The 72089-nt window shown below is 40.4% G+C and overlaps 1 protein-coding gene across 1 annotated transcript; it reads right to left on the bottom strand.

Annotated features, from left to right (window-relative positions):
• Positions 1-28148: 28148 nt before the first annotated feature.
• On the bottom strand, positions 28149-66751 carry col21a1 (collagen, type XXI, alpha 1). Its single transcript, XM_078399969.1, has 10 exons — positions 66647-66751; positions 59351-59493; positions 54739-55299; positions 48089-48254; positions 47746-47971; positions 41341-41514; positions 41158-41235; positions 35004-35087; positions 29884-29946; positions 28149-28217 (listed from the first exon to the last, which is right to left on the bottom strand). Exons 2-10 carry the CDS (start codon positions 59427-59429, stop codon positions 28149-28151), a joined length of 1500 nt encoding a protein of 499 aa, XP_078256095.1. The 5' UTR covers positions 59430-59493; positions 66647-66751.
• Positions 66752-72089: the final 5338 nt, after the last annotated feature.

Below are 72089 nucleotides of genomic sequence, written 5' to 3'. Positions count from 1 at the left end.
AAGGGCAAAAAGAGACCATTGAATGTAACTGGCAACGTAGATTAAAGAAAAATCCCTAGGTTTTTTATACAGATATTAAAAACAAGAGGGAGAAGGTAGGTCTGCTCAAAGATAAAGGAAGGAATTTATACTTGGAGTGGGAGGATGTAGACCGGGTACGAAACAAGTGCTTTGTATCATGGAGAACAGTGATTCGTGTGGGGAATACTAAAATGTTGGGACAGTTTGAGATCAAGATGGTGGTAATTTTTGGGGCTCCTTAAGAACATTGAAGTGGATAAATCCCATGATATCTATCCCGTATTATTGTGAGAGGCGAGCGGAGTTTGCAGGGGTCGATGAAGATCTTTGTATCTTCTCTAGCCATAGTGGAGGTCCCAGAGAACTGGCAAGTAACCAATGTTGTTCCGCTGTTTAAGAAGGGAAGTAAAAATAATCCATAAAGTTATAGGCTGGTGTGCCTCACGATGGTGGTAGGGGAGCTATTGGAGAGGATTCTTTGACAATGGGATTTGCTTGCATTTGGAAGGGAATGAGTTAATTAGGTACAGTCAGCGTGGCAGGTCATACCTTACAAAGCTGACTGAGTTTTGACAGGAGGTGACAAAGATGATTGGCACTGGATGTTGTCTACATGGATTTTAGAAAGGCATTTGATAAAGTTCATCATGGTAGGCTGATCAAGAAGGTTAAGATGCAATGGGATCCCGATAACCTGATCGTTTGGATGCAGAACTCGCCTACTCATAGAAGACCCAGAGGGTTGAGGTGGAAGGGTATTAATCTGGCTGGAAGTCTGTGACCAGTGGAGTTCTGCAGGGTTCTATGCTGGGTCTTTTGTTGTTTGGGATATATATAAATGACTTGGATGTAAATGTAGATACGTTTGTGAGCAAGTTTGCAGACAACTTCAAAACCGGTGGAGTTGTGGACAGTGAGGAAGGATGTTGCAGTATACAACGGGATATAGATCAGCTATATAAATGGGCATAGAAATGGCAGATAGAGTTTAATCCAAACAAGTGTGAGGTGGTGCCTTTAGGAGGTTAGAATATAAAGGGAGTGGTAAAGAAGACATATGGAATGCTTGTGTTCATTGATTGGGACATTGATATTAGAATCAAGAAGCCATGTGGCAGCTTTATAGGACTTTGGCTAGGCCACAATAATTTGGGCTGTTGTGTACATTTCTGGTTACAGGAAGGATGTTGGGGAGGTTGCAGAAGTGGATTACCAGAATGCTGCTAGAAGGAGAGGTTGGACAAACCTGGATTACTTTCTCTGGAGCATCGGGGGCTCAGTGCAGAACTGGTGGAAGTATATAAAATTATGCGAGGCATAGACACGGTAGACAGTCAATCTTTTTCCAGGGTGGAAATGTCAAAGACTTGAGAGTATAGTTTTAAGATGAGAGGGGGCAAAACTGAAAGGAGCTGTGCGGAGCGTGTTTTTTTACATAGAGAGTGCTGGGTGTCTGGAGTATGCTGTCAGGGGTGGTGGTGGGGGCAGATATGAGAGTGGTATCTAAGAAGCTTTGAGATAGACATATGGATAAGCAGGACATGGAAGGACATAGATCACGTGCAGGCAGAAATTAGTTTCATTTGGCATAATGTTCGGACATGGACTTTGTTGGTCAAAGGGCCTGTTCCTGTTCTGTATTCTACCTTCTATGAATAAGTTCTGTTATATACAAACCTTGTGACCCATTGCTCCTACACTCCCTGGCATTCCTGGAATACCCTAAAATGGAACATGAAGCAAAATGATTAATTTTGACAATGGCACATCACCGAATTTTAATTTTAAGTGAAAAGTAAAATTCACTTAAAATTTACTGTTATTGCAGTAAAATTTCAGCTGTTATTGCATAAACAATAATACATTGACACTAAAATCAAAGAAAATCCACATTGTATTCAAATTATAAAGGTTAAAATAGGAAGAGTTGAGGAAAAGGAAACACATAGGTCTATTCTCCATGCTGGATTTTAAAAGGGCGGAGTAACTAAAATTGGCATTTTATGGAAAAATTATATAGCATCTTGCTAGATTCCCTTGAGGAAATATTTAACAGAATGTTTTATTAGGGAATTCCATTGTATTGAATACAAATCCAATGCTCTTTGCATTGCAAAATATGTTATTGGCCTCTTGATATTTGTTATATATTATTATTTTTTAGAGCAACAGTGAAATGTTTGGCTTTTCCATATCATGTAATAACGTTCTTTAGCACAACACAACGATCACATTCTTAATATGAAACCTGATGGCATAGACTTTCCTTCCTTTAGTTGCCTTCTATTGGTTTTTAAAAGCTTCCCATCGTTTAGCTTTTTGCTAATCTTTGCCATCTTTTGCTAATATGCCTTCTCTTTTGCTTTTATGCTGTCTTTGACTTCCTTTGTTGGCCATGGTCACCACATTCTCCCCTTGCAATGTTTTTTTCTCTTTGGAATGAAAAGTTCCTGCATCTTCCAATTACTACCAGAAACTCTTGCCATTGCTGCTTCACCATCATTCCTGTTGGGGTCCCCTTCCAATCAATTTTAGCCAGGTCCTCCCTCATGCCTCCGTAGTTACTTTTACTCAGCAGTAATACATATACAGTACATCCGATTTCAGTTTCTCCCTCTCAAATTGCAGGTTGAATTCTATGATCATATGATCATATGATCACTGCCTCCTTGGCGTTCCTTCACCTTAAGATCCCTAATCAAATCTGGTTCACTACACAACACCAAATCCAGATTGCCTTTTCCCTTGTGGCCTCAATCATCAGCTGCTCTAAAAAGCCATCTCACAGGCATTCTACGAATTCCTTCTCTTGAGATCCAGTACCAACCTGATTTTCCCAGTCTACTTGCATATTGTAATCCCCTATGACCACTGCCTTTCTTACATCTTTCCTATCTCCTGATTTAATTTGTACCCTACATTCTTGTTACTAGGCCTGTATATAACTCCCATCAGTCTTTTTATCATTTATTGTAAGGAGAATTCAATACACAAGTTGGGAAGTTATACAGGGCACGGATGAGTGCAGATCTGTGGTCCTATATACAGTATTGGTGTCCTTAATTAAGGATGATTTTTTTCATGATCTGTAAGAGGTTCAGAAAAGTATTATTCCATGAATAATAATTCCGTGAACGTAATACCGGATTATTTTATGAAATAAGGATGGACTGGCTAGGCTTGTATCTGCTGGAATTTATTAGAGTGAGAGGGGATGATTGAAGTATATAAGATCCTGAGGGATCTTGGTGCAATGCATGTGGAGATGATGTTTCCTTTTATGGGAGAATCTAGCGATCATTCAGTAAAAATAAGTTGCCAATTTGAGACAAAGATGAAATGAAATATTTTCTTTCAACAATCTTCAACCTGTAGTTTTGATAACTTATTTTCTGTCTGATATTTGCTTTGTCTATTATTTTCCCACATACCCGAGGCAGCAAAGACTTGACTGCTCTTACCTTATCCATCCCTCTTTGAAAATGTGAATTCTACAAATATTGCCTCAAAATAATTTCTTCAAAATTCTATTTTCTCATCTCCCATAATGTTCAAATTTATCAAGGGCCTCCCAACTTGTGTATTGAATTGCCCTCACAATAAATGATAACATTCTATCAGTTTTCCTAACTACTTGCACACTAGCCTTTTCAGAATCATACCCAGATCTCCGAGATCCTTCTGCAACTCATCAAGAAATGTGCAGACTGTCCATTGTTTACACATGGACTTGCATTCTCATTAATGTTTTGTTTCATGATCGGCGCAGTGATTTTAAAATCCACAGCTTCATTCCCATAATCTCTATAACTCAGCAGATTCTACTGGTTAAAAAATGTTATGACAGAAAGTGGAAATGTTAACTTTGTTTCTTTCTGCATGGATACTGCTTAATCTGTTGAGCAATTCCAGATTTTTTCTTGTTTTTCCTGTCTGGTTTTAACTTTTTCTAAATCTTTTCTTTAGACTCTGCTGCATTAATGAAAATATTAAACCATTGCAACTTTTAAACTATTAAAGATACAAAATCTATAATTTGAAGATGGAAAAGTTGGTGAATAATATCGTGCCAACATGATCGGTGATGAACTGGCAGCTAACTTTACACCAACATGAACAGGTTGAAGAAGGGTCTCGACCCGAAACGTCACCCATTCCTTCTCTCCCGAGATGCTGCCTGACCTGCTGAGTTACTCCAGCATTTTGTGAATAAATGATCAGGTTGGTGCTTCACTGCAGTCAGAGTTTCTCTAACAAAGGATTAATTTCACTTATATTGCATTTGAAGAAATAAGAAATGCTGCACACCTACAAAATGAATTTCTAGTTAAATCCCAAAAGTGTACTTACAGGCTGTCCTGTCATTCCATCAAATCCTGGTAGACCAACCTCTCCATGTTCTCCCTAAACAAATAAGAAACATATAATTAATATTGTCAGCTTTTATAATGAAACCATGAAACTGACAGCAACTTTGGAATTTTCATGCATATGTAGTTTACTGTGTAAATCTAGAAGTTCCTGTCAGTTACTATCTGTGCTTTCTCCAACAAACTCCAAACTCTCTGGTATAAAAAAGCAAATTTTATGTATGTGTACTATAATTTACCTCCAGAAATTTTACAAAATGTTTCAGAAAAAAATGTAACATCCATTTATGAGCTTCTACTTTAATTTTACATATATTTTCAATTTTTATTTCTCCCTCTGAAAATGTTTATAATATTGGCTAAAATGTCTTCTTTATCCTCTCTGGCTTTCTGTGAGAATTCTTTAATGTAACAGTCTGTTCAGTCAGCTTGATGAGATCACAATTCCACAGGAATCTCGTGAACGAAATGATACAAAAAAAGAATCTGAAACGAAAACCAAAAATGCTTGAAGTAATCAGCTTGTCAGGCAGCTTCTGCAGTCAGAAATAGTCAGCATTTTAGGTTAATGACCCTTCATTGGAATTAGACAAGTGAAATAACAAAGGTTTTTTAAGATGCAGAGAGGGAGCCAGGTGGAGAAAACACAGAAAAACAAGAATGGAATGTGCCAGAAACATTCAGCAGATCCAACAACCGTGGAGAGAGAGAAATATGAATTCATGTTGCAGTTGGATAAGATTACAACAAAGACAGCCAGCACTAACACAACAGGAAAGGATGCATACCTGAAATTTAACAGATTCCTAATAGCTACAATGTGCTCTGTGGAAAATGAGATGCTATTCCTTGAGCTTATTTTGGACACCATTTGACCAGTATAGGAGAATAAATCCATAAGACATCAGAGTGGGAGTGGGATAGAGAATAAAAATGTTTGGCAACTGGAAGCTCAATCAACCGTGCAAACTGAACGGATATGTTCTGCAAAATAGTTACCCAATCTGTGTTTGCTTTCTCTAATAGTAGGAAAATAATTGTGAGCATTGAATGTAATACCCCAAGATGGATGAATCGCCAGTGAATTGCTGTTTCACTTACGTTTCTTTTCTCTCTCTCTGAATGTCAGCATCAAAAGTAATCATTACCTGGACAATACAGACACTTCATCTGTTCCCAGTCTACTTCTCTGCAACTAAAACACATTCTACAAAGCAGTTAACTATATTTTGACTCCCCAGTGACAAATTGCCTGAGCACTGAAACAGCACAATATTTTTTTTAAAGACCAGATTAATCACAAATACAATCCAAAAATGCTGAAAACACCCAGCAGATTAGCAGCATCTGTGAAAACAGAAACATATCTAGCTAGTTTTACGTTGCAGAGTACTGGGAAGGATGGATAGTAAAAGAAAAGGTCCTTTTTAGGGAGGCAGGGATGTTATGGCGATCCCATTATTTCAGACAACGTAATGTTTCTGTTTGTATCAGAACTGGTCATAGTCTGACTTGCTGGGCATTTTCAGCATTCTTCCTTTGGTTTCAAGTTTCAAATTCAGCTCTGACCTGCACTTCATTGCTTTAACCTCTTCCTTCCCTCACTAACTTCCCTCATTAATCTATCAATCACATGGCTCATTAAATAGTTGAAAAATACCCAAAATGCTGAAGTAATTCAGCAGGTCAGGCAGCATCTCTGGAGAACATGTATAGGTGACGTTTCGGGTTGGGAGCTTCTTCTGACCCCTATTCTGTAAACAGTGGAATCATCTCAAATACTCTGATTTCAATTTATTAGAGATACTATTGGATACTAGAGAACATTTCTTTAAGGTGAGAGGGGAAACCTTAAAGGCAAGTATTTTTACTCAGAAACTGGTAGATGCCTGAAATGTACTGACAGAGATGGTAGTGAAGCAGATATAATAATGGCATTTGAGGTTACAGATAGGCACATGAATATGCAGGAAGAAGGGATTAGTTTAGTTTGGCATCATGTTCATGCCATAGAGCCTGTGCTGTACTGTTCTATGTTCAATATTCTCTTTGTCTTATCGATCATTCCCTCACTCTCTCTGCAAGTTGTTTAGTCATTTTCCCAGTTCCTTTAAAGTGTCTTTAACCTGAATCAATAACCGTGTTTCTCTTTCCAAAGATTCTGACTGACCTGCCAAGTATTTCTAGCATATTACCAGCATTTTCAGTTTTTTTAATTTAAATGTAAATCACAATTTTTACTATGCTTACTCAAACTGCCCTTTGAACTGCCTTGCCATTTTACGTCATAACTGTAAAATGAAAACAAAACCAGTTCAATGTTTGTTATTGCCTTTGGCATACGATTAAGTTATGGTGAAAGCATAATTAGACCCAATGACTTGCAGAGTTTTCCACATCCTCATCTACAGACTTAGGCCAAAATGTGTGGCTCTGTGAGATAAGTTCAGCAAAAGACAAATATAGTCATAGTCTCCGAATTGCACCATCCCAGACTCTTTGACAGTGTTAATAGGAATGAAATCAATGACACACTTAACAAACCTTTGTGCCAGGAATTCCAGGTAAGCCATTGTTTCCACTTTCACCTTGATGTCCCTATGAATTAAAATATATATAATTGCTATTACATTATTGTGTGACCTTTAAGCATTATTGCCGATATATTTCAACATCAATTTTTTATTAATTTAAACTTACAGGAAGTCCATATAATCCAGGAGAGCCATGAGAACCTTTGTCACCTTTTGTACCCTTGAATAAAATATAGTACTCAAATGAGTTTTCTTTTTGGAGCAATAGTTTTTAAAAAATCTTTTAAACCGACTTCTCAAATACCTTTTTGCCATCAAAACCATGTTGGCCCGGTTCTCCTTTGAACCCCTTAGGGCCCTGAAATACAATTAAAATATATAGCATTCAGACAAGCTATAATAAGAGACCTCAACAATACAATTACAATAATTTGTTCCCTATACATAATCATTATGCTTCAAAATCTACTGTGTAAATTTATGTTGGGATCAACTTTTCAACATTTATTAAGGATACAACTATATGTATAATTCAAAGAACTTAAGTATTTTCAACAATAACAGCAAGTTATTATTAATAAACACTACACAGCTTGTAAATGATCGAGTATGTTTACTAATATCCAGGTTTGTGCATTTATTTATTGTTAGTTAATGCTAGTAATCATTACATCTCCAGTAACTGAATACATCAAGAGTCAAGAAAGTCAATAATGTTTATTTGTCATATGTATCAGCAACAGAACAATAAAATTCTTACTAGCTGCAGCTTTACAGGCCCATTAATGCAATAACACACCAGATAAAATTTACAAGAATCAATAATGCAATAAATTAATAATTAGAATTACTAGGTAACGAGACACAGAGGCGCAGTTGGTAGAGCTGCTGCCTCACAGTACCAGAAACCCGGGTTCAATTCTGACCTTAGGTACAGTCTGTGTGAAATTTGCACATTCTTCCTGTGACCGCGTGGGTTTTTTCTGGGTTCTCCAATTTCCTCCCACATCCCAAAGACGTGCGAGTTTGTAAGTCCTCTGTAAATTGCCGTTAGTGTGTAGGGAGTGGATGTCAAAGTGGGATAACATAGTGTGAATGAAATGGTGGATCAATGGTCGGTATGGACTCAGTTGGTAGAAGGGCCTGTTTTCATGCTGTATCTTTCAATTTAATTCAGACCATAATACTGTAAAAATGAAATACATAGTGCAACCAAAAAAAAAGTCCATGATAGATAGCTGAGGTAGGCAAAAAAGGATGCAGAATACTGGATTAACGCAACAGGTCAGGCAACATCTCTGGAGAACATGGTTGGGCGATATTTTGGATTGAGACCCTTTTTCCGTCTACATTGCTGAGGTAGGGTTGGGGTTAAGGTTATGCAATGTGAAACAAGAGTCTGATGTTGCTATCTATTACATCTTCTTCCCAGCAACCATCAGACTCTTGTTTCACATTGCATAACCCTAACCCCAACCCTACCTCAGCAATGTAGACTGAAAAAGGGTCTCAATCCAAAATATCGCCCAACCATGTTCTCCAGAGATGCTGCCTGACCTGTTGCGTTAATCCAGTATTCTGCATCCCTTTTTGCCTACCTCAGCTATCTATCATGGAGTTTGTTTTTTGTTGCACTATGTATTTCATTTTTGCAGTATTATGGTCTGAATTAAATTGAAAGATACAGCATGAAAACAGGCCCTTCTACCAACTGAACCTCGAAATCACGTTTTCTCAGCTTCCTTACCTTCTTCCAGAAGTTAGCAGCAGAATGAAAGTGTAGCCAGGATGATGGGGGTCTTTGATGATATTAGCTGCCTTTTTGAGGCATTCTAGTAGATCTCTTTGATGGTGGGGAGATCAACACCGGTGATGGACCAGACAATGACTACCGCTACCTGCCGACTTCTTTGTTCCTGGGCACTCGAGTTACCCCACCAGACTGTGATACAACCAGTCAGTATGCTCTCTGCTGTACACCTGTGATAGTTCAATAGAGTATTCTTCTCAGGAAGTTGAGGAGTTGATGAGCTTACTTTGTAATTGCATCAATGTGCTGGGCCCAGGAGAGATCTTCAGAGAAATGCATTTGCACAAAAATACAACCTCCTGTGTATTATTGCTAAAGTGAAGACGTGCAAAGTGGGAGAGTGTGGTAATTAGCTGAAAATTCACATCTAAAGGTGGACTGGGTTTTGACACAATTTTATGTTGACATGCATATCACTGTATTGTATATCCATACCACATGGAACTGCTGTCAATTAAATTAGTTTTAAATTGTGACACGATCGAAGAAAGAGCTTGCAGGGGCAAGATCTTTTAATATTATTATACACCTGCCTAACTTTAATTATTAGAAATCTATGATTTAGCTTTATTTTACATTATATTCGCACATAAATCTCATTCAGTGTTTTTTTCTTGAGCTTCAATTCCAGTCCTGTTAATCTTCATGCTTCCTGTTAGGTGAATAAGTGAGTATTCCTTTCCTCAGCTAAGAATCATCTTTGCTGTTTGTGCCCTTTAGACCTGAACTTTAAATATTATACATATATTTCCCACGTTACCTACTTAAGGCCACTTCTATGGTGCCTCATGAATACAGTGGAAATTATATTAGTTCAGCATAACAATTAGGAAGGAACAAATGTTGTTTACACTTCTGTGAAACAACAGATAATCTATGAACAGTCTGAAGAAGGGTCTCGACCCGAAACATCACCCATTCCTTCTCTCCTGAGATGGTGCCTGACCTGCTGAGTTACTCCAGCATTTTGTGAATAAATACCTTCGATTTGTACCAGCATCTGCAGTTATTTTCCTACACTATGAATGGTGTGAAATATATATTGAATTTCTTTTTGTTGTTCATTATGGTGTTTACTGAGTACTATGTTTACATATTTGTTGTGCTATACATTGTTCCGTTTTGGGAAACTAAAACAATCCTGACTCTCTTCCTTGACTCTTGAAAAAATGCTGCAGAATGATTTTTTCTCCCAGTCAAAGATTATTGACAAATAAACATGCATTTAAGATGACTTTTTGTTTGGTGGTGATTTATATTGTCCATAAAACATTTGAGGATAGTGGGTGAAAACTGCATGCAATAACCTAAGGCATCAACAGTCTCAAGTCTCTAAATCTAAATGCATAGAACAATTTTGGGGGTGATACTTTCTCTCCAAAGTCTGGTACCATAGCTTTTCCAACGTTCTTCCAGCTTTACTACCAAGCTTTTGCTCAAGCGAAGAGCAAAAACAGGTAACAGGCCACTCGGCCCACCAAGTCCATGCCGACCATCGATCCCCGGTCAGGGAATGTAACTAACAGTCTGCTCTTCAAGAAGTTGACATAAGAGTTGATGGCTGAATGGCCTCTTCCTGTGGCAGAAATAATTTTATAATTCTGTGCAATTGGAATATGATGAAATAGATTCCATTGCCTTTCTTCACAGAAGGTAAGCCCTTTGTCTTCATAAAGATAGCATTGGTTATTTCAATCACTTATCTAATGGCTGTACCTGGCATGGTGCAGATCAGGTCATGTAGTTTCATTATCTGACGAGACACATTTATCACTTGTCAACATTACAAAGGAGCTTTCGGAGGTTAACTTGCACCTCCTCCAGCCTCATCTACTGTATCCGGTGCTTCGGTGAGGGCTCCTACATATCCTACAAGTCTACCATAGACTTGGCAATCGTTTCGCTGAACATTTACGCTCAGTCCGCTTTGGCCTACGCAAACCCCCCCCCCCCCCTCCCACGGATAACTCTATCTTTCAATCTAAAGAAGGATTCTGACCCAAAACATCACCTATTCCTTTTCTCCAGAGATGCTGCCTGACCCAATGAGTTACTCCAGCATTTTGTGTCTATCTTTGGCATTTAAAGTCAGCTCTATGGTGCACTTCAAAGTTGACCTTAAATCATAAGACTCCATTGATGTTTCAAAGTCAATGTTGAAAATTTCCAAAATGATCCCTCCCCTGGTCATGCCAGAAAATAAATGTCAGTGTCTGGTTAATATAAAAATCTAATCTGGAACATCAATGTCTGAAACAAATAGAAAAAATAAAACAATAATGTGAAACATACTCAGGATGTCATGCAGCACTTGTGGGGAGAGTATCAGAGAGAATGTCTCACAATTTATGAAGAGTCAATGACCTGAAAAGTTAATCTCTTTCTCTCCCCTAAGATGCGGTTTAACCTGCTAAGCATTTCCAGAATTATCTGTTTGTCAGATTTCGAGAACCGGCAGTATTTTATATTTACATTCTCACATTAAATCTGAACAAAGGAAGAAAGGAAGAGATTTTGTTAGTGATTTAGTTTAGGCTCCATTATTCAAGAATGTTTTCAAATTTCATGGTGATAAATTTAATAAAGTGGTGTTCTCCAATATGAAAAGATGAAGGAATCTTTTATAATGCTTACTATAGAGCCTTGTTGTCCTGATAACCCTCGAAAGCCTGGAACTCCTTGTTTGCCCTGCCAAAATAAAATAATGATTTTACCAATCACATTGCATTCATATACAATTCTAAATTCATTCCATTTCAGTTCACATTCCATACTAACCTGTCAATGATTTTAGAGATGACTACAATGGATATTCATAGCCATCATTCTAATTAGTAAGTGAAATATTACGTATATAAAAATATTTAATGTACCAATTAACTTTAGTGCCAAATATCTATTCCACTTTTGATCAAAAGAGTATTGAACTGATTTTTTACCATGAGTTGATTCTTGGTCATCATTACATATCCTTACAGCTCAATACTTTGTTTTATAAAATGCAAACACGCCAAAGTGTGATTTAAAAAAAACCTGCAGATGTTAGAAAAGAGAAAACACAGGAAAATGCAGCAGGTGGAAAGAGAAACTTGTTTTAGGCCTGGGACCTTTCATCAGAACTGGAAAAGAGAAACAAATTAGTGCAGGTAGCAGAGAAGGTGAGAGAGTGAATAAGTGCGATAGATTTCTCTGATAGGTTTTGACAGACGAGTTTCTGTGGCAGTAAAGAGGCAGTTATGATCCGACTAAGCTTCTGTGTGTGTCAAATATGTTGTTGATGGTGAGGCTGTGGGACGTGCCCAGCAGGACAGTCAATACAAAAAAAGGGACAAAGACAGACAGAGAAGCCTTTTTTCCCCCCATACAACACATAAGGTGCAATCCTTCTTTCCTTCTCATCATACTTAAACCCAAACAGTCTTTCCAGGTGAAACAGTGATTCACTTTGCACTTCTAATCTAGCATGCATGCACTGCATTTGCTGTTCAAAATGTGATCTTTTTAAAAAGATTATTAATAATTGGAGAAATTGGATGATCGGATGATTGGATGATCGGTTTGCCGAGCATCTTCATTCAGTCTGCAGGAGCCACCCTGAACTTTAGGTTGTTTGCTACTTTAATTCATCATCTCATTCCAACTCTAACTGTGGTCTCGTGAATTGTTAAAATGAGGCCCAATGCACCTTGAGGAGTAACACCTCATCGTCTGTCTGGACACATTGCAGCCTGCTGGATTCAATATCAAATTCTCTGACCCAGCCTTTCATTCTCTTTGTATGAGAACTGACCCTTTTTTACCCGCCATCATTTATGCTTAGCTTTCCCCACCTCCCAGTTCCCTTTAATTTTATATTGTCTGGCTTGCTAAGCATGAGCTACAGTTGATCTTAACTGCCCTTAACTGCCACATTAGTTCATTCTGAATCAGTGTATCTGAGAAATTTCCTTTGTTTCACCCATTACCCTTCCCCAACCTTCTCTGCTACCCATACTAATTTGTTTCACTCTTTCCCTGTTTTGATTTAGTAAGCTGAACCTGAAATTTTAACTCTTTCTTTCCAGGATGCTGCCTGATCTGCTGTATGTTTCCAGCATTTTCTATTTATTACATGTTAATGTCTGGTAATATGATTAATATAAGATAATTTGCTGGTTATTGATAAATGACTCAGTAACTAAATTTTCAAGTAAGAATTAGAATGGTGGATCTATTTCCACTGGAAGTGAGGTTTAGAGGGAAATTCATTGTTGTAATTGAATAGAATTTTGCTAAAATATCAAAATAGTTACTACTTTTTAAAGTGGTTAGAAATTCAATAATGAATGGTCATCAACTATGTGATTGTATAAGATAGGAGTTAAGACATATACAAGTTGTTAAATTATATATATATCTTAAACAGGTTAATACAAGTCTCTTGGGAATAGGTGGCAGTGGAATTAGTTCTGGACCGTTCTAGCAATAAAACTACCTTGTACATAATAGTCCTAATAACTTCTATACTGCAAATGACATGGTTCTAATTTGATTGCACATTGCTAGCTCAAAACCAAATTGTGAGCACATAATAAATAAATTGTATCATTGGATGTATTAAATTTATTTATTTAGAATTCCCTCATTCTTTATTCTTGTGTAAATTTGACCTTAAATATACAGTTTGTAGTTGAAAACAAAAGCATCTGAGCTCCAAGATTAACACAGTTGAAAAATTGAATGATATATCATAGAAGATAAAGGCAAGAAAGAAATACAATAAAATGGTATGCATGTGAATAGAGCTATTAAAACAGTAAACAGGAAATCCCATCAGTTAATGTGGGTGGAATCCTTCAGTGTTAGCCTCATTACCAGTCGATGAAAGGTACTAGAATGTTGGGGGGAAAAAATGGATTTGTGTTGTTTGCTCTAAAATTCCCCATTCTTTACAATCCTTTATTTGAATTGTCCTCATGAATACATGAATTTCCTTTGTTTCCATTTCGTCTCTCATATTTGAGATTTGTGAAATGTAGCAGATGCCAAGAATGCCCTGGTGCACAAGTGAGAAATTGAATGTTGAAATTTCACGAAAATCTAAACTCAAATTACCGTCTCTTAAATTTGTGTTTTAAAGCATATAGTTGCCACTCTGCTGACTACAGAATTTAGATTTTACAAGCTTGTCATCAGTACATTTTCTTAAACTGGGAAAGATTATCCTATTACCAGGAACCCCTTTATGAGGAGAGATTGTGTTATTTTTTGTTGTCTGTGACCAGTATAGCCTGATTCCATTTCTCGAGAGGTGTTGGACTGTGAAGTTAACTTGCCTTACATGGAGTGAAGTACATGCTAATTAATTAGCCTGAATATTTATTAATATTGTGAAAGTGAGCACTATTTTAAAAGATATAGCTCTTTAGGGTAGCGGCATCAGGGGGTATGGGGAGAAGGCAGGAACGGGGTACTGATTGAGAATGATCAGCCATGATCACATTGAATGGCGGTGCTGGCTCGAAGGGCCGAATGGCCTCCTCCTGCACCTATTGCCTATTGCCTATTGTCTAAGATGAAAATTGTAGCACAGAGAGTTCAACTATCACTTTCAAATCACATTGCTACAGCACATTGTAAATGTATTAACTTGATTCTTACCGGAGCACCATATCTCCCCTCCTCACCCTTATATCCCCGAATCCCTTGTAATCCCTATAAAAGGAGACATCCATGAGAATTAATAGAGAATACTGAATTGCAAAGTGAACATTAACTGATATGTTTCACCAAAAGATGCTTTTTACCGGAATTCCCTGGTGTCCTGGTATCCCTAATTTTCCAGGTAATCCGGCAATTCCCTGTAATAATTTTTTTTCCACTTTAATAAAAATCTATGAACGCATATGATAACTCAATTAAATATAATAACTTAATATATAACAATTTAACCATACAACATTTTGAACAAGAGACAGAATCAATACAAATAAATTCAGGATTTTTGAGAGTACACTGAAATTTAGCACAATATTCCACACAACAGATCTTAAAGCTCATCTTAATTGATTGTTTATTTTTGTTGCCTCTGAGCAGGGGGCTTTGAAATTCAATTGCCACAGATTTTGGGGCACTTTGCTTTTACAGTGGGCTTTGATTTTCATTACTCTAAAATATAATCCACTGTAGCTAAAGAGTGACTTGATGCCATGAAATAATTACATCTTGCCTCCTTGCATTTGGACATTTCAAAGACAGTGGGAGTTTTGCTAACTACAATAAAATTCAAATCGCGTGACACTCTCAGGACTTTGGCAGTGTTAGACTAACAAATTTTTCGCATTATTGGATTATATTCCTATTAACCTACAAAAACACTTTAAATTCATCTTTTATTAAAACATGTTAGACAATAGTATATCAAGATTTTCCAATGAACCTGGTGAGTTTAAGGGAAGCACAGGAAACATGTCTCTGTTAGTTAAACAGAGTGCAGACACAGCAGTTTATCTGGAAGTGCAGGAATCAGGGCTCAAGTGAGACGAAGGCAGAACTGTTGGGATTTTCAACAATTGGATACCAAATTATTGGAATTTATTGTATCCGTCTAATGAAATTATGTTTTTGAACCAGTTATCGCCAATAATGCATCTTCATTTTAACTTACAATCTGTTTATTTACTGTACATTACTACCTTCAGCACCACAACAAAAATCTCCTCATCAATATATGGAAATAGAGTCCACTACTATGTCTAAATTATTAAAATTGAGAGGGAAAGATAGATAAGCCAAGATTGAATGGCAGAGTAGACTAGATGGGCCGAATGCCCTAATTCTGCTCTTAGAACTTATGAATCTTCCTTATTTGGTACAAAGACAATTAAATACAAAATGCAGATTATTATCTGAATGGTGTCAAGTTAGGAAAAGGGGACGTACAACGAGATCTGAGTGCCCTAGAGCATCAGTCACTGAAAGGAAGCATGCAGGCACCGCAAGCAGTGAAGAAAGCCAATGGAATGTTGGCCTTCATAACAAGAGGAGTTGAGTATAGGAGCAAAGAGGTCCTTCTGCAGTTGTATAGGGCCCTAGTGAGACCGCACCTGGAATACTGTGTGCAATTTTGGTCTCCAAATTTGAGGAAGGATATTCTTGCTATTGAGGGCGTGCAGCGTAGGTTTACTAGGTTAATTCCCGGAATGGCGGGACTGTCATATGTTGAAAGACTGGAGCGGCTAGGCTTGTATACACTTGAATTTAGAAGGATGAGAGGGGATCATCGAAACATATAAGATTATTAAGGGGTTGGACACGTTAGAGGCAAGAAACATGTTCCCAATGTTGGGGGAGTCCAGAACCAGGGGCCACAGTTTAAGAATAAGGGGTAGGCCATTTAGAACGGAGATGAGGAAAAACCTTTTCAGTCAGACAGTTGTAAATCTGTGGAATTCACTGCCTCAGAAGGCAGTGGAGGCTAATTCTCTGAATGCATTCAAGAGAGAGCTAGATAGAGCTCTTAAGGATAGCAGAGTCAGGGGGTATGTGGAGAAGGCAGGAACGGGGTACTGATTGAGAATGATCAGCCATGATCACATTAAATGGTGGTGCTGGCTCGAAGAACGGAGATGAGGAACAACTTTTTCAGTCAGAGAGTTGTAAATCTGTTGAATTCTCTGCCTCAGAAGGCAGTGGAGGCCAATTCTCTGAATGCATTCAAGAGAGAGCTAGATAGAGCTCTTAAGGATAGCGGAGTCAGGGGATATGGGGAGAAGGCAGGACTGATTGACAATGATCAGCCATGATCACATTGAATGGTGGTGCTCGCTTGAGGGGCCGAATGGCCTACTCCTGCACCTATTGTCTATTGACTTAGTCCATAAAGATTATTTCCACAAACTGCAGCAAATCTACTGAAGACATAACAGAGGCATTATTACATTTATCTAACACATTGTTAGAAAAACGTGCATGCCTTTAGACAGGCGGATAGTTTTTGTTACGTCAATTTTGAATGGGGAACATGTCTTCGGAATTAAGACTAGTTTACCCAGATCAGTAGAATGAAAAATAAGAGGATCCCAAATACAACATAGAACAGTACAACACAAAAACAGCCCTCTGGCCCACAATGATTGTGCTGAACATGAAACCAAGACCCCATCTCTTATCTGCCTGAAAATAATCCATTTCTCTTCATTCCCTGCCTATCCAAAAGTCTCTTAAATGCCACTATTGTATTTTCCTCAATCACCAACCTCGGCAACTTGTTCCAGGCACAAACCACCCTCTATGTAAAAAGTTGCCTTACACATCTCCTTTAAGTTTTGCCCCTCTCACCTTAAAGCTATACTCTCTAGTATTCGAATTTCCATTTTAAGAAAAAGGTTCTGACTGTCTACCCTATCAATGCCTCTCATAATTTCATTTACTTCTATTAAGTCTCACCACAAATGCTGGTGTCCCAGAGAAAACAATCCAAATCTGTCCAATCTCTTCATGTAGTTAATACCCATTAATCCAGGCATAATTCTGGTACACAAAAGTCCTATAAGGCTGCATCATGACTTTCTGATTCTTATACTCAATGCCCGACCTATCAAAGCAAGTTGGGGGATTGGGACCGCACAAGAGGCCAGCATTGAAGTAACTGAGGTCTTGGAGCATTGTCGAACTGGAGAAGTTTAGAAAGATGTGAAAGGGAATGATGTTGAGGAGCTTGATTTTCTGATCATTTCGCTCAACACCTTCGCTCAGTCCGCCTTAACCAACCTGATCTCCCGGTGGCTGAGCACTTCAACTCCCCCTCCCACTCCCAGTCTGACCTTTCTGTCATGGGCCGCCTCCAGTGCCGTAGTGAGGCCCACAGGAAATTGGAGGAACAGCACCTCATATTTCGCTTGGGCAGCGTGCAGCCCAGCGGTATGAACATTGACTTCTCCAACTTTAGATAGTTCCTCTGTACATCTCTTCCCCTTCCCCTTCCCAGTTCTCCCTCTATCTTCCTGTCTCCACCTATATCCTTCCTTTGTCCCGCCCCCCTGACATCAGTCTGAAGAAGGGTCTCGACCCGAAACGTCACCCATTCCTTCTCTCCTGAGATGCTGCCTGACCTGCTGAGTTACTCCAGCATTTTGAGAAATAAATACCTTTGATTTTCTGGATGGTGACTTTAAAATCAATACTCTGCATTTAAACTGCAATTGTGATAAGCTGCTGAATACCATGAAATGAGCTGGTAGATGCCTTAAATGAATTAATTTTACTGGGGGCAATGGAGTGTTATCCTGCTGGATCCACTGAAGGTAGATGGAATATGAGAGATAACGAGGGTTCTGCCCTTGCATATTAGTATTCTCCACAGTGATATCACTGTCCTCTATATTCCTCTCCTTGATGAATACAGATGCAAAGTACTCATCCCCAGACTCCAAGCACAAATGCTTGATACTTTTTCCCTGTTTACCCTCTTATTTTTAATATAGGTATAAAAATCTTTGGGATTTTCTTTAATCCAACTTGCTCAAGCCATTTCATGGTCCTTTCTAATTGCCCACTCGAGTTCTTTCTTCCACGTTTTATATTCCTCAAAGACCCTGTATGATTTTATCCCCTTAAACCTTGCATGCGTTTCCTTTTTCTTTTTGAGCAAATTAACAACCTCTTTGGTCATCTAAGGTTCCCTTACTTTGCCATCCTTATCCCCTTTCCTTACTGAATATGCTGGTTCTGAACATAGACAAACTGGCCTTCAAACAATTTCCACATGTCTGAGGTGGATCTACCCACTAACAATTGCTCCCAGTGTAGCCTCCTAGAGGAACTCAGTGGGTGAGGCAGCACCTGTTGAGGGAAATTAACAAATAATGTTTTAGGTTGACCCTTCTTCAGACTGATCATTCTGGTTAGACCGCACCTGGAGTAATGCATGCCATACTGGTTACCACATTATAGGACATATGTAGCTGCACTGGGGAGAGGGCAGAGGTGATTCACTCATGTGTTGCCTGGATTGGAGGGCTTTAGATTGAAAGCGTAATGCAGCATTAAAAACAGGCCCTTTGGTCCAACTTGTCCTTGGGGACTATGTTGGTATTCTGGGCTAGTCCCAATTGGCTGCATTTGGCCCATATCCCTGTAAACCATTCCTATCCATGTAGAGTCTAAACTAGTTTAAACCAACATCTGCAGTTCCTTCCTGCGCCTATCCAAGTAGAATCGTACAGCAGGGAAACAGGCCCTTTGGCCCAACTCGCCTATACCAACAAAGATGCCCATCTAAACTATTCTCAATTGCTTGCATTTGGCACATATTTCTCTCAACCTTTCCTATTTAAGTAGCTTTTTAAAGAAATTAGTCCAAATTAGTTTCGGGAAAAGATTAAATCAACTGGTCTTGTTTTCTCTCAACAGAAGGTGGGCCCAAGGACCCAGTTCTGTGCGATATCATTTCTTACCATCTAACTGAGATGCCAGTTCTTCCTGTTCGTTTGCGTAATAAATTCTTGAAGTACTATTTTTAATTTCTTTCTCCATTCAGATCTTAAGCAAGGTGAAAGGTAAGCAAATAAATGGAATTAAGGGATCAATAAACTTCATACCAAGAATTGAATTATTTCATGGTATTTAAGTGAAGGAAGCATAAGTAATTATGAAAACATAGAAGCTCGTGGTCACAGCAAAGTATATTATTTCTATAGTGACTGACGGTTGCTTGCCTATTCTGTCCAATTTTGACCATTAAAGTGCAATAAAAATCCAGAGAAATTATAATCTGTGGAGGAATGCAATGATTTAAATAGTAGTCACTGTATCAATTTTTATAAGTCACTGGTGGAAAGCAAAGTAAGCCTATCTTACTTAGGCACTGCAAGTTTTCACTGCAAGAAGGTTAAGATGTGGAGGAAACCTTTCAACTTTAACTATAGTAACTGCATCCTCTAAGGGTAGTGAAAAGCAAATACCAAAAGATGCTGGAAATCTGCAATAAGAATAATTAAAGGAACAGACATGGAAAGAAACAGAAGCCAACATTGCTGAGGATAAAATAACATAACAGAATGGAACGAAAAAAACATAAAAATGCTAAAACCATATGGGAGAAAGGAAGGGTAACAGAAGGTAAAAATGCGCATTACCAACAGGATGCAGAAAGAAACAGATGATAAAAGGATAAAGAACAGCTTATTCAGCAATAACAAAAACGAATAGAATACAACTAAAAAAGCATAAAGAAGCAGAAAACTACGTTAAAAATACAGGAGCTGTACGTACAACATTACATATAATATTCCAGAATTTTCTTCCTTGAGTGAACTACACAAGTATCAGAATTAATTTGGAAACTCTAACTCTGCCATGGTAAGCACAAAGATGTATGTTGGCAGGAGAGATGATTTATTTCTTATTAAATTATGATAACTCTCTTCTCCCAGTTGGAAGCTGTAATTTTATATGCATGCAAAAAAGTAGTGGCTGGGATCGGGGATGGAGAGCAGTGATGAAAGGAAAGTCCCTTCCAGTGCATTTATATATTTCTTTGAATTATTATGTTGTCTTCATGTTACGAATATTGTTTAATTTTTTTTCACAAAGCTTTAAGTGATCCAATATATTTTCAACGCGGGAGGGGAATATAGGGGAAGACTTTTAGATTTGAAACTCAAGGGTTTAGGTCACAGAATAATAGTGAGGTACAACATGATCCATTTTAGCCTCCCCATATTCCCATTAACTCGCCCAGATCCTATCACTCACCTACACAACAAGGGCAGTCAATTAACCCACCAACCCTCGTGTTTTTGGGTGTGGGAAAAAACCATAACACCCAAAGAAATCCCAAGCATACGTAAGGGAGAATGTGGAAACTTCACAAAACTGCACCAGGAATCAGGATTGAATCCAAGTCGCTGGATCTGTGACATGGCAGCTCTATTAATTGCATCACTGTGACCAGTTGTCTTTTCTTTCCTCCAAAATCCCAATTATTAACTGAAATTAAATTGCTTTGGTGCGTTTTGAATCTTAGTTTCTGAATTACTAGTCTGAAACTTAACCACCAGTCCATCATCATACCTGTAAAATCCTACAGGAAAAAATCTCATGATACCTTCTTAATTTCTTCAAAAGGTTTTCTGTAGCCTCCACAAAAGATTTTGGTGATGGACCCCACCTCCTGGGAGCAGATTAGTTACCTGTCTCTGATCTGTCCCTTAAAAACTATAGAAGATGAATTTATGTTCTCAGGAGAATTTTACAATGAATTTCTTGCAGTTCCCAATCCACCTCACTTTGGAGGATAAAACTCCCTGTAAATATCCATGACAAGCTGTTCGCAATGTCCTCTATCGTAACTTTCCCACAAAATGAAGCATAAACCAGAGTGAAATGAATTGTAAAAACCAGGAAATATTTTCCAAACCAATGCTCATATGTCAACTATTATTTTGACACTGGTGTGTTCTGTGTGGTGCAAGTGTCCTATCTTTATTTATTTGGATAGGATTCTGCAATGTAATTGTAAGTCCAATTTAAACTTAACAACTACTGTTCAAGTCTTCAAAGATGTAGGAATCCAGCAATAAGATAGGGCTGGGAGCTGATGACTCCAGATGCCAAGTTCATTTCACTGTATTCCTTGCAAGACAGGGAAATTGAAAATACTTTGGTCTGTTGTCTTTTGATTATGGCTACTCTCTGACCTTAATGCCATTAACCCCCATGCTACACCGTGCCTATTTCCTCACCGCCAGAAATCATCTCTAAGGTTATCAAGCTGTGGTTTCCTCCTGCAGACATTTTGCTTGCTGCTGGCCAACCTGTCAGTTTAACGGTTGCTGCCAGGAATTGTTAAAAATATATATAATTTGAAGAGATCCTGCTGAGTATGTTCATATCTTTGTCAAGTTTGTCCTGCACTTCTCTACATATCTGCATTTATTAGCACCAAATGGCTCAAATTCCCATGTGGTGAAGTGCACTGGAATTACACCTGCTAGCTCTCTGCAGTTTATTTAAGTGTACATTGAAAATCATAAACCTCACACCCACTACTGGAACATAAGCAAATAACAGTACCACATCTTGATTGTACACCTCATCTGCCACTGTTGTTTAAGGGAGTTCACAAATATTCTCTGAAGAATGTGATATATTTCATTCTCGCTTGCCAGCAAGGAGCAAATGGAACCAACACTTGGATTTGTGATAATTACAGACATTCCTAAAACACGGTGTCAGCTGCTCTTGCATTGCATTGGAGATACTACCAGTCAATTTGGAGATGTACATATGCTGGCACTCTTAGCTACTCTTGGTGCTATTAGTCACTGGATGAATTCTGCTTGAGCTGCATTGGAAGCTGAGCCATCAGTCAACAAATGACCAGTCACCAAATGCATCGCCATGTATGCTGAAGAAATTGGTCTCTACTGCAACATTGGAAAGCTGAGCCATCAGTTAAATCGATCTGCACAAAATGCTGTGCAGTTGGTGCTAGATTTTGCCACATTCTATTACATTCTACACAAGGTTTCTAGCAGGACTCATAAGATCATAAGTGACAAGAACAGAATTAGGCCATTCGGACTGTTAATGCTTACCGTCAGCTTCTATCTTCAGATGTCTATACATTCTAATGCTTATTTAGCACATTTAGAAAGTGATGATTAGTTGCTTACTAAGTTTGATGACGTCACAGCTGCTTGATCTGCTTGAACCTATCTTTGATGGCAACATGTGTCAGCAAGTTAAATTGTTGCAACAGCAATCCTTAAATCTTCAAGGGGGGATTTCTTTAAGGTCAGTAGTGAGTGCTGTTGCTTTTCCAGACTTCAAATTCTGCAACATCAACTCTAACCCAAACCACACCCATCATTCCTTTCTGACTTCTCTGACTTTCTGACCCAGTTCTGTTCTCTCTCCCCCTCAATCCTCCTCCTCGGTGATTTCAACATCCACATGGACTCCACTGACTCCACAATAACCGCTGACTTCACTGAAATACTCAACTGCTTTAACCTCACTCAACATGTAAATTTTCCCACCCATAACCGTGGGCACATTCTGGACCTTGTCTGCTCCACTGGACTAAATCTACATCACCTCTCTGGCTCCGACCCCACCCTTTCTGATCACTTAGCCATCACCATGTCCGTCAACATTCCCACCCCAGCTCCAAAGCAAAAACGCAAAATAAACTTCCGCAAGCTGAACTCTGTTTCACCTACCTCGCTCTCATCCTCCCTCTCTGAAATAATGTCCACCTCTCCCTTCGTTGACCTCCACAGCCCCTCTGACCTCACTGACTACTACAACCGCACTCTCTCCTCCTGCCTCGACCAGCTTGCACCTATAAAAACCAAAACAGTTTCCTTCACCCACTCTGCTCCCTGGTTTACCCCTGAACTCCGCGTGATGAAAACTCATGCCCGTCAACTTGAAAGACTCCGCAACAAAACAGGTCTCACAATTCACTCCCAAGCCTACAAAGACCACATACAGCACTATAAAGATGCCCTCTCCCATGCCCACTCCACCTACTACTCTCAAATAATTCACTCTGGCTCCGGAAACCCCAAAACACTCTTCTCTACAATAAACAAACTCCTCAGCCCCCTGGACACCATCTCCCAATCATTCACAGTTGACAAATGCACCACTTTCCTTTCATTCTTCCAAAGCAAAATAGACAACATCTACAGCACCTTAACCACCAACGCACCTGCTCCCCCTCAAACCACCTGCCCCCCCTTATCCTGTCAGCCCCTGCCTCAGTTCTCCCCAATCTCCACCACCGACCTCTCTGACCTCTTCACAGGAATAAAAACTGCCACCTGCTCCCTGGACCCCATCCCCTCCAGCTTTGTCAAGGCCTGCCTTCCTGCTCTCTCTCCACTTATCACTGCAACAATAAACTCCTCCCTGTCCACTGGCATCGTCCCGCCATCCCTCAAAATCGCTGCTGTCACCCCCATTCTGAAAAAACCTGGTCTAAACCCTGACACCCCAAACAACTTCAGACCAATCTCCAACCTACCCTTTCTGTCCAAAGTTTTGGAACGTGCTGTAGCTTCCCAACTAAAATACCACCTCTCTACCAATAACCTGTATGAAACTTTCCAATCTGGATTCCGCTCAAACCACTGTACTGAAACTGCGCTCCTCAAAATCACAAACGACATTCTCCTCTCCTCCGACGCTGGCAACCTCAACATCCTCATCCTACTTGACCTCAGCGCCGCCTTTGACACCATAAATCACTCCATTCTCCTCACCCGACTTGAAACCTCCCTTAACATCACCGGCACAGCCCTATCCTGGTTTAAATCTTACCTCTCTGACAGACACCAGTTCATCTCCATTAACAACTGTAAATCCCCCACCGCTCCCCTCCCCCAAGGTGTCCCCCAAGGCTCAGTCCTTGGCCCCCTCCTCTTCATCCTCTACCTGTTCCCCCTTGGTCAATTAATCCGCCGTCATGGTCTCAACTTCCACTGCTTCGCCGATGATATCCAGCTCCTCATCTCCACCAAGTCAATCTCCTCCACCACACACTCTACACTGACAAACTGCATTACTGAAATAAAATCTTGGCTTCAATCAAACTTCCTCAAACTCAATTGCAACAAATCTGAAATCATCATCATTGGTCCAAAAATGCTCACCAAATCCACCCAAAACTTCATCCTCAACATTGATGGTCTCCCAGTATCCACCTCACCTCACATCCGGAATCTTGGAATCATCCTTGATCAAACCCTCTCCTTCGACAAACACATCAAACACATCACAAAGACAGCCTTCTTCCACCTCAAAAACATTGCCCGTCTCCGTCCATCCCTCTCCTCCACAGCTGCAGAAACCCTCATCCACGCCTTCATCACCTCCCGTCTGGACTACTGCAACAGCCTCCTCTATGGCGCACCCTCAAAAATCATCATTAAACTTCAATACATTCAAAACTCCGCTGCCCGTCTACTCACACACACCTCGATCCGTGACCATATCACCCCCGTCCTTTATAAACTCCACTGGCTCCCCATCCCCCAGAGAATCCAGTACAAAATCCTCCTCATAACCTACAAAGCCCTCCATAACCTGGCCCCATCCTACCTGACCGACCTCCTCCACAGGCACACTCCCACCTGCACCCTCCGCTCTGCCGCTGCCAATCTCCTATCCCCCCACATCCGGACTAAACTCAGATCCTGGGGGGACAGGGCTTTCTCCATCGCTGCTCCCACCCTATGGAACTCACTACCCCAAACCGTTAGAGACTCCCCCACACTCACCACATTCAAAACATCGCTGAAGTCTCACCTGTTCAGCACTGCCTTCAACCACTGAAGGTCACCTCACCTACTGTCTCCTTTCTCTGTTCATTTATTTATTTACTTATTTATCTATTTATTAATTTCCCTATGTTCTCAAAATCTCTGTAAAGCGTCTTTGAGTATATGAAAAGCGCTATATAAATAAAATGTATTATTATTATTATTATTATTATGTTGTTAGCATGGTTTTATTCCAGAAAAAAATATAGGCTTTGACAGTCATACAGATAGAGTATTCTTTATTTTGGAAAATTCCTTATGTGACAAAATAGGTTTTAAAAGTGTTGTGATGATCCAGCAAGGGTAAGGGATTGAATGATTTGCCTTTTGTTTGAAGATAGGGTAAAGCAAAATTTGGCAACAGTGACAAAGGTAGAATTTGTTAAGCAGATGTGAGCGATTTACTGTTCAGTTGTACTCCTCTGGTACTTGCAGCAGTCATGGTTTAACATATTTAACATAGAGCAACCAGAGTATCTACCAAGAATTCCAGAATTTGTACCTTTATAGTAAAATTTAGAAAATGCCAGTTAGTGCCACACAATCAATGTTAGTATAACTTTTACAGCTTGTTGAAAGGTATTTGTTATCATATTTTAACGTTGAATATTTTCCATGTTCCATATATAGGCACTTCGCATTTTACGTGGGCGTTATGGGCTTGAAGATAGGGTAAAGCAAAATTTGGCAACAGTGACAAAGGTAGAATTTGTTAAGCAGATGTGAGCGATTTACTGTTCAGTTGTACTCCTCTGGTACTTGCAGCAGTCACTGTTTAACATATTTAACATAGAGCAACCAGAGGATCTACCAAGAATTCCAGAATTTGTACCTTTATAGTAAAATTTAGAAAATGCCAGTTAGTGCCACACAATCAATGTTAGTATAACTTTTACAGCTTGTTGAAAGGTATTTGTTATCATATTTTAACGTTGAATATTTTCCATGTTCCATATATAGGCACTTCGCATTTTACGTGGGCGTTATGGGCTTGAAAAACAGCGCGGAAATTAAATATCACGTATATCAAATATACCAGGCACCGCACGCCACTACGAAAGCTTTCCCTTCAATGTGTACCATGTTTCATCTGAAATGCAGGATACTAACCGTCGGGCATTAAACTTCCAAAATTACCCGTTTATGCTCCGTAATTGAAAAAATATATCCCAAAGGCAGATACATTTAAACATATAACCTCATAGCTGCAAGGAATCATTGGAGTTTGCTTTCTGTTGAAAGCTGATGTGTAAATTTGCCAGGCAAAACTTGAGCGCGTTATTCCGAAGATAGGAGCACATTAAACAAACTTCGGTAGTAATTAGACAAGTGCATTATTCTAAATGCGTGTAAATCAAGCACGCATAAAATGCGAGCTGCCTGCATTTTTATAGAAAATCTGCATTGGTGTGTTTTTACAATGAAGGGAACATAAATACCAAAGAAGGGCATTGTGCCAATTTCAGACTACCATAAATATATTTATATTATAAAATTATAGCACAGTCGTGACAACAGGCATTATTTGTTGAGCTCTAAACAGATGTGAAACATTTCCCTTGTTCCCCGTTTTCATCCTTTAACTTTCCCACAGTCACAGATTATTCTTTTGGGAACTGTAGCAACATGTTGTTCCACATCTGGTAACATTACACGACTTGCATCTTTCTTATCTTCCAAGTAGCAACAAATTAATAACACAAAGGAATATATTTGGACAAAATAGATAATAATACATTTTATTTATATAGCGCTTTTCATATACTCAAAGACGCTTTACAGAGATTTTGAGAACATAGGGAAATTAATAAATAGATAAATAAGTAAATAAATAAATGAACAGAGAAAGGAGACAGTAGGTGAGGTGACCTTCAGTGGTTGAAGGCAGTGCTGAACAGGTGAGACTTCAGCGATGTTTTGAATGTGGTGAGTGTGGGGGAGTCTCTAACGGTTTGGGGTAGTGAGTTCCATAGGGTGGGAGCAGCGATGGAGAAAGCCCTGTCCCCCCAGGATCTGAGTTTGGTCCGGATGTGGGGGGATAGGAGATTGGCAGCGGCAGAGCGGAGGGTGCAGGTGGGAGTGTGCCTGTGGAGGAGGTCGGTCAGGTAGGATGGGGCCAGGTTATGGAGGGCTTTGTAGGTTATGAGGAGGATTTTGTACTGGATTCTCTGGGGGATGGGGAGCCAGTGGAGTTTATAAAGGACGGGGGTGATATGGTCACGGATCGAGGTGTGTGTGAGTAGACGGGCAGCGGAGTTTTGAATGTATTGAAGTTTATTGATGATTTTTGAGGGTGCGCCATAAAGGAGGCTGTTGCAGTAGTCCAGACGGGAGGTGATGAAGGCGTGGATGAGGGTTTCTGCAGCTGTGGAGGAGAGGGATGGACGGAGACGGGCAATGTTTTTGAGGTGGAAGAAGGCTGTCTTTGTGATGTGTTTGATGTGTTTGTCGAAGGAGAGGGTTTGATCAAGGATGATTCCAAGATTCCGGATGTGAGGTGAGGTGGATACTGGGAGACCATCAATGTTGAGGATGAAGTTTTGGGTGGATTTGGTGAGCATTTTTGGACCAATGATGATGATTTCAGATTTGTTGCAATTGAGTTTGAGGAAGTTTGATTGAAGCCAAGATTTTATTTCAGTAATGCAGTTTGTCAGTGTAGAGTGTGTGGTGGAGGAGATTGATTTGGTGGAGATGAGGAGCTGGATATCATCGGCGAAGCAGTGGAAGTTGAGACCATGACCATGACGGCGGAATACTAGGAGGAATGTTCTGAGGACTATTTGTGGGGAACTTCAGCTGCTGGTCATGAGTAACTGAAAGTCACAGGCATTCTGGCCAGGACTTTTCATCCTCATGGACCAATTTGTGTGCATCGCCAGAGAATGAGATGTCCTGTCAATATGATAAAAAGAACATTGGCCCATTTAAAAAAAAATCTGGTTTTCTTCAGAAATTTATAACAATATTTTTCTACCACAAACAATGCTTTTCGGATAATTTTTGATTTTTATACAGTCAACTCATTATTTATCAACTTGTGGGTTAACATGAGAGCTTTGAAAAGCTTCATGCCGTCAGTCGGAGAAGCTTACAATGTTTACTGAAAAGACAGCACTTGGGATTTGCAAAGCTTATACTTCCAGGCTTTAAAAACCCACCGTTGGAGCTAGAATAGTAAGAATATAGTAAAGTTATGAAACCTGAAACTTTTTGAAGCTTACTATATTTACACAGCGGTTCCTAATCCTAGAGAGTCATGCTATACTGTAAAAATGTCTGCCAACTTTTACAAATAGAAACACAATTCATTAACCACTGAAAGGAAACTTGGAGTTTGAGAAGCTGGAAAACAACCTCAGTAGAATATGGATTTCAAAAAAGAACAAGCAGGCACACATTTCTTATATGATTCAAGTCGTGAGTCTGATACAAAATCAGTGAAGAATGTGAGGATTCGGACAAAGCAATGTTGAATGATTGAATTAACAAAGAGATGAAATTGCATTTGAGGCTGGAACAGAGGTGTCAAGGACACTGGGAGCTTCCCTGACTGCCAGAAGGGCAAACAAATGCCCTAACTACCATCTTGACTGCACTTAGACTAAAGAAGGTTGCAAAACAAAAAGACATGATCTTATCTTGCTGTCATCCTCTGCTCAACCCCTTGGCCAAAACCTCATTAGCGAAAGCCTCAATACTTATCCTGATACACAACACTTCACTTCAACACGCAGCCTCTCCCAAAACAGACACTCCTGAAAGGTAACTGTGCTAATGCCTCCCATTCTCTTATACATAGGGGCAGTCACACCCGGACACTAATGGCTGCTTTTGAAATCTCTCACACTGCTCCTCCACTCAGCTTCTTATCTACTACTGAAACTATGATGGGAAAGTAGGGTATCAATTTAAAATATAGGAAGGTAGATTTTAATGACACAAAACCAAGATGGTTAACTGGTTGCTCAGGGTGCTTTTGAACACATCACAGCTACCTTCCATCAATCACATTAACAATGTGCTTCTTTACTCAAGTTGCACATTGATTAATTTCATGGCAAACTCATTAGAAAATGATTCAGCCTATGCTTGATTTTGTTATCCAGCCCACCAACTAAACGTGTAAAACCCTCAACTACCACTCTCCTCTGCCTGGCAGAACTTGCCCTCACCCTCAATAACTTCTCTTTTGACTCCTCTCACTTTCTTCAAGTCAAACGTGTAGCCATGGGCACTCGCCTAGGCTCCAACTTTGCCTACCATTTTGTTCGCTATGTCGAACACCTTGTTCCAAATGTACACTGGCACCATTCCGCATTTCTTTCTCCGCTATATTAATGACCACATCGGGGTTGCCTCCTGCACCTGCCTCGCACAGTTATCTTGACTACACATACTCCCACGCTGCCTCTTGCAAGAACGATCCCCTACACTCAATTTCTCCTTCTCTGCTTCAATGTGAGGCTTTCCACTAGAGAACATCCAGCATGTCCTCTTAGATTCATAGTCATAAACCATGGAAACAGGCCCTTTGACCCTACTTGCTCATGCCCAAGACTTTCTTCACTAAACGTGGCAACCCCCCAGCTGGATCCCTCATCTGTGTTTCCTCTGTGTTCTGCAGTTTTGCTCTTATTTCCCCCCGCCCCCCCCCTAGATGGAACAACCCATTGTGTTGAGAGAACTAAATCCTCACCACAAGACCTCCAGTCACTGGAGACATTTATGTTGATCCTTTGGTACATTATACATTGATCTAAGATGGAATAATATTCACAAAAAATGCACAACAGTTTTTGCAAAAAGAGGTGAGTAAACCATTTAGTACTCACAGGCTTACCATCTGCACCAGGTTTTCCTGGATCACCATTTTTTCCTGGCATTCCATGTTCTCCCTAGAAAAAAACAAATGAAAAAAATCAATCTCTACGTTGTCTGAGTTTAGTTCTAATTTCTTCAAGTGAAGACCTTAAGGTTGTATTCATCCATATAAAATGGTAACATGCTTAGTTGCAGTTAGATGAAAAATAAAAATAAAATTAAATAGCACTAGAACAAACTGCAATCAGCATACACTATTTGCCTAAAGTTGAATGACACAAACTACGATATATACTAATTTGTGCCCACATATCATTACCATTCTTGCAGTACCCAAATCTGGAGCCAAGAATTGCTAAAATGCCAGCTCTGCAGCGGACCAGGTCACACACAAATCCTGCTCCGGGGACTCAAATGAGGAAGTTGAGAGGAGAAATCACAGGGGAAGTCTTGGGGCTTTGGCAGGCCTTCTTGAAAGTCCATGTGAAATGTCGAAGTGCATGACCTTTTAGGCTTTTAGCCAAATCTGCAGACTATCTGTTCTGCTAAAGAAATGGTGGCTAATTCCACTTCAACGTGATGGATACGGATTTGATGATTCCCGTGGATGGGTATCTAGAACAGGGCTAGATCTAAAAAGACCAGACTATCAGGACTATCATGCAACATCTGATAGACAAGATCCCGACTTTCCTTGCAGGACAACTACGAGCCATTCAAAGAGAACATAAGAAATGGAAGCAGGAGTGGGCCATTAAGTCTCTCGTGTCTGCTTTGTCATTCAAAAACTTTTATCTGGGCACCATTTTCTTGCATGAATATCTTTCTACCCTTGATCTATCCCTACTTCTCTTGATTGCCTTCTAACAATTGATTGAACCCTGTCTTAAATATACATAGTGAAACTTCCAGTGCATATTCTTTTAGTATTTTCTTTTTAGCTCTGTCCTGACTGGCAGGCTTCTTATTTGGAGATGTAGTCCTGTTCTATGTACCCATCCACAAGAATCATTAACTATGCATCCATCCTCAAGAATGTTGTATATTTCTAAAGGGATCAGCATTCGTTCTCTGGAGAGTACAGGCCCACTATGCTTAACCTCTCTTTATATGGTAAATCTACAATCTGAAGAATCAATCTAGTAAACCTTTGCTATATTCTTTCCATAATGAATATACCATTTCTCAGACAGCGTGGTCTTGATTGAACACAATATTCCCAATGCAGTCTCCTAAAGACCATAGAAAATATGTGTCTCTATTTGTGTACACAAATCTTCTTGCAATAAAGGCTAACATACCAATTAGCTTTCTATGCTTGTGATGTATGTGTTTTGCAGTGGAAGCTAATTTTGGGTTGTAAAATCAACTTACTGCATGTATAAGACTGTGGCCACAGAAGCTCAGGCACTACAATTCACTGCTTTGGATAGCGGTGCTCGAAGGAGCTTTGACAATACCAAAGCTATCTAGCAATTCAACCTGTGTTTACTATAATTTATTGAGATGTTACCCTGAACCAGTGACATTGTCTCCAAGAAGCATTAAGTGATTGCCCTTCTCTCTGTATTGTGATCATAATATCACTTAATATAGTCCTCTTGTTGCCCAAAAAACATTGAGCCGAGATAATCTAGGTCTAGAACAGCTCATGATAATACCTCAGGGCCATGTAAAACCTCCATTATTGTAAATAAGCAACCTTCCTAATTTTGGCTGCAGCTATTGGGAAGTCAAGTGAACATAAGAACTAAGGGCACGCTTAGGTCTTTTAGCCCTTTCAAGGTTGAGAATTCCAAGGATTCAATCCTTCTCAGTGAAAAAAAGATTCTCTCTTACCTTATCAAGTATATCTGAGGATGTTGTGAGCAGTTACAATAGACAATAGGCAATAGGCGCAGGAGTAGGCCATTCGGCCCTTCGAGTCAGCACTGCCGTTCAATGTGATCATGGCTGATCATTCACAATCAGTACCTGTTCCTGCCTTCTCCCCATATCCCTTGCAAAATACATTGCAGGGGTCTTGGCAGATATATTTGTAGAATCATTAGCCATTGGTAATGTATTGGAAGACCGAGGGCTAACGTGCGCCTTTATTTAATAAGGGACGCAAGGACAAGTCAGGGCCTAATTCTGCTTCTATGACTTATGAACATGAGGATATCGATCAACAATGCATATGTGCAAAGACAAGGCACATGAAGTTTAAACTGAGCAAGAGTAAAATGTTGTATTTGAGAGGTTGAAGAAAGGGGAAAGTATACAATTAATGGCAAGACCCTGAAAAACCATTGATGTAAACTGGGAATGGGGTAAGTTCATAACACCATGAAAGTGACAACTTAACACATGGCGGCACGGTGGCGCAGTGGTAAAGTTGCTGCCTTACATCGCCAGTGACCCGGATTCGATCCTGACTATGGGTGCTGTCTGTACAGAATTTGTACATTCTTCCCGTAACTTGTGGAGGGTTTCGTCGGTTTCCTCCCACACTCCAAAGACGTACAGGTTTGTAAGTTAATTGGCTTGATATAATTGTAAATTTTCCCAGGTGTCTATAGGATATTGTTAATGTGTGGGGATCGCTGGTTAGCGTGGACTCGGTGGGCTGAAGGGCCTGTTTCCAGGCTGTATCTTTAAATAAAAAACAGCTGGAGGAACTCAGTGGGTCAGGCAGCATCTGTGGTGGGAAATGGACAGATGGAGCTTTGGGTTGGTCTTCAGTTTGTTTTGTTGCTCAAGATTTCAGTATCTGCACTCACTTGTGTCCTCATAAACATTATCCGTGTCTGTAGCTCCAGTCTGATGGAAACCAAAGGTAAAAAGTAAAGTTCACTGCAACCTCAATTGCCACAAAAGACAAATCCAGATCCTGTTGTCGCTGTAGCACTGTTTACAACATGTGGCAGATTGCTACTTCCTTGGAGGACCTCAGCTTCTGGAGGAGTTGCACCTCAGAAATGTGAATGTAGAATTTCTGCTGTTTTTGCCACTCCTCTTCCTGCTTCAGCAACTTAGCCTAGAACTTTCCTTTTTTCTTTGTGAGACGAATGCGGAAAGTTCACCAAAACATTATCTTTTTCACAGGAAAGGGACTACTTAAGCTAGCCATCACAGCACTCTGTGGAAACTTTAGATGCGTGTTACCTCCTGTAACAATACCTTCAGCACTGTTCAGATATGTATGTTGTCAATTACACTTACAAACAGAAAATTTGTGTGCAAAATTTGTAATCGTAACCAAAAGCAAATTGGCTCAAGACCAAAATGTGTAATAAGGAACTTAATTTAGACTTTTACATTTACAAATTGAACTGTAAATTTTACATTTACAAATTGAATTGTAAATGTAATTTAGATTTTTACATTTACAAATTGAAACATTTTAAACAAAATATTATTGAGAGTTAACAGATACAAAGCCTAAATTACAAACTCACTGGATTAAGCTTTGAGCAAACAACATTAAAAAAAAGACCCAATACTTCATTAAAAGAAAAAAATCATGTTTGTGGCCAAGGAGTTCAAAAACTATCCATTTTTTCCAACAAGGTATTAGCTAAAGTGTTTTCTGCATCGGCAAAACAGAGTAACTGGATAGTTAGCCAAGTGCGGGTAGAATCCTGCAAATGTCAACATTGATTCAATGTTTAGATAGTTTTCAAAATTAAATCAAGACTTTTTTAATCATCTAGATACAATGCCTGCATTCATATCAGTCAATTTAAGATGTGACATGTGTTGTAGATCTACAAATGGGTTACCTTTATTTTTAGAGACTGCATTGCCAATACACAATAACTTTTAAGAAATTGCATTGAAAAAAGCAAACATTTTCTAATATTCACACTATTTTCTAATATTGATAGTAAATAAAACTATTATTATTTAAAAAGTCTTAAGTCCAAACATTGGCTGGAAACTTCCTGTGAGCTTTTCTTGGTTATGTTATGAATGTGGATAGAAAGCAACTTGGAGAAATCTACAGCTCCAAAGCCAAAGATATTCTCGGACAAAAATAAAAAATAAAGTATTGCTTTTAACAGATGTTTCTTACTTTACTTTTCATCTAATTTTAAATTCTTTTTGCACCCAACCCTACCTATGATAAACAATTCACTCCCTCTGCAACTCTTCCCCAATTCAGTGAATGGGTCTTCAATCTGAAACATTAACAGTGTTTCTCTATCCATAGATGTTACTTGATTTGCTGAGCATTTCTGGCATTTTCCAATTTAGTTGCAATTCTAAAGAGATGGATTACAACATAAAGTACAACTTCCAGATTATAAGAAGTTTATTGTTGGTTTAAAACTGATTTTTATTTTGGAAATCTCGTGCTTTTAGTTTCTCTCCAGGAGAGAAAGGAGCACCTTACTCTCTCCAAATATTTTTGTTTGAGACAAAAATTACCATCAGCCACATTGTGCTCCAACAATATTTCCAATAAATGAAGCCAGCAATTAATGACTGACCAAAACCTTATGTACTCTGTTAAGAACAAATCTTAAAACATTACAAATTTTCAGCGAATTATTTGACACTCTTCTTCAATAAAGCCAAGAGGCAAGAACGGAGGATCTAAATCAAAGATTGAAAGATATTTTTAACCCCTCGCTCCACCCTATCTTGCCTATCTGGAAGCTGTACCTTAAATAAAGGCAGACAATCGGGCAAGGTTTGTATATAGGAAACATGACACTTTTAATAAATAAAAACAATTAACTGCTCCTTAGATTGGTTCTGGATTTTAGATCAATAAACGACAAATATAATTATCTATATTCTATGATGAACATTTAATTAACATTTAAGAGTCAAAGGTCAAGAGAGTCAAATGTTTTATTGTCATATGTCCCAAAACAGAACAATATGTAAACTATTCTGTAATCTATAATGAACATTTTCATTAAATTAACATTCTTGTATTAATATTTATTGACTTTTCGTAGAGCGCAAGTTGAACACACATGAACGATATAGCACTTATTTTCCAGGCAGAAACTTGTGACATGTCCTGCAGTCATCATTATTGCCAAATGACTCCCACTGAAGATAGTCAAAGCAAAGAATGAGTCTTTGAGAGGGTTGCAAGCAATCAGTTGGTTGTAAAATAACATATATTAATTACCTTTATTCCTTGAGAGCCAGGTGGCCCTGGGGAGCACATACATGGCGAGGATGTAGAAATAATATCATCAAGACTATTGTCGCACTAAAGTGAAAACAAACACAAAACACTTTTAAAAAGGAACACATGCTATTTGCTCACTTTCTGTTTAAAGATGAATGGTGAGGAGTAACAATTGTACAAAGATTGCAAATATAAGTGGAAAATTGCTATAAAAAGAAAAACTATTGATGCCCAAAGCAATTTTAACAAAGTACAAACATATGACAAAGGAGCAGGAATGGTCTATTTGCCCTTGAGCTTACTCCAGCAAACAATATCACAACTGTCTTGATTTTTGACCTCAGCTCCATTTTCTCATTCTTTTTAACCCTTAATTCTGGGTAGTCCAAAAACCAATCGGCCTTGAATGTTCCACTGACACAGTATTTACCACTCTTTGGAACAGAGATTTCTGAAGATACACAATGCTCTTAAAATTCCCCTTTTCTCTGACTTCTTGTTCCATCATTAAAGAGAATCATCCCCATTACTGTCAATCTCTCAGAAAGCTTATTTAGTTCAAATAGATCACTTCTCATGCTTCTACTTAATGGACAGCTTAGGCTCATTCTGCACAATCTTTCTTCGTGACATAACCATCTCAACAAAGAAAATTAACCCAGTGAAATTTTGCTGCATGGCAAATATATCCTTGATTAAAAAAGACCATAACGATACAATATTTCAGTTGTGATCTTATTAAAAACCTGTATAGATTTCCTTTCTTCAACAACCCCTCCGCCATTGCATTACAATTTATGTTTCTTGTGCAAAGGCACCCACATATTTCTAAATATGTGTTTATAATTTGATAACTTCACATTTGTCTATATTTTGCTCTATCTTTCTGCCTATTTCTTTAACCTTTCTACATTCTTGTGTAAGTGTTATTCTCTCCTAGAAACTCACTTTTCCTTCTATCTTTGTATCATTAGTAATTCAAAGGAACAATGCATTTTGTTCATCAACAAAGTCTTTAATATAATCTGTAAAGGTTTGAGGCCTCAGAACAGATCACTGAGGAACTTGTAATAAAAAGGAACTGCAGATACTGGTTTATACCAAAGAGACACAAGTTCGCAAGTTATAGGAGTAGAATAGGCCATTCGGCCTATCGAGTCTACTCCACCATTCAATCATAGATGATCTCTGCCTCCTAATCCCATTTTCCTGCCTACTCCCCATAACCCTTGACATCCGTTCAAATCAAGAATTTGGCTATCTCTGCCTTTAAAATATCCATTGACTTGGCCTCCAGAGCCCTCTGTGGCAATGAGTTCCACAGATTAACTACCCTATGACTAAAGATGTTCCTCCCCACCTCCTTTCTAAAAGAGCGTTCTTTAATTCTGAGGCTGACCTCTGGTCCTAGACTCTCCCACCAGTAGAAATGTCCTTTCCGCAAAATGCTGGAGTAACAATGGATCATGCAGTATCTCTGAAGAAAATAGATAGGTGATGTTTCAGGTCTGAAGAAGGATTCTGACCTATCCCCGGTCACCTATCCATTTTCTCCAGAGATGCTGCCTGACCCGTTGTGTTACTCCAGAATTTTATGTCCAGTACTGAGGAACCTGCTGGTCACAATATGATAACTGCATCAGTGGGACCTTTTCTTTGCTTGTATGTTTTTGGATTTTAACCATTGGAAATTATAAAGATTTGGAGATGATGACTGTAAGCAATGACTATAAATGTTCCATGTATATCTCCATAATATTTGCTAATGCTAGCCTTATTTTCAATTGTACACTGTGGTACTAAAATTTGCATCAAGCCCAATGCTGGAAAACTTTCAACTATATTATACAACCACATTTTATTGTTAAAGAAATCCATATTTTCAACATGAGCTGCTGTAAAATAGCAACAGAAAATTATGTGGTAGTAATCAAGTTGTAACAAATATAATCTTGGTATCAGTTCCAATAAAAGCAAGGAGCTGCAGCACAGTTTAAAGAAGAAGAAAGTTAGTGATAACATTATTAGCCAGGAATTAGTACATTTTTATTGTTTCTCTGAGCAATGCAACTTTAGATAAAAAATAAAATTTGCCTAGAAATTGGAGTTCACCATTATTGTTTTGCGTTGGTTACTGCACTAATGCCCAAATGGATGGCCTACAAAGGAAAATTGGAAAACTAGCAAATTTAATTGTTAGGTTTTTACTAAATCTTTACCTACACAGTTCCCAACACTAATTGCAGAAGCTGCAGTTGCTGATCACTGCAGCTATAAAGCATGCAAAGATGGTCAGAGCCTTGACATTTTCCCCTCCAAAGTAGTCATAGAGTACCTGAAGAAAAGGTGGTCATTAAGGTGAGGAAAATGATCATGGGAGAGTGAGGGAGAGCACATGATTTCATTACATGGAAGGACTACTGGTAGAAATATGCTGATGAATAAAAGCTGAGATGGACAAACACAGACAGAAATAGATTGATGGGACAATGGAATGTGCCATACCTTGACAATTGACATACCTTGTCAATCTGCTCTGGGATTTGCTCCTTGCTTTCTCTGAGTTTTGTGTGCAAATCTTAATATCTTTTAAGGATAATATCTTTAAAAGCCAATTTCTGTTGGCAAATACAGATAAGGTCAATGGTTATCTAATTGGGAAATATTGGGCAAACCGTAGCTGCATTAAAAGGAAATGACTACTCCTGGCCCAGGGCAATTATCTCTCTCCAACACAACAACTACCACCATGTCACAACTGTGGTAATTCCTACTTTCCTTTATTAAATTCAGTAAAGGTGATACATAAACATGTTTTGCCAAATCCTCAACTCCTTTGAATTGTTCCATGATGTCCGGAGCATTCTCTGTGCCACAAAGCAAGACTGGCATCTCATATTTCCTGTAATTATTGCTCGGATCCCAGAAGAGGAGTTGGATTTGACCCTGTCACATATCCTAGTCCTCACTACTGAAATCTATTTCTGTGTCCAGAAGCCTTTACAACAGGTGCACTGTAGAAACATCCTATCAGGACACTTCACAATTTAGTTTGGCAACTTTTCTGAAGCTGTAACACTATATTCTACACTCTGTTTCTCCTCTCTTTACACTAACTGTTGTACTCATGATTGTGATTGTAATCATGTATGGATGTTTTTTACCTGGACAGCAAGCAAAATAAAATTTCTAACTGTTTCTTGGTACACGCGACAATAAAACCGATACAGTAGAGTTTGTAAAGTTTGCTGATGACACACATTAAGTAAGAAAAGTAAGTTGTCAAAGATATAAAGACATTTTGAGAGGTTAAATGAGTGGACAAAGATCTCGCACATGGAGTATAATGGGGGAAAATATATTTAAAACATTTCAAGTTTAAATATCTACAAAGTCTTGAAACAAAACATTTTAATTGATTACATAAATATTAATGAAATCATCTGGAAATGCACAAACAAAACCTACTTGATGATTTCTGAAACAGGATTCTCATACATACCGGAATATTCTGGAATAAAAGTTCAGAAAGATATAATTAGACAGATAATTAAAATAATTCAATCATATTGAATAACGAGTTTAAAATAATAAACTTCTTTACAAGACAAAAAATTGATATTCTTGGAAACACAAGCACTGCTTCACTATACTCCATTATCTATATACTAAAACTTTCGTTTGTTTGTTTGTTTGTTCCTGAACTACAGCCAAAACGTTACACGATAGCGTGACAATTTTAGGCCCACCTTATTCACCGTCATCCCTTTGGTGCTAATGGAAGATGCTTCATTGAAATCGGTGTTATATTTTTTAAGTTATTCACATTTTAAAGCTTAAATCTATCTCCTAGAGAGGGAGGGACGGAGGGGGGGGGGGGGTTGGAGGGAGGATGAGGAATTGAGGGGGATGGAGTGGGGGAGAGGGGAAGGGAGAGAAAGGAGGGAGGTGGTGGAGGAGGGTAGGGAGGGGGGAAAGAGGGGTGGTGGGGGGGAAGAGGAGACGGGGAAGGGGGGAGGGGGGAGGGAGGGGGAGTGGGGGTAGAGGGAGGGGTGGGGGGATGGGGGAAGGGGGAGCGGAGGGGAGGAGGAGGGGAGAGAGGGGAGGAGAGGGTGCTGCACCAATGCAGGAGAGGTTTGGGCCCAACAGGTCCACTTGGTCTAGTATGACACTAAACATCCTTAAGAAAGAGAAACAAACAGATTATTGGGCAACTACAGGACGCAGAGGAGATGTGGGTGAGGGATCCATCTATGACGGCAGAGGAGAAATAATGTTTATTAAAGAACGAGGACATCTTGACAGCTTCATCTTGGGAACAGATTTGGTGGAAACACAGAAATTGAGAGTAGGGGGTCGCATATTTGAAAGAGGCAGGGTGGGAGGTAATGTACTCCAGATAACTGTGGAAGTCAGTAACCGGCCAGGATTTGCCCTGCCCCTCTTCTCTTCCAGCATTCTTTCTCTCCTACAATCACTGAAGAAGTATTTCAACCATGAAACATTACCTATCCGTGTTCTCCAGAGATGTTGCCTGATCCGCTGAGTTAAAATAGGATTCAAATTAGATATTAATTAATTAAAGATATTAAAATTAATTAAGTTAAAGAATTAGAAACACCTTTTTAGTGAAGATTACCAACCCTATTCAAATGAATAAGGCCATTCTAGGTGTGCCAGCTAAGGTCGCTGTAAAGCTAATGGTTCAAAAATGGAGTGCTTCCAGCTGCTCTGCTCATTAAGTTATGGAACCAAGGTAACCTAATCTCCTTTAAATTCAGTCCTGGGCTGGACTGTAGGCAGGTATTTAAGTTCCGAACATATTTAGCTCTGTGACCCTTCTCTTTGGAACCACCAGCCAGTCGGATTCCCTTATTGTTTTGTTATTTTCTTTTTTGCATTGCATCGAGTTATTCTTCCTTTAAAAAATTTGGGTCTTTCGGATGCAGGCAATTTTACTTATATATCCTTATAACTATATTATTTTGTTTCTCTAATGTAATGGTAGAAATTTTATTTATACAAATTATTTACTTAAAATATAATTTACAAAATTATTTTAAAATGCAGTTAAACATATTTGATAAGTTCTATGCGCCATATTGGCCTCTCATAATTAACTGCATAACAGGTCAATATGAACATTAACTAAATTAATTAGAATTAAAGAGCAGTGAAGTTAAAAGCATTGAAATACAAGGGCCCTATATAAAAGTTTCATTATCAAGTAAGTAAGTCTAATTTACTTCGCTGATGAAAACATATCTTTATCTATAATCAATATATCTTGAATGAGTTAATGGGGATGAAATGTTTTTAAACATCTAATTTAGTTATAAATTGATTTCCTCAGTATGTTGCTAATTATTATTCTGCCATGTTTATCAAAATTTTGAATTATAATTATTGCAATGAAACTAAATTTTATTCATTATTATACGTAGTGCAGGTAGTTCTACTACAACATGATAGTGTTCCTAAGAAATCTCACAAAATCGCATTATATAAACGTCAATGGGGAAAATGGGTAAGGGACCAATCAGATTCACATCACTAGGATTTTGTTTTCCTTAAGATTTTCAAAAATGAAGATCTATTTAATAGTTAACATTATTTTTGCTATTGCAAGCTAAAAATACTAAAGGCTCTACATTACATAGATTAATAGAGTTTTGTTGCACAATTGTCAATAGAAGTGATTTCTTACCATTTTCAATGGCCTTTAACAACTGTGTACTTAAGTGTCAATGGTGTGAGAGGTTACATGTAAATTGCTTTTTTTCTCCAAAGATTTTTTTCTCTAAGTAAGTGGCTTTTTTCTGCTTGACAATTTCCAATCAAAATGTCAAGTGGTTCACTAGTTCACAATCAAAATTGTGTTATAATAATTCGGCCTGTGTAATGCTAATAATGTCTCATTAATCCGTGATATCCTATTTGATTTATGGAAAAACGGGGTACAGCAGAGTTACCTTGTCAGATGGTGTTGCATGAGGTGAGACAGAGGAGTGACGTTTTAATGACATATTTGTAGTATATTTATTATGCAATCATATGATCAATCACAGGTGGCAGTAGAAGTGTGATAGGACAATAGTAAGATTTAAGTAAGCTATGTTACACACAAATTATAGTACATAGAGGTACTTACAACATTTGGAATTTCACAAGCAGTTTCTCGCTGATTTTGTTCTGGGTCACAGTAAATCCTTAATTTTTGGACGTCAAACTGCAATCAACGTGTTAAACAAAAATAGCAATTATAATGTTTTCCTTAAGAAATTAAGAAAATTTCTCTGCACTACTTTATTGATTGAGAAAAAGTTCAACTTACTGGTACAGTTGCTTCTTTGTCAAAGTACTTTCCAATCTGAGTTTTTCCACTGATGAAGATACCAAGAATAGGTTCTAGTTGCCTTGTCTCAATGAATTTATTGTCTAAATACAATGTAGCATCTCTCTCTGTTACTAGGACTCGCAAAAGGTGCCATTCTTCATCAAACAGAGCCTGGATAAAAATAAAGAGAGATAAATTGGCAGCATTAATGTATTTTTAGTTTGGACCTTTTTACTCTCTTCATACCATAACATCAGAAAGCAGTCTACTTTGATCATTAAATTCAATTAGCATGCATATGATTAACTTATCCATTCTTTCAAGAGATAAATTAATCTGTTAAATCTGTTAGATAGTCAAGTACATTGAAATTAAGAATAAAGGAATTCCCTGAATTGCGGGTGACACAATAGTTCATGAAGTAACAATAAATTTATTAGACAGAGTCCTGGCCAAGTTAGTGCAAAATTTGGACCAGGTTTTCTTTTGGCTAGTTAGCAAAATAAATTTCAGACAGAATCTGCTGTTACTTCATTACTGGCGATATGAGTAACAAATCTTAAAAATAATAAAGGAAACATCCACTCTTCCACATTTAAATAACTCTTTAACTACTTGCAGAGATGAGGAGAAAGTGAACTGGAAGAGACCTGGTGCTTTCTGTTGCTAAAAGGAGGAGCTGTAAAGATTGCAGAAATGTGTGCTCTGAGACGAAGACTCTCAAGACTTTCAAATTTGTTTTTTCAACCACTATGGGTGTTTTAATGGTAATCTTCCAGGCCTTCCATTGCTACCAGATTCAGGAGGATAGGCAAGCCTACATTGCTAGAGAAGTCAGGAGGAGTACGATGAGAAAACCTCTGGGTAGAAAGGTATATCCCTCAAGAGTTTCCCCAGAATAATTATCATTTTACCACATGTACTTAGAAACAATGATGTTCAAAATAACTGGTTACTGACAAGCAAAGCTTAATCCATCAAGCCCTGTCTGAATAATTCTACCCATGGAGGTGAAGATCATCTTAACACTGATAGTTTCTAGGTCATTGCAAAAGTGTCTATTCATACATGCAATGTTTATTACCTTCTGCTAAATGTATAATATGATTGAGCCTCTCTGGTCAAGCAGAAGAGAGTTCACCTTCATCATGACCAGGGTTCAGCTAGCATCATGGCATAAGGATTTGCCAGAAATTAGGTTTTAAATGTTGATGGAATGACATAATATAGAAGGCATTGTTTTGAACCAGATTTGAATATCAACCTGCTTTGCAACAAAAAATCTAATGATTGACTCTCAAAATAATTTAATAGTCAATGGTAAGAATCCACAAAACTAAAATGAGTTTTTCCATTATGATGACAAAGTGTTGAACTGACAGATGGCTCTTAGCAAATGTGGAGTATCCCCTGACCTCTAAGTTTTCATTCCCGTGCAGGATACTGCAGATGCAAGATCCAGACTAAAACATAAACGTCCTAGCTTTAGAGTGCACATTTCTATTTTATCCATCAGTTGAACACTTAAATCCAAAGCCAAAACACCAGCGAATGTGTTTTTACAGCCACAGTCTTAGATTCCACTACAATGTTCATACTTGTACATGTAAAGCTTCTGTCCATGAGAGGTGAAATATTACCTGCAAAATGCTGTACCATCAAAAAGAAAAAAAACACAGATGCTGGAAAATTAATTTAAAACAGTTTATGCTCAAACGCTCTCAGAACCATCTAAAGGGAATTTGATAGGGACTTGAGAGGCAAGGATTTGCAGAGCAATGGGGGAAAGAACAGGAGAAAGGGACCAATGGGAATGTTCTGATAGGATGGAACGGGATGAATGGCATCCTTTTGTGGTATAATAATCCTATGATTCTATGACATAAAATCTTTTGCTGCAAAAGCAGGTTGGGTATCATGTACAATACCAAGTAGTGTAAGAAAATAACTGCAGATGCTGGTACAAATCGAAGGTATTTATTCACAAAATGCTGGAGTAACTCAGCAGGTCAGGCAGCATCTCAGGAGAGAGGAATGGGTGACATTTTGGGTCGAGACCCTTCTTCAGACTTCAATACCAAAGTCTTTATGCCATCTACAGAGCAAATGTCAGCAGTGCAATGCAATATGCTCAACCTACCTGTGTGATGTGAAAGATACATCTTCTGGATGCGCTGGGACGCATCCTCAGTGATGTGACCTGGGGTCATCAGGTCTTTCGGGTCTCACAATATCAGACACCCTCGCCCAGGCGACCCAGCCGGGGTTGATCAGGCCCCGACTTGCGTCCCAGCAGCAACCGCCCACGGAGCAGCCCTCTTAATCCAAAGCCACCTAGTGGCTTTCTCTGCGGCTTCACTTGCAGATTGAATGGCCCTCTTCTTTACCAGCCCCGTAATTCCCAACTGGTTGAGGACTTTGCAGAGTGAGTGTCCTGCAAAGCCTTTACAGATCACCTCTATGGGTTCATAGTGTGTCTTCCAGCCTCTGTCCTGGCACATCTCCACCAGTTCCTGGTACTATGTGCATTTCCTCTCATTAGCTTCTTCAATACACTCTTCCCAGGGCACTGTCAGCTCCAGAATGATCAGCTGTTTTGTCACTTCGGAGGTGATGATCATGTCTGGTCGGAGTGATATTGCTGTGATGTGCTGCGGAAATTTAGGCTGTTTGCCCAGATCGACGTGCAGCTGCCAGTCAGGGCCGTGTAGAGGAGGCCCGCCCTTGTTTCTATTTGTGGTCAAGGCTTCTCTCCAGCTTTGACAAAAGTGATTGTTTTCTTTAGTGCTTGGTGGTGTTTGCTGTTACTGATGGCAGTGGCTATGCTCTCAGCAACCACCTTGAGCACCTGGTCATGGCACCACCAATAGCGACCTTCCCCAAGGGACTTTGGGCAGTTACTGAGGAGATGTTCTAATGATCCGCTTCCAGAGCATAGTGGGCAGGAAGGTGTCTCGCTTTTACCCCAGACGTGGAGGTTTGCTGGGCTTGGTAGAGCATCGTAGATAGCTTGGACAAGGAACCGGACGCGCTGGAAGTCCGCCTGCAGGATGTTTGACCAGTTAATCCTGCGCTGCGGTATGCTCTCCCACCTTGTCCACGCTCCCTGCTGCCTGAGCCCCACCGTCCTGCTCACACACTCTTCCTCCACACCTGCTCGGACCTCTTCCTGGATTAGATGGTGTCTCTCCTTGCCCTGGGCCTTGCCAACCTAGGTCTTAGGGAAGTATCCCAAGCCCACTCTGCCACTTGCCATGACTCCCACCAATGCCTTTTGCCTTAGGTGTGACTCTGTCACCTCCACTGCTTTCTCCGCCCTCCATTTCCTCCCTGTTCTCACCTCGATGCCAGCCGATGGCACCTTCTGGTCCCTGGAGTCCCTGTACTGTAGGGCTTCTCTTGTTCATGCCACCATAAACTCTTCAATGAGGCCACTGAATGGGAGCTGCAAGATGTTACTGGTCCCATACAGTGCTGCACTGTTGAGGCTGCGGGGAAGGCCAAGCCACTTGCGGAGAATGCCACTGATCTTCCTTTCGAGGGACTCAACTGTGGTGAATGGAACAGCGTAAACCAGCAGAGGCCACAGAACTCGGGCAGGATGGAATGCTGATAGAACACATCAATCAGAGAAAATTGACACAACTGACTGATATTTTATACTCCTCCATTACAAATTCACTCCCTCCACCACATACAAGAAGCCGAGGCTTGCAACCAAACTCTTAAACCCACGACTTTAACCATTCAGAACGATCTGGTAAATACAAAGCCATCACCAGCACATTTTCCTCCAAATCACTCACCCTGGAAATTTATCATAGTTGCTTTCTGGCCATTGGTTCAAAATCTTCAAGCTCAAGTAAACTACATCTGTTACGTTGTTTTTACATTACTTCGTAATTTGTTGTTTTAGTTATTCATTCATGGAATATAGACATAATGACAATGTTGGTATTTGTTGTTCATCCCTAATTCCCCCTGAAATGAAGAAGCAGCTAAGTGCCAAACTCATTAGTGGGCCAGGCGTCACATAGATATAGGTAATGATGGCAAATTTCCTTCCCTGAAGGATATTTGTGAACCAGATTGTTTCTTATGATATTGAATATTTTCATAGTCGCCATTAGTGAGACTAACATTTTTCAATTTCCAAACTTAATTATTTGAATATAAATTCTACAGATACCATCATGTGATTTAGTTAGTTAGCATCCATCTTTCTGCGAAAGACGATGGTGCGGCTTTGATGGTGCGTCTGATGATCTCTCTTGGACCCACAATACCTCAACACTGATCAAGAAGGCTCACCAGCGTCTCTTCTTCCCGAGGAGACTAAAGAAGGTCCATCTGTCTCCTCAGATTCTGGTGAACTTCTACCGCTGCACTATCGAGAGCATCCTTACTAACAGTATCACAGTATGGTATGGCAACTGCTCTGTCTCCGACCGGAAAGCACTGCAGATGGTGGTGAAAACTGCCCAACGCATCACCGGTTCCTCACTCCCCTCCATTGAGTCTATCCAGAGTAGGCGATGTCTGCGAAGGGCGCGCTGCATCGTCAAGGACAGCTCTCACCCCAACCACAGAATGTTTACCATCCTCCCATCTGGGAGGCGCTACAGGTCTCTCCGTTCCCGGACCTGCAGGTTCAGGAACAGCTTCTTTCCTGCGGTCGTTACCTTACTTAACTCTGCGCTTCGGTGATTGCTGCCATCCCCCCTACCCCCCCTCGGGCACTCCTCCCATCAGTGACTGATCTCGCTCACCGGAATTTCCACTACCGCTACTGAATTACTGTATATATTATATGTTTTACTATTCCATCGCATGCACTCTGGTTAAGATGCTAACTGCATTTCGTTGTCTCTGTACTTGTACACTGCACAATGACAATAAAATTTGTATTGTATTGTATTGTATGTTGTCCTGTTTGGAGTGGGGAATGGTTCATCTATGGTTCCATTTCTTGCCTGGTTGACTGGGCCTATCAGACCCTCCCACAGCTTCCACAGGTGAGGTTGTCTCTGTTCGTTGGATTGGGGATTGTGTTGCTGTTGCCAATGATCAGTCTGTGGTGTTGGCATCTGGCCTCCAGCGTCTTGAAGCATATGCTGTTGTGGAGCTTCATACCCACCTGGAGGTCCTTTCTCCACCTCCCCCGATCTTCTGCAACCGCTTCCCAGTTGTCAGTGTCAATGTTAATGTTTGTCATATCTCTTAATCATATCCTTGTAGCGAAACTTCAGTCTTCTTCTTGCCCTCCATGCATTGGTGATGTGGATACAACTTCACCGCTGCACATCAATGTGCTCAAGATGCATATTTTGTAGACCGTTATCTTGGTCTTGCTCGTGAATTTCTTGTTCTTCCATGCCCACTTCGTTAATCTCCCGAAGGTGATTGCTGCCTTTCCTTTTTTTTTTTTTTTTTTTAATTTATTTTTGAAAAGCATATGTACAGATAGAAATAAAAGACAAATTTGTTATAAAGTTCTTACATGGCTTCAATTTTTAAATTTTTAAAGAGAGAAAATAAAAATAAAGAAGAAAGAAAAAAAACCTATAAACTATTGGGAAGAGAGAATTTTAAAAAAAAGGTATAACTATAAAAATTAAAGGGGGTAGATCCGGGAGACAATAACTACAGTTGTACATCCAACCCTAAACTCAAGTTTCAACTTTTAATTTTTAATTTTTATTTTAGTCCTGTGTCAAACCCTTTCCTATACGTGAATTAATTTCCTCATCCAAAGAGAAACTATCAGTCACTGTAGATCCTAGGTAAGTGAATCTGTTGACAGTTTACAGTGGAGTAGTATTTAGGATTTTTTTTTGATTGAGCTCACATCAATAGTTCATTATCTCAGAACTCAGGCTGCTTGTCATGACATTAACCACTGAACATTGTAACTAGTTGTAACTAGTTGTTCATGTTAGGGCAGCACAGTGGCCAACCGAACATTAACAACTCTACTGCACTGGTAGAGCTGCTGCCTCACTGTGACAGAGACTTGGGTTCAATGCTGACTTCAGATGTGTGGAGGCTTCATGTTCTCTCTGTGACCACGTTGGTTTCCCCCGAATTTTCCAGTTTTCTCCCATATCCTAAAGATAATAGGCATCTATAAAATAAAGTTGCCCTAAATGCGTAGAGAGTGGATGAGAAAGTCTGTTAACACAGAACTAGTGTGAAAGGGTGATTGATGGTCAGCATGGACTCGGTGGGCCAAAGGTTCTGCTTCTATGCTGCATTTCTAAATATCCACATGCAAATGGCTTTGGTTTATTTTCTGGAATTGATAATCTACATAATAAAACTCTGAACAAGAGATATCAATAAAATAAATGTTAGGTCCATATATACATACAAGTGGTCCACAACAAATAAAATATTTTTTACCTTTATAAGTGCTGAAGTGAAAGTCACAGACTGTGTATCATTCACTACTTGAGTTGTATGGAAAATTACTGTGTTGTCTTCGCCATTCAGTGTAACAGCAGTTTGAATTGTACCATCTAAAGATAAGATTCTCCACAAATCCCATTTTTCTTTTGTTGCGGGTCTCTTGAATCGTAATGTGGATACAAAGACATAGGAAGGTGGAAGGCCATCAGGAAAGATATCCCTGTAATCAAAATCCTTGTTTTATAAATAAGGGAAAACTCCATAAAAAATTTAGCATTGTTGTTTGTAAAGATACAAGGAAATTATTTCCTTATAAGTAGATTCTGAAAATTAATACCTTGTTTTTTCAGTTAAATCATCCTCTGCTGTAATCCTGTAACCTCTTTTGCCGTGATAAGAGCCTTCTATTCTACTGGCTTTTTTCCTAATATCTAATCCAACAAGGATATCAAATCCCTTTTCATCGCGAGATGCCACAGGTATTCTTGTAGGGCAGACAGTTTCTGAAAAGAACAATATTTTTTTCGCTTAAAGTTCGCAAATACACTATTAATAGACATGATGATGGATAGTATCTAGAGTGTGGCAGGACAATGTTACATCAAAATACACTTTCCCATTATATGGAATTCATGGTGACTTGGTAGTTTGGATTCAGAATTGGCTTACTCATAGAAGACAGAGGGATGTAGTGTAAGGGTGTTATTCTGGCTGGAGGTCTGTGACCAGAGGAGTTCTGCAAGGATTTATGCTGGTACCTCTGTTTGTTATATATATAAACGACTTGGGCATAAATGAAAATAGATTGATTAGTAAGTTTGCAGATGACTCCAAAGTTGGTGGAGTTGCGGGCAGTGATGAAGGCTGTAAAAGTATACAGTGAGATATAGATCAGCTGCAGAAATGTTGTACTTTGGGAGGTTGAATGTAAGGGAAATGTATACAGTTAATGGCAAGACCCATAACAACATTGATGTACAGAGGAATCTTGGGATCCAAATGCATAGCTCCCTGAAAGTGGCAACATAAATAAAGAGTGATACAGTGATAAAGAAGGCATATGGTATGGTATAAGTCATAGCATTGAGCAAAAGAGTCAGGAAATCATAATGCAACTTTGGTTGGGCCGCATTTGCAGTATAGTGTGTAGTTCTGGTCACCCGATTACAAAAAGGGTGTGGAGGCTTTGGAGAGGGTGCATTAGCCATATTAGCCATATGAAAGGTTGGACAAACTCTGGAGCATTTTAGGCTAAGGGGAGATCTAATAGCAGGATACAAAATTATGAGTCATAGATAGGGTAGACAAACAGAACCCTTTTCCCAGGATGTGTTTCTCAAAGACTAGAGGACTAAAAGAGGACTTTAGAGGACTTAAAGACTAGCTTTAAGATCAGAGGGGCAATGTTTCAAGGAGAGGTGCAGGACAAATCGGTTTTACACAGGGTCAAGTCAAGTCAAGTCAATTTTATTTGTATAGCACATTTAAAAACAACCCACGTTGACCAAAGTGCTGTACATCTGATTAGGTACTAAGGAAAAAATGAAACATACAGTTGCACGCAAACATAACAGCACATACAAAACAGTTCACAGCGCCTCCTCAATGAGCCTCAAACGCTAGGGAGTAGAAATAGGTTTTGAGCCTGGACTTAAAGGAGTCGATGGAGGGGGCAGTTCTGATGGGGAGAGGGATGCTGTTCCACAGTCTAGGAGCTGCAACCGCAAAAGCGCGGTCACCCCTGAGCTTAAGCCTAGACCGCGGGATAGTGAGTAGCCCCAAGTCGGCCGACCTGAGGGACCTGGAGTTAGAGAGGTGGGTTAGAAGATTTTTGATGTAGGGGGGGAGATGTCCAGGGAGTGGTGGACGCCTGGAATGTGCTGCCTGGAGTGGTGTAGGCAGATATGATAGTGGCATTTAAGAAGTTTTTAGATATGCAGGGAATTGTGAGATGTGAGTCACGTACAGGCAGTGGGCATTAGTTTAACCTGGCATCATGTTCCGCATGGACATTCTGGCTAAAGGGACTGTTCCTTGGCTGTACTGTTTTATGTATGAGACTAAATAAAACTAAGCAGAAAGTCCACCTGCTTTTAGGCTTTACCTTGTAGCGACCATAGAGAGTGGTCCTAGGTGTCGAACCCTCAGATTGGCCAGCAAGGTCACGTGTGGGTGCGACCATAAGGATTGGTCCAGGGAGTGAGACCGCTGATTGGACAGCGTCGTCACGTGTGGTTTTGGCGCCCAAAAGAGTGAGTTGGAAGACTTCTTCGAAGTGAACAGTTAGTTTTAATGGTTGTCTGTAATCTCGTTAAGTAAACTTTGTGATCGAATATTGCTGTCGCAATAAACATCTTCAACAAAGAACGAGCCTCCAGACTCGCCATATTGGTGACCCCGACGTGATCCAGCCGATCACCTACCATGAGTGAACAAGACGCCTCGTTTTTGGCTTCTATGCCCGGCACACCGGAGCTAAGCGCGGTCAGCGTTCACCTTCCGTCGTTTTGGGCACATCAACCACAATCTTGGTTTGTCCATACCGAAGCCCAGTTTCACTTAAGAAACATCTCAGCAGACGCGACAAAGTACTACTACCTTGTCAGCGCTCTACCGCCAGAGACGACCGCACGGGTGATGCGGTTCATCGTCAACCCTCCCGCAGAAGACAAGTACGAGGCCATGAAGGCACTGTTGTTACGAACCTTCGGATTCAGTAGGCATGACCGAGCTAAGAGGCTTATGCACCTACCGGATCTCAGAGATCAACTGCCGTCCGTTCTCATGGCTGAAATGTTAGCGCTAGCAGGTGAACACACGGATTGCCTCATGTTCGAGCAGGCATTCCGAGAGAAGCTTCCCGAAGATGTCAAACTCATGCTCACGGATTGTTCTTTTAAGGACCCCGTGGCATATGCAGAAAAAGCCGATGCGCTCATGGCGTCCAAATCAAAAAGAAGCGGTTCGGTCAACAAGGTCTCGGCATCAGCGGCCGCGCCACAGCGGCATCAAGATGGCACAGCGTCTCCCGCCATTTCTCCAAAAGCCCGCCAAAAGGATCCGCACAAGCGCGGCTGGTGCTATTACCATCTACGATGGGGCGGAGAATCCCGCAACTGCCGCTCACCTTGTACCTTCTCGGGAAATGCCTCGGCCGATCGTACATAGAGGCGGTTGCGATTGGCCAGAACCGCCGCCTCTACGTCCGAGATCGATTCACGGACACAGAATTTTTGGTTGACACGGGAGCCATAGTCAGTATCATACCGCCGACCGGCCTCGAGACCAGATCGGGTAAGACAGGTCCTACCCTCATCGCGGTTAACGGCAGCCCCATCCACACGTACGGTACGCGGACAATGTCCCTGGCTTTAGGCATCCGCACGTACGAATGGCCATTCATTATCGCGGACGTCAGTCAAGCAATCCTAGGCGCAGATTTCCTCTGGGCCTTTTCACTAGTCCCCGATGTCCGCGGTAACGACCTTCGACTCTCCGCCAGCAGCGATGAGCCCGCCGCTCCGCCGGCCGCCACCCCGCCCAGCACGACTGTCCAGGCCATCGTCGCGGCCCCCGACCCATATGCTGAGGTCCTGGCGGGGTTTCCAGAGCTGCTCATTCAACGCTTCGATGCCCCTTCGGCCAGGCACGGCGTGGTCCACCACATCCGCACCGAGGGCCCCCCCGTTTTCGCTCGGGCCCGGTGGTTACCGCCCGACAAGCTGGTGGTGGCGCGGGCAGAATTCAGGAAGATGGAAGAAATGGGCATTGTCCGTCAGTTCGACAGCCCGTGGGCCGCGCCGTTGCATATGGTCTCCAAAGCATCTGGGGGGTGGAGACCATGCGGCGATTACCGGCGCCTCAATGCCATCACCATGGCTCACCGCTACCCCATACAGCACCTACAGGACTTCTCGTCTGGACTGGAAGGTGCCGTGGTGTTCTCCAAGATCGATTTGGTGCGGGGCTACCACCAGATCCCTATGCGTCCGGAGGACATACTAAAAACTGCCACGATCACTCCGTTCGGGTTGTTCGAATGGTTGCGCATGCCTTTCGGTTTAAAGAACGCGGCACAGGCCTTCCAGCGACTCATGGACCGTGTTGGTCGAGATTTGCCTTTTGTGTTCATTTATTTAGATGATATCCTGGTCGCCAGCCCCTCGGAGCAGGAACACCTGGCCCACTTGCGGACTGTATTCCAGCGGCTCCAAGACCACGGGCTCATCATCCAACCCTCCAAGTGTCAATTTGGCCTCCCTTCTCTCGATTTCTTAGGGCACAGAATCACCCCTGCCGGTGCCACCCCTTTGCCCGAGAAGGTGGAAGCTATCCGTGCATTCCCGCGGCCCACCACAGTGAAGGGTCTGCAAGAGTTCGTGGGCATGGTGAACTTCTACCATAGGTTCGTCCCGGCAGCAGCGTGGGTCATGCGCCCGCTCTTCCAGTGCCTCGCGGGTAAACCTGCAGAGTTGGTATGGTCCTCGGCCGCGGAGTCGGCCTTTGCAGCAGCTAAGGCGGCTTTGGCAGACGCCACCATGCTGGTCCACCCGAGCGTCTCCGCCCCCACGGCCCTGACGGTTGATGCATCTGACGTGGCAGTGGGAGGGGTTTTGGAACAGCAGGTCGGTGGCCTTTGGCAGCCCTTGGCGTTTTTCAGCCGTCAACTGAGTTCGGCTGAGCTGAAATATAGCGCCTTTGACCGAGAGCTTCTGGCTCTCTACTTAGCTGTCCGTCACTTTAGGTATTTCCTAGAAGGCCGCCCGTTTGTGGCCTGTACGGACCATAAACCGTTAACTTTTGCTTTTTCCAAATTGTCTGACCCATGGTCGGCCCGCCAGCAGCGGCACCTGACTGCCGTCTCTGAGTTTACCACCGATGTCCGTCATGTTGCGGGTAATCTTAATGCCGTTGCTGACGCCCTGTCTCGGCCTGCTGTTTCCCCCATTTCAGCGGTAGACTGAGGTGGATCCCCAGGAGCTTGCGGAGGCACAGCTCCTGGCGGACACCGCCTCGGCATACCAGTCCGCCACTTCAGGGTTGAAGTTGGCTCAGGTGGCCTGCAGGCCGGCGGGCACAAAAGTCTGGTGTGATGTTTCCCTTCCCCGTCCCAGGCCGGTGGTGCCGCCCTCCCTTCAGCGCCGGGTGTTTGATGCCATCCACGGGCTGGCGCACCCGTCCATCCGCTCCACCTCTGCCTTAGTAGCCGCTCGGTTTGTGTGGCATGGCCTGCGAAAGCAGGTAGCCGCTTGGGCCCGTTCCTGCGTTCCCTGCCAGACCGCTAAAGTCCAACGCCATGTCCAGCCCCCGGTACAAGAGTTTGCAGTCCCAGCGGTCTGTTTTTTCCATATTCACGTGGATTTAGTCGGACCTTTGCCTTCCTCCCGGGACTACACCCATCTGCTCACGGTGGTGGATAGGTTCACCCGGTGGCCGGAGGCTTTCCCATTGTCAGATACCTCCACTGCCTCTTGTGCTAGGGCCCTGGCCCTCCATTGGGTGGCCCGTTTCGGGGTTCCGTCTGTTATTACCACCGACAGGCGGCCACAGTTCACCTCTACCCTCTGGACCACGCTAGCAGAGCTGTACGGCTCCCGGTTGCAACACACCACGGCGTACCACCCTCAGGCTAATGGGCTCGTGGAGAGGTTCCACAGACAACTCAAGGCGTCCCTCAGTGCAAGGCTGGAGGGCCCGGACTGGGTAGACCAACTTCCCTGGGTCCTTTTGGGCATCCGGACCGCTCCTAAGCAGGATCTCGGTGCTTCGTCCGCGGAACTAGTATATGGCTCGCCACTTCGAGTACCCGGAGATTTGCTTCCGGAGTCCTCTGGTCAGCTGCCTCCAGTTCCGTCAGTTTTAGCAGCTCTCCGGGCACGCGTGGGTTCCCTGGCTCCGGTTCCGACTTCGCGTCATGGGTGTCTCATGGTGCATGAACCGCCTGCCTTGAAGGACTGTGAGTTTGTATTTCTGCGTAGGGATGCCCATCGTTCCCCGTTGCAGAGGGTCTATGAAGGGCCGTTCCGGGTTTTGCGTAAATGGACGGTCACCTTCACCTTAGACGGGGGCGGCAGGAGTGAGCTCGTCTCGGTGTCCCGGCTTAAACTTGCGCACTTGGATCCGGACAGCCCTGTGCTGGTCGGCCAACCGCCTCGGCGAGGCCGTCCTCCTGCAGTTCCACCCGGTCCGGGACCCCCCACTCCTGCAGTTCCACCCGGTCCAGGACCTCCCGCTCCTGTGGTTCCGGCTGCCCCTCTCCTTACTCGTTCTGGTTGCGAAATCCGGCTCCCTGCTAGGTTCCGTACCTTGGGTTCTGGGGGGGGGGGGGGTCATGTAGCGACCATAGAGAGTGGTCCTAGGTGTCAAACCCTCAGATTGGCCAGCAAGGTCACGTGTGGGTGCGACCGTAAGGATTGGTCCAGGGAGTGAGACCGCTGATTGGACAGGGTCGTCACGTGCGGTTTTGGCGCCCAAAAGAGTGAGTTGGAAGACTTCTTCGAAGTGAACATAGTTTTAATGGTTGTCTGTAATCTCGTTAAGTGAACTGTGATCGAATATTGCTGTCGCAATAAACTTCTTCAACCAAGAACGAGCCTCCAGACTCGCCATAACCTTAAAAATATTTAAATAAACTCCCAGCAAAAGTTAACATCTTGTGAATAAATATTGCTGTGATTTACTTCATTATTTTCGAGTTTTTAATTATGTTTATCGCAAAAGAAACTAGTGAACACATGCTGTGTTCATTTGAATTCTACCCCATTTTGTTTCAAATATCAACGGCTGGAACAGTAGACCTTACAGATTGTATAACAGATTGATTAACATATTATCAATGTTGCAGCTGACCCATTGTTATTCTCAAGTAGTGCAGTGCAAACATTTTCATTTTAGTGCTTCGTTACAAGTGTAGCAACACTGCACTTTAAAATATTATCACTGTAAACTGAAGGAATGAAGTAAGTTACGAAAAAAGATTGCTTTTACCTTCACAAAGTTTCTGTTTCATTATTTCTCTAATTCTGGACATTCCAGTGTAGTCCTTTACATGGAAAATATAAGTAGATGATGGCTTGTTGGCAATTGTTCGAAGTTCTGCATCTTCTATTTCCTGGCCAACTCCAATTGCAAATAATATAATTTTCTTTTTCCTTGCTGCTTCTGCTGACTCCTTCACATCATCCTGGGATCTTCCATCCGTAAGTACAATTGCTACTTTGGTAACGGCATTAACAGCCCTGGTTGAGGTAGCAAACACATTATTAACTCCAAATGTTATGGCTTTTCCCGTTCTGGTGTTTCCACCCCTATATATGATCGCTTCCATTGCTTCCATCAAGTCTTCATTGGACCTATGTTGTTCCAATGGGATTTCTAGCAAAGGATCATCACTATATTGTACAACACCAACTTGTGTAAATGTAGTCCCTATTTCAAAACTGCTGGATATGTTAATAATCCAGTTTTTGACTATTTCAAAATTATCTGGTCCTACACTGAAGGAACCATCCAAAATAAAAACTAAGTCATTTGGAGCAGTTCTGCAGCCTAGAAGAAAAGGAGAAATATAACTAATAAAAAGACATAAAATGCATAGTCTGCAGTACAGAATCAACATTATGAATTTCACTATAATTTTACAGTAATTTTTAAAATTTGAAGTTTCACACAGTTGTTAACTAAAAGATTACACATGGTTTATATATTATAACTATATTTGATGGCCATAGTAGTTGTAAATTTCTAAACTGAAAATCACAAATCTTTTTTGAAAAACACATAATCAGCCATTTTGTATTAAAATCTTAAAACCTTAATACTCGAAATTAAGGTTTACAGGTATAAATCCAGATTAGAAAGGATATATAACAGAGATCCTTCTCCATAGTCCGAAGAAGGGTCTCAACCCGAAACGTTACCCATTCCTTCTCTCCAGAGATGCTGCCTGTCCCAGTGAGTTACTCCAGCTTTTTGTGTCTGTCTTCATATATAATTTAGAAACTGATTGGCATTCATAAAGGTACATTAATGGACTGGCAATGGTCAATGATAGTGCTGGGGACACAGGGCCAGTTAGTGGATTGGTGGAGTTAAGCGATGAGGGACTTGAGGGAAAGACCCCATGGCAGGAAATTATTTGACCTGAACAAAGTCTACATGAGAAGGTTTCTAAATTCCACAAACTAAAAACTTCTTGACATGGTCTATCACAACTGCTTCTGCATTTTCATTATCTGTAGCAATAGTTTATACCATCTTCTTATGTCAGTCAAAATGAAGCAGATCAATGGTTCAATGATTAGATGTATGCTGTGGAGCAGGCACATTGTTGGAAGAGTTGACAAGTTGCATTTTGGAGAAGAAAAAAGTCTAATGGCTAGGGAGGGTCAGCACTTTACTGAAGTTTGGGAGACTGTGAAAGGTGCAGATGCTGCATAGAATAGGATGGATTGAATAGAAATTGGGAGTAGAGCATCAGGGAGTATCATATCATCATATCATATCATATATATACAGCCGGAAACAGGCCTTTTCGGCCCACCAAGTCCGTGCCGCCCAGTGATCCCCGTACATTAACACTATCCTACACCCACTAGGGACAATTTTTTATTTTTTTTTACATTTACCCAGCCAATTAACCTACATACCTGTACGTCTTTGGAGTGTGGGAGGAAACCGAAGATCTCGGAGAAAACCCGAGTAGAGTGGAAGGTTCGGCGTGCAATCAGATGGAGACATTGAATAAAGGTTTGGTCAGTTAAGTGGTTAGATATGCTACTGGGCTGATGTCTTGGATACCAGTCCAGGTATATGATTGGAATGGCAATGATGATAGGGAGAGGTTGGTTGTTGGCTCGATATGTAATAGGCAGTCTTAGGATATTGCCATATTGAGCCAATAACCCAATCTCACCCTATCACCATTGCCATTCCAATCATGTATCTGGACTGGTAGGATATTGCCAAGTAAGTTGCTGGGAAAGGTTGCTGTAAAAAGACACCAGGGGAAGTATTTAAAGGACAACCTACCTTAAATAAAAGTATTTAAAGGAAGTATTTAAAGGATTGTAATATCTCAGACTCCATGGCTGTGAACTAGGTAAGTCAAACATTCTTAAAATATCCAGTTACGCCCTGCTTCATTCAGAATATGTCCTGGAAGTCATAATACTATTTTACATAGATGTGCACTGCAGTACGTGCTTGGTGGTTTCCATGTTTTCTATACATTGAGAGGCCAGATTGAATTTGAAGAAGTGAGGTACAACAAATGAAATGTAAACTGGTTTTAAATAAAATTAAATTACATTTTTCAAACCAATTTTTCTGACAAGGTACAATTGCAAAATGTAAGAGGTATTTAGACAAAACATGAACAGGCAGGGAATAAAGGGATGCAGTGTAAGAGGCATTTAGACAGACAGATGGGATTATTTAGACTGGTATCATAGTTGATGCAGACATGGTGATTATGCTAGATTAAAATGATATTTTTTTTAGTGTAGATTTTAAAAATTATATGATGGTTCATAAACAGAGAGTAAATATTTCCAGTTGTGAGATTCCAACTAAAGGGACCAAATATATACGGGCCTAAAAAAATCCAAAAGGGAATTCAAGAGAAACTTAACCTAACCAATGGGGATAATATGGAACATTCATCTGTACAGAAGCACAAGTGCCTTTAAGAGAAATTAGTTAAGAGAAACTAGATAAATACATGAGGGAAATGGAATTAAGATATAGGCATAGATGAGGTACATGAAGAAAACTTTCCAGAAGAATAAACACTGGAGCAGGATATCTGTTCGAAATGGTTTGTTTCTATGCTGTAAATTCTCCACTATTCTATGTAATTATGTATTTGAATACAAAAACATGGATCACTGGTTTGCCACCACTATAAACAAGGTTTCCACTGAATGTTATTGAATCAATTGTGGCATGTTGGCCAAGAAATTTAAGACAATTTTATTTGCATCAATGTCATGAGTATAAAGAATACGAGTAGAAATGTTTCTGTTGTTGTGCCCAGGATTGTAGTAACACTGGGCACAACCCAGGTAAGGACAACAGAAAAGAATCTCTCCAAATTCCTTCTATTTTATTACTAATATGAAGGTTTGGTCAGCCAAATTAGATGCACTTGCGACACTCCATTAACATTTTTCTGTATATGCTATAATTAGAAGTTGAGGTTCAAAATGTAAGAACATGTTCTCTACAATTTTAGTATAAAAATAACATAATGGCCACACTTAATCCTGCTTAACAAAAATATTGCGCCTTGGTTTAATTAAAGTTCCTTTCCACTGTTTATCTCTATGAGGCCACTGAGGTGGATATGTAGGATGTGCCAAACAATAATCTTTTCCTGTGGACCTATGATCTTTAGGAATTTGATTGTGATGGCCAACAAAAATTCCAATCTGTTGTTCGTTGGCATGCATGCAAACATATTGCGATACACTTCTAGCCTAGAATTTTCTTCTTATTTGAACAAAAAAAGACGAGGCCTTTCAGATGCATAATTTATGCTTAAAAGTAGTGGCCAATGTACTCAAGCTGCAAATATAATAAAATAGTTCTGCTTTAAATTCACATCAGGTCTGTTGTTATCTTAAGAGAAGAGAAATAGGATATCACTTCTAATATTTTTAATGTGATGGTGGTTTCATACATAAAATAGACATCCATCTTCCTTCTTTCCAGATACTGATTTATTTGTTGAGGTTTCATTTTTTTCTGCTTTTATTTCATATTTTCAATGGTCATGAAGGATTCTAAAATAAATATGCCCAGATACTGATTTGTAAAAGAAGGGTCACGACTCGAAACATCACCCATTCCTTCTCTCCAGAGATGTTGCCTGTCCTGCTGAGTTACTCCAGCATTTTGTGTCTATCACTGATTTGCAAAATATGTACCAATGTGTATAAAATAAATAAGATAAATATGGTCAGGCCTGGGTCTGGTAGTACGGATTATGGGCAGTCCCAGTTACGAAAAGTTTGACTGCCATGTAAGCAAAAAATCATGGTATATAAGATTAGCAATCAGGCTGTGAGACTGGAAGTCATGTTGAGCGTGGGGATGGAGGTTTTTGGTCGAACAGTAATCTTAATAGTTACTCAATGTAATTGTTGATCATGAGGTGTCGCAGGAGGTAGAGTTGATAGAATTAGAAGCAATTGTGGGAGGAGAATTGTTAATGATTTTGGTGAAGGTTTGGTTTTGTAAATCAGATGAAACAGTGAACCAAGTCAGCAAATTAGTGCATTGGGAGAGAAAGGCGGCAGGGATGCATGATAGACAAGTTATAAGATTTTAGACTGAGGCTGCTGAAGTTCCTATCAGAAGAAGAAAGGGGATTGTAGGGGACCATGGTAACAATCTTCTTTCTTGAGTCAGGTACTGATGCTGTTGCTGGCCTGGAACATGCTGGGGAAGCCCTTTTTGCAATGCACAGATGTAGGCCTCACAGATATTGTGAGACACAAAGCATAAAGATGTTTTGCTGCTACCAGTCTGATTCATGAACCTGATGAGCTAAATGCGACAATAAATTCAGAATAAAAAGAAAATATTGAGTTCTTACTGGATCTTACGTCATCGTCCATAGATGTACTGACTTCTTGTAGCAGCAGAAACAAAAAACTTTGCAAGACAAAATTCATGGTTTTTTATGTTCAATACCACGTCATATGTTTTTAAAGTAGCTGTTCAAGTGCACATCAAAAACTGAAATGAAGAAAAATGGCAAGTACTATGCAGTTTATATTCACATGAAGTAGCATCATAAATGTTATTTCATTTATATAAGTAAATGTTTTTGGAATTTTCAACTCCTCGGAATTTTCTAGTATATTTGTAATTGAAGCTGAAAGAAATTCAAAACATTGGAATGAATTTTTAATGAATATCACTTGTAAGTCCTGCAAATGCTACCATCGGAAATTTTTCCGGTGAAGAAATGAAGAAAATTGAATAAATGTTTGCAGTTAAGACAACTCCGAACAATAACAGTATCACTAAGAAGGACACAAAGTGCTGGAGTAATTCAGCAGGCCAGGCAGTACCCTTGAAGAACATAAATAGGTGAATTTCAGGTCAGGACACTTCTTCAGTTTGAACTTTGTATCCTTCTTTGTAAATCAGCATCAGTAGTTCCTTGTTTCTTGCAAAATCACTTAGTTGCATTTAATAAATCATGTGAGCCAGTTTCCTTTGATGGTATTTTATATCTCTTTAATTATTACTCGAAATTTATAACTAATGCTAAAAAGCTCACATTGAAAATAGTTTATTTTCATCCAGCCCCAATCTATCTTTAAAGATCCTCGTGTCTGTAGATGCCCAATAGGATTTACATCAACAGGTGCCTGTCACGGCAAAACTGAAGTGTATGAACAATGCTACTAAACAAGCTCTATGAAGCCTAAGATTCTTACCATAGCAAAAAATGCCCCCGGTGTTTACAAGAATTATCTCTTGAATGATCAACTGAGACTGGAGCAAATATTAGTAATGGATACGTACCCAAGCAGGTTGAAAGGTAGCTTGGTATTATCATATATGGACTGCTGGTAATTGGAAGGTTTTTTTTCTCCAAATTACTCCCTTATCATAGTTTCTTTCTCATATTTAGAAAATTTTAAATCAAAGTGTTCCTCAACGACTCTTGTGGTGATTCAAGAATTCAAGCATTCAAGAATTGACTAATTGACACATATTATAAAGGTATTTTGCATCATTTGTGATTTTGTATAAAGTGATTGTTGTGTGAGCTGCAAAGAATGAGACTGCAGGCTAATCCTTATATCAGGCAAATAAATGCTGTAACATTGTGCTCTCGGATATCATGAAAGTCCTCAGTAATCTTCAAAGCTATTGTCGGGATTCTCACCAGTGCAAGGAATGGAGATTATGAAGTGCAATTAATTGGCCTTTTCGAGAATCTCTCATGCGTCATGCCTATTTATTAGGACATCTTGAGAAATGGACTGGTACCCTCAACCGTAAGGTAAGTATGGACATATAATTTTGGAACAGAGTTTAGCCACTCAGCCCCTTGATCCTGCTCTTCCATTTCATAAGATCACATCCGATCTGATTGTAACCTCAATTCCACACATTCCAGGCTACCCATATTAGCCATTCATCTCTTGCTTATCATTAATCTATCCACCTCTGTCTTCAAAGTTATCACTCTGCATCCATCAACTTTTGAAAAGAGTTCCAAACACTCATCATCTGCTGAGAGAAAATAAATGCCCTAATTTCTAATTTAAATGGATCATTCTTGAAATGGTGACTCTTGGTTCTAGGTTCTCACAGATGTGGAAGCATATTTCCACATCCAACTTCGCAGGAACCTTCAAGATCTAATCTATTTTAATCAAATCCCTTCATACTCTTCTAAACTCCAGTGAATACATGCCTAGCCTGTCTAGTCTTTCTTCATAAGACAAACTAGCCAATCCAGATATTAGTCTAATAATCTGTGCTGAATTGCTTTTAACACACTGGTACCCCTTTGATGGCTTCCTTGCGTCCTCTTCATTACTTATCTATCTATTTTTATGCCATCAGAAATTTATATTTTTGGTGTCTTTATCCAAGTCATTTAAATGAATTATAAAAGGTTGAGGCTTTAGTTTAACTTTGCCAAACAGAAAATGACCCACTTACACTTACATTCCATGTCCTGTTTGGTGGCTAGTCCGCTATCCATGCCAATATGTTACCTCCTACACTTAGATATTATTTTTAACAACAACCTTTGATGTGGCAGTACCAATGACAGCCAAAGACAGCCAAAGCCAAAGACAGTGCCAAAGACAAGCCCATCCTATTTAAACACTATATTCTTAATGTTGGTGTATTTTAGTGATTTCAGATTCCTCACCATGTGAGGAAATCAACTTGTCTCCCTATGAAATGATCTACATGTATGACCGAGGTCAGAGAAGTATGTTGGCATAAAATTAGTTAGCATGTGGTGGGAAATTTACTGGAGGGATTCTGAGAGACAGGGTATATCTACCTGCATTTAGAAAGGCAATACTGATTAGGGATAGTCAGCATGTCTTTGGGTGTGAAAATAGTATATTGGCAATTTGATTGTTTTTTGAAGAAGTGAGCAAGAGGATTGAAGACGGCAAACCAATACACATTGTGTAAGGGCTTTGACTAGATAACAAAATTGCTTGATGGTATGAGTCAGAGGTTGGTAGTGGAGAGCTGTTTGTCAGCTTGGAGGCCTGTGACCAATTATGTGTCAAAAGGATTGGTATTGGATCCACAGTTGATCTATATCAACTGTTTGGATGAGAATATAGGTGGTATGGTTAGTAAGTTTGGTATTCACTATCCAGGCTTAAGAGGTTTATGACTAATCTCAACTTTTCTGCATAGCAACAAAACCTGTCCAAGGTTCAAGTTAATTAGGTTAGACTTCTAACTAATACACTTAGCCCATCCACCTGATATGATCAAGCTTCCATCTGAGCTTGCCAGACCACCACCTCAAAATATATGGAAGGAGCTAAGCTGATGGAAAACAACTCCTTTCTAATGATTGCAGATGGCCATGTTGGACAATTACAAGCAGATTTAGGCCTCAATGTAGACTGCATCATCCTGGACTATCCTTCAGTAGTCAGGAGTCACTGACTGTGGGCACATACAAGGGCACTGCTGTAGAACCAAGTATGCATCTTCCTATTAGAGTGAAGGGCAACACAGGCAGGAGTAAGTAACCCTGGATAATATAAATTAAGGCTTTGGCCAGCTGGGATCAAGTGTATTCCTGAAGGAGTATAGGGGATTGAGCATATTTAAGGAATGCAAAAAGGGGCACGATAGCTCTAGCAGATAGGATTAAGGAGAATCCAGAGATTTTATAAATATAGTAACAGAAAAGGGGTCATTAGAGGGAGAATAGGGTGCCTCGGAAACCTATGTGGTTATCTATGTATGGAGATGCAGGGGATGGACAAGGTCCTCAATGAAGATTTTGCCTCTGTTGTTACTGAGGAGAAAGGCATAAAGACTCAGGAACTTGACATATGATGAAAGAATGGGTCGACTGGGCTTGTATTCACTGGAATTTAGAAGGATGAGAGGGGATCTTATAGAAACATATAAAATTCTTAAAGGATTGGACAGATTAGATGCAAGAAAAATGTTCCCGATGTTAGGGGAGTCCAGAACCAGCGGTCACAGTTTAAGAATAAGGGGTAAGCCATTTAGGACTGAGATGAGGAAAAACGTCTTCACCCAGATAGTTGAGAATCTGTGGAATTCTCTGCCACAGAAAGCAGTGGAAGCCAATTCACTGGCTGTTTGCAAGAGAGAGAGTTAGATTTAGCTCTTAGAGATAAAGGAATCAAGGGATATGGGGAAAAAGCAGGAACAGTGCACTGATTTTAGATGATCATATTGAATGGTGGTGCTGGCTCGAAGGGCCGAATGGCCTACTCCTGCCCCTATTATTCTATGTTTCTAACTTGGGAAGGTTAATGTCGATGTCTTGAGGTCAGAATGTTTTACAGTCTAGGACATTAAATCTAGGCTAGTTGTGTAAAAACGTATTTGGAGTATTGTGTGTAGTTCTGGCTGCCCCCACTACAGGAAGGATGGGAAGGGATTAGAGAGCATGTAGAAGAGGTTTACCAGAATGCTGCCTGGATTAGAAGGTATTGGTTATAAGAGGTTGAATAAACTTGGATTGCTTTCTCTGGAGCATCAGAGGCTGAGGGGAGATCTAATAGAAGTATATAAAATGATGAGACATACATAGGGTATACAATCAGAATCTTTTTCCCAGGGTGTAAATATCAAAAACTAGAAGGCGCAGTCTTAAGGTGAGGGGGCGAGTTATTTTAACACTGTGAGTTGTGGGTGCCTGGAACACACTGCCAGGGGTGGTGGTGGAGGCAGATACGATAGCGGTACTTAAGAAGCTTTTTGATACGTTTATGGATGTGCAAGGAATGGAGGGATATAAACCATGCGCAGGCAGAGATTTGTTTAACTTGGCCATGTTTGGTATGGAAGTTGCGGGCCGAAGGACCTGTTCCTGTGCTGTACTGTTTTATGTATGAAGTTAGATAAATCTCCTGGGCTTAATCAACTATGTCCAAGGACATCATGGGAAACTAGGTAAGAAATTGCAGAAGGCCCCACTGAGATATATGAATCATCATTAGAAACGCATGAGGTGCTGGAAGACTGGAGGGATGTTAATTTTTTGCCTCTATTTAAGAAGCGCTGCAAAAAAAAACTTTGAATTATAGAACAGTAAGCCTAGCATCTGTGGTATGAAAGTTACTGTAGAGGATTCTGAGGGATAAGATATTCACACATTTGGAAAAATGGGAGTTCATTAGGGATAGTCAGCATGATTTATGCATAGGAGATCATGTCTCTTGTATTTGATTGAGTATTTTTAAGAAGTAACCAAGAAGGTTGATAAGCACAGAGCTCTCGTCAACTAGATTTCCTCCCACCCTACTACCTGGAAGGACTCTATTCCATAATCATAGTTTTCGTTTCCATTGCATCTGTTCTGATGCTACTCTTCATACTATTCTCCAGATATACCTTACTTTATTGTACTCTCCTATTCAGTGCATGGATGGGGTTTCCATCGTAATCACTTTCAACCTTACGAACCACCATAGTCAAAGAGCTATCCTCAGTAATTCCTTCAACACGATATCACCTCCAAATACATTTTCCCTTCCCTCCCCTTTCAACATTCTGAGGAAGCATTCCACCAGGATACTTGGGCTCATACTTCCATCCCCACAATACCTTTTCATAGCATACTGCACGCAATTGCAGAATTTGTAACACCTCCCTTCCTGCTCTCCAGGGCCTCAAACATTTTCCAGTACTAATGAAAAGTCATCTGCATGAAACATTATTCTGCTTGTCCCTCCACAATTCCTTCTTGTGTGTTTCCAGCATTTCTTGGTTTTATTTCAGATTCTCAGCACAAGCTGTATTTTCCTTTATTGTTTAAATGAACTGATGTTCCATGTGTGCTTCAGCTTCTGGAAACGGAGGTCAGATTTTTCTGCTTACCACCCACTGCATTATTCCTGAGGCTAACTTCCAATAATTGATGTTCAGCCAATCTGTAGGGGATGCTCTGGCAAAGATTTCTGTCAATGACTAGCAATGTTGAGTTGTAGGAAAATCAAGGGAAACAGCAGGCATCTTCTGGAATCTTAATTTAGTCTCCCTGAAGATAAACAATTTCCCTATTAATCATTGTTTTTAGCATGTCCAGAAGTATGTCAGGAAATATTATAAACAACAAGAAATAATGTCTTATTCTTTTTGAGTAATTTAACTGTTCATTTATTACACTGCAATAGTTGGAGCTGCACAAGTTAATTTCACAGCCATGCAAATCACAACCATCTGTTTATAAATCCAATTTGACAAAAGACAAATCTGCGGCAAAGATTCCTTGGAACCTTGAAAAATGTTTCCTATAAAGTTATCCTTGCAAATTTTGAAATGTTACATTTTCTTCCAAAGCATAAAAACCCATTCTTAAAAATAAAACTAATTAAAAATCAGCTCATAAAACTATATTGAAGAACAAATTACTGCTAAATATTTAAGCATTAGACATTCACAATATTCAAAACCTGATGAAATAAAAATGATGGGCAATGTGACATTCTAAGATATTAGAAATTTAAATAACTTGTTTTATTTTTAATGATAATAGGGATACAATTAATAATTAATTAAAAAATCAGTGAGAACATTTATGAACATTTCTTAGCCATTAAATACTTGACATTTGACCATAGGTAGACTTATAGATTTTTATTTTCCTGATTAGGTACATTTTAGACTGCCAAAATGCTCATCTTCTGTCAAGATAACTTCAAACAGATTTCTGCAAAATTAACAAATTATTGGGATTGTTTGTCTGATCAGCTTATAATAAACTAACGTTTACAGCAATAATTCAAATATTATTAATGCATCCAGCTACCTGAAGTTCCCAAATGCTTCAAATCATTAATAGTAATTTACAGATTGAGAATATGTATTGATTTGACACTAAGTAACTTTCCTGTATGTAACAAAATGAATCATTTACAATAATTTAATTATTAACTAATTATAATATGTATCTTTAATCATATCATATATATCATATATATCATATATATATACAGGCAAATCATGTGTCACAACTATTTTTTAGTGATAATCAATTAGTATGTGAGAGCAAGGCATAATCTACACATTGCAAAAGTACCGCTTTAATTTCAACCACAGAGCATGTTTTAGAAATAGTTCAAATGTTTTTTAATGCTGGTATTCTTTTAGTAATTGTTTTTCTATTCTTAACTTTTAATAAATTAATTAGGACATTTAATCAATTCTCTGTGAATATTATCATTTTTCAAATCATTCATTTGGATGTCACTCGCATTTATTGTCCATTTTAAATTATCCCTGAGGCAACCTCAATGCTGGATCTGGAGTTTCATAAAGCAATCCCAGTTAAGGACAGTACATTTCCTTTCTTGAAAGACATTGATGACCCAAATGTGTCACAATCATTGCTAAAGGGGTTTTAATCCAATTTATTTAATTAAATATAAATTGCTCATCTACCACAAACAGTATTCAGACATATCTACAGGCCAATTCTCTGGATGCTAATCCAGTAAGATAACCAATACTCCATTATATGTTAGCACCTATGTTTTCAAAGCATGCCCATCAGAAAACGAGCTTAATGATTCTTATTTTTCACCTTTTTATGAACTTACTTTAGCTACACACAATTACATCGGTAGAGGTCAGTGACAATGAAATGCATTACAGCATTCAGAGCCTGACAGTAGCTTACCTTCCAGAGGAACTAACAGTAAATTTTCTACCAACTGCAAACTCTAAGTTGGAGGCATGGAATGATGTTGTTAAAGTCTCTCGGCACAAGCTTGATTCATTCTCACACTATTCCGTGCGGGTTTGGCAAACTTCCATTTGCCAACAGTCACACACGCAGCATTAGGGAGGCGTATCTCTAAGGGAGAGATCTTGCATTTGGTATATTTAAGGACTGTTCCTCATTTGCTTTGGTGAATCCAGCAACATAATTATTTTTAAGTGCAGATTGACAATCCCCATGGTAACATCTGTTGCTTAGTCATAAACCAAACATTCCAATAGTTATGTTTTCTGCTTTTCCAGATAATATTGGAACTACCAATTATCTTTTCCATTCTACTCTGTCCTGAAATCATGGAATAAAAATACCTCCGATTCTGCATTAAATTTCCAAACAAAACTGCTTGCCGATAACATTAAAAACAATATCCTTTCTCTAAAGTTAATGTGCCTAATTGAATTTAGTCATTGTTTTAGTGATTTTAAATAAAAACAGAATTAAACCGTATTATGTTGAATAGTTGATTTTACATTGAGCCAAACTATTGTAACAGTGACCTCTAGAGGGACTGGATTGCAGATGGCTCTAAATGGGATAATGTGCAGTGGAATGGCAAAGCTCAAGATGTCATGACTGTCTGACCTGGTGCAGAATGCACTCAAAATTTATGTCTCGTTGTCATAATATTAGCTCTCAGTCAATACTACATGGTCCCACAAAAAGCTGGAGTAACTCAGCGGGTCAGGCAGCATCTCAGGAGAGAAGGAATTGGTGACGTTTTGGGTCGAGACCCTTCTTCAGACTGGATGATGGATGCCATGAAGGAGTTGATGGTGGCGTAGAAGTGGGTGGGGGGGGGGGGGGGGTGTGATTTTCATTATAGCTGTATACCAGATGAAAGTGACTCAACAAGTTTCGGCAACTTGCCAGAAAATGCCAGAGCACGGGGATGCAAAGGAATCTTGAATTTTAGGCCTAATGCATCACAAAAATTATTTAATAACCTCCGTATTTCGATTTTCTAAAATTACACCATCAAGTCTGAATTCATACCAATTGTGTGACCAGCCTTGCATACTCCTTCAAGCATACACTTATCATTACCTACAAATATTTTTTTGTCAAATAGGATTTCCTCATTATGTTCATACACAACCTCTACATCTTTACACACTTAACAGTTCCAACCCTCCCGACCACAACTCAAGAGTTTCCAGGCTGTCAAATATTGAAGTATGGAGGAAACTGTACATTCCAAAATATTCACACCAGACTAATGGATGCGAAGTATGAATCTAACTGTTCACTGCCGCAAAGGACTAAGGTTGTCCAAACTGAAGTCGCCACCACCAGTCCCATGACCAAATGTGTCACAGAATCCACTGGAGCAGATATTATAGGCCTCCTCTCATTCCATTTCTTCTTATCCAATAATAATTTTTCTGATTTGCAAGCTGTATTGCAAGTGGTCATAAGGTCATAAGTGATAGGAGCAGAATTAGGCCATTCGGCCCTTCAAGTCCACTCTGCTATTCAATCATGGCTGATCTCCCTCCTAACCCCATTCTCCTGCCTTCTCCTCATAACCCCTGACATCATCCCTTTATCCTTTCAGGTTATGGCCATGATAAATCTCAGCATTCAATCAAACACTTGCAACAATAAGCTCACAACTGTCACTTTGTATACTGTAGAAGGAAGCTGCGTTACAGTTACAGAAGCTGCATAAGATGGCATAAGTGGCCTGGAGCCAGGGAATGGGGTTAGGCTATCCCGGATTCAAATTGTCCAGAGCGAAGATGAGAAATGTTCTCTTCCAGACGACTCACGTCTTCAAAGAGTTGGACAAAGAAGATGGACACGACTAATAAAATACCCAGCAAATTAACAAGCTTGCCTGAAAAGATGCATGAAATCAACTCCAACTTTGCCCTTAACATTGCATGGAGCCTGGGCAACATGGAACAGGCTATTGACATCACATGAAAATTTGCAGATCCACCCATCAAACAGAATGCATGGCTTCAGTTTCCTTTGAAACACAAGGAAAAGGCACTTAATGTTTATATATATGCTGCTGTGGAAGCTTAGTCATTCGCTCAGATGTGTCATCATAATTGTTATATGAGCATTTAAAGGGAATTTTAGGGTCTCATGATTCTCCAACAATTTGCTCTCTAATAAGGGATCGGATGGGGGAATGGCAGAGGCATAATGGAGTAAAAAATCTACTGGATTCTCTTGGGATTTTCCCATTTCTGCACTTTACAGTGCATTTGCTGTCCCATAACCTGAATTGGTGTCTCATGTGACAAAGAAAAATTAATTCAAAGCCAAGCTATTTAAGCTCAAAATCCTTGGTGTTTGCCCTTTAAGACCATCTGAACTCTTTTCCACTTCCACCATTCATTTTACTGGCCCAGGGGATTACAGTAACCGAGTAATAGGATATGCTTGTCGAAGGCAGGCATTACGGCCATGCACAAGAGCAGACAATTTACATTAAAAGTGTTTTTTGCATGTGTAAATAAGGTTTAGAATATTCAATTCATTTGGTTTAATAAACACCAATAATAATCAAGTCAAGTCAAGTCAAGTCAATTTTATTTGTATAGCACATTTAAAAACAACCCACGTTGACCAAAGTGCTGTACATCTGATTAGGTTCCAATGGAAAATAAATGAAACATACAGTAGCACGCAAACAGTTCACAGCGCCTCCTCAATGAGCCTCAAACGCTAGGGAATAGAAATAGGTTTTGAGCCTGGACTTAAAGGAGTCGATGGAGGGGGCAGTTCTGATGGGGAGAGGGATGCTGTTCCACAGTCTAGGAGCTGCAACCGCAAAAGCGCGGTCATCCCTGAGCTTAAGCCTAGACCGCGGGATAGTGAGTAGCCCCAAGTCGGCCGACCTGAGGGACCTGGAGTTAGAGAGGGGGGTTAGAAGATTTTTGATGTAGGGGGGGGAGTGTCCATTTAGGGCTTTATACGTGAATAGGAGGAGCTTGAAGTTGATTCTGAACCGTACAGGGAGCCAGTGGAGAGAGGCCAGAATCGGGGTGATGTGGTCCCTTTTACGGGTACACGTCAGGAGTCTTGCTGCGGCGTTTTGGACCAGTTGCAGGCGGGACAGGGAAGATTGGCTGATCCGAGTGTATAGGGAGTTGCAGTAGTCTAGGCGGGAGGAAATGAAAGCGTGAATGATTTTTTCTGTGTCGTCGAATTGGAGGAAAGGTTTGATTTTAGCTATGGTTCGAAGTTGGAAGAATCTGGCTTTTACCACAGCGTTGACTTGCTTATCAAATTTTAATGCAGAGTCAAATATCATGCCGAGGTTTTTGACATGCGGTTTGACTAGGCAGGATAGACTTCCAAGACTGCCTGTTATCAATTTGATGGAGTCGGGGGGGCCGAATAGGATGACCTCAGACTTGCTCTCATTTAATTGGAGGAAGTTCTGTGCCATCTAACATTTTATGTCCTCAAGGCAGTGTAAGAGGCTGTTTAAATTTGACTGGTGAATGCTGATCAGCAGAAGTGAGATAACTGAATGGATATATTCAAAAAATTGCTCAATATCAGACCTCCCAACATTTGATTTTACAAATTCAGAATTTTGATGTACAAACTTCAAAATTTGACATCAAAATTCATAATATGGCGCTTAATGCAACTTTTCAGCAAAAAAAAGTATGCACGCCAAATGCGCGTACGCATTGCACTACGTTCACGTGTGAAAAACTACTATTATTTCCAACAGTCTGTAGTTCCTGGACTACATGTACAATATCAGGCCTATCATGAGTATATTCTACTATTATAGGAAGGTTATTGAACAGAAATACTTTTTACAACAAAGAAAAAATAGTTTTGTTTTGTTTTTTCTATTTTTCTTTTTCCTTACACATCCTAATTCTCTTGGTATTGAATAAAAGACCAATTGTCTAAAATGTATGACTAAGTTATGAAGAGTTTCATTTAAAAAACTGCACATACCTAATTTAATTGAAGACATACTTGCTCCAGTGGTCTTCAACAGCAAATCACAACGGTCCATGTCCTCCCCAATCCTACCCCCTCACCCCCCCCCCCCCCTACTGTGAGAGGCTAGGCGGTGAGGCGAGGCCGGACCAGCGACAAGGCGAGGTCAGGTGAGCAGCGAGGCTAGCGGCGAGCGGCGAGGTGAGGCTAGCGGCGAGGTGAGGCTGGGCCAGCGGCCAGGCCAGTGACAAGGTGAGGCCGAGCTAGCGGCGAGGTGAGGCGAGGCTAGCGGCGAGGCCGGGCCAGCGGCAAGGCGAGACCAGCGGCGAGGCGAGGCCAGGATAGTGGCGAGGTGAGGCGAGTACAGCGGCGAGGCCGGCCCAGAGGCGAGACGAGCGGCGAGGCATGTGTTTTGCGGAAAAATGTGAGGTGAAATCAGAATGGCGGAAATGAAATAAGAAAGCGGAAACTTTCCGCCAAATTCGGAAGGGTTTGGAAGTTTGCGATATGATAGAACTTTATTTATCCCAGGAGGGAAATTGATCTGCCAACAGCTATAAAACACAAAATACATGAAACAATAAATTAAGGCAAAGAGTGGAAAGGATTGGGGATGTGCAAAGATTGGGGAGGGGAAGAGGAGTCAGTCTACCCCATGACAGAAGGGGGAGGAGTTGTACAGTTTGATAGCCACAGGGAAGAATGATTCCTGTGGTGTTCTGTACTGCATCTTGGTGGAACCAGTCTGTTGCTGAAGGTACTCCTCAGGTTGACCAGTGTGTCATGGAGGGGGTGAGCTGTATTGTCCAAGATGCGCTGCAGTTTGAGGAGCACCCTCCCTTGCAAGACCACCTCCCATGAATCCAACTCCACCCCCAGGAAGTAGCCAGCCTTCTTGATGAGTTTGATAATCCTATTGGCATCCGTGGCCTATCACCATTTGGTAGAACATCTGCATCTTACTGCAGATGTTGAAGGAACAGAACCTTCTCAAAAAGTACAGCCGGCTCTGTCCCTTCTTGTACAAGGCCTCAGTGTCCTGGACCAGTTCAGTTTACTGTCCAGGTACACTCCAAGGCATTTGGGCTCCCAAGTAAACTACACACCCACACCATTGAAGGAGACAGGGGTGTTCCTCTCCCCCTAGAGTCCACCATTAACTCCTTAGTCTTGTCGGTGTTGAGCTGCAGGTGATTCAACCCACACCACTCAACAAAGTTACTCCCTCATGGTACAAGGCTATAGGTGGCAAGAGCAACATTTAATAATACCCCTGGATACTCTTGAGAATTTAGTGAGTCGCTGGATTGGATTGGGAGATAACATTGAATTGGGAGACATTTACATATTTTCATGCTTAGATTAAATGTGATTTGAAGGCAGATTTGCAGGTGCTCATGTTTCAAATGCCTATTGCCCT

The sequence above is a fragment of the Rhinoraja longicauda genome, chromosome 5, assembly GCF_053455715.1.
Source record: "Rhinoraja longicauda isolate Sanriku21f chromosome 5, sRhiLon1.1, whole genome shotgun sequence".
Classification (NCBI taxonomy): domain Eukaryota; kingdom Metazoa; phylum Chordata; class Chondrichthyes; order Rajiformes; family Arhynchobatidae; genus Rhinoraja; species Rhinoraja longicauda.
The sequence above is the reverse complement of the archived record's forward strand: the minus strand, read 5'-3'. Positions and strand labels throughout refer to the sequence as shown.

Excerpts from the sequence above, each read along its gene's own strand:
- col21a1 (XM_078399969.1), bottom strand. The coding sequence starts at position 59,429 with ATGAATTTTGTCTTGCAAAGTTTTTTGTTTCTGCTGCTACAAGAAGTC. Across the intron at positions 41,515-47,745 it reads TCACTTCAGCACTTATAAAG|GCTCTGTTTGATGAAGAATG; the intron begins GTAAAAAATATT and ends ATTTTTATCCAG. Across the intron at positions 28,218-29,883 it reads CTGGTGCAGATGGTAAGCCT|CTCCAACGGTGGGTTTTTAA; the intron begins GTGAGTACTAAA and ends TTACTATTCTAG.